This window comes from Perca fluviatilis, chromosome 3 (assembly GCF_010015445.1).
Source record: "Perca fluviatilis chromosome 3, GENO_Pfluv_1.0, whole genome shotgun sequence".
Lineage (NCBI taxonomy): Eukaryota > Metazoa > Chordata > Actinopteri > Perciformes > Percidae > Perca > Perca fluviatilis.
This window is the reverse complement of record NC_053114.1, coordinates 42,153,043-42,225,131: the sequence shown is the minus strand read 5'-3', so window position 1 is coordinate 42,225,131 and position 72,089 is coordinate 42,153,043. Positions and strand designations below refer to the sequence as shown.

General features: G+C 41.1%; 1 protein-coding gene across 4 annotated transcripts; it reads right to left on the bottom strand.

Moving 5' to 3' along the window:
* Positions 1–14,145: 14,145 nt before the first annotated feature.
* On the bottom strand, positions 14,146–65,839 carry LOC120556325 (tetraspanin-18-like). Of its 4 annotated transcripts, XM_039795844.1 has the most exons (10): positions 65,658–65,839; positions 46,849–46,937; positions 43,018–43,106; positions 26,888–26,977; positions 25,152–25,346; positions 22,233–22,307; positions 19,846–19,944; positions 19,557–19,724; positions 16,737–16,820; positions 14,146–14,822 (listed from the first exon to the last, which is right to left on the bottom strand). In XM_039795844.1, the coding sequence occupies exons 3-10, from the start codon at positions 43,018–43,020 to the stop codon at positions 14,775–14,777; spliced, it is 762 nt and encodes a 253-aa protein (XP_039651778.1). In that variant the 5' UTR covers positions 43,021–43,106; positions 46,849–46,937; positions 65,658–65,839; the 3' UTR covers positions 14,146–14,774. The 4 variants fall into 4 exon arrangements, with proteins under 4 accessions (XP_039651778.1, XP_039651777.1, XP_039651779.1 ...); XM_039795843.1 differs by lacking the exon at positions 46,849–46,937; XM_039795845.1 differs by lacking the exon at positions 46,849–46,937 and having other exon boundaries at positions 43,027–43,106; positions 65,658–65,838.
* Between the last annotated feature and the right edge of the window lie 6,250 nt (positions 65,840–72,089).

Genomic DNA, 72,089 nt, shown 5'->3' with positions numbered 1-72,089 from the left:
ATAAAGTTCTTCTAATAATTAAGTACATTTATATGGCTTTTGATGCTTAAGTACAGTAAATATCAGATACTTTAAGACTTTAACTCAAGTATTATTCTAAAAGTTGACTTTAACTTCTACCAAAGTCATTTTCTGGTAAGATACTTACTATCTTATCTTATCAATCGAGTATTTCAAGAACTTTATACAACATACGAATTACAGTGCATTACTTTTCGTAGCTATATGTATGAATGGTTCATGAGAACAGCCTGGTTTCCTACATGTGTTATGAAAATCAGAAAGCACATCTGCTCCTGATACCCAAAGCTCAGCATCCAATACCTGTACTGTAGCTTAAAATCCCTCTTTGGTGCTTGTTGATCACTGTTGTGTTGTCAACCATGGGAAAATGAAACCATTAATCTATATGTGTGACAGTGACATTGATTAAAATGGCATGGGTGTAATGTGATAAGAGGTCGCTGGCAGTGATGAAATCACAGAATTACACAACAATGTGGAAGCTGTCAGTGTGTTTTGATGTTTGCCTGCCACCTAGTGGACTAAAAACAGATTCCTGCAGCTTTAAAGGAAAAGTCTGGTGATATATTTTCTTATTGTCAACAAACCAACAGTGAAGTATAATACCAACAAGCAAGGTGTGATTTTGCCAGGGGGATCCCTTTACTTTCCTCCTTTTTGGTCTATATATCCCTGCCTCTGCTGAATTATTTTTATCCATATACTTATTTATATCAATACATATTTAAGTGTTTGGTATGGCTGGCCGAATCACACTATATCCATGGTATTGCAAGTGGGGTTTAATTATTGCATGTTTTGTTTTGTCGTGATAACATCGCCGTCAAGAAGAACATGTCAGTATTATAGCCTGTAGTGTCTTCCCTTCAAATATAGAGTTGAGTTATTTTACATAGAAAACAAAATACACAATACATGATGTCAGGTTGCCATTAAGCGAGTATATTTCAGTTTCTCTTTGGCTAAGAGTGCAACTATAACAGCATATATTAGTCATGATGTCAAACGATGAGTAAAATTGGAAAGAAAAAGTTTAACCCTATAATTTAGAAGGGGGAATTGAAAAGACATTTCAGAGGTGGCCCTTTAATTTCCCAGTGTATGAAAGACGCCACTCTTTCTTTTACATCCTCAAACCTTTTGTACAGCCGCAGAGTTTTTCTACTGAATTTTCCACAGGTTTACAAACGATGACAGGCAACCACAGGCTCTGAAATTCATCACCAAACATCATCTTACAAACCTTTTTGACCCTAACCTGAGGCCACACACGTGCTCAGTTGTCTCTGCACATCTGCAGTGTGTATCAGGCCAGAGGAAGCTCAGTTATGTAATTTAAAGCCCCCTACAGTCTTTTAAGGAATCATTCCTTCAGCTATTCCTGGAAATGTTTCTGGTGCCAGTGCAGAGAGCGCAGACAGTGTGCTGGAAAAAATAGATAGTGATAGCAAAGCATGGTCAACAAATAGACGCTGAAAAGCTTGTATTTAATGGGGAAAACATGTATTCAGTTGCAATGAATGGTTTTGAGACTGTCCTCCCCCACAATATGCTCCCATAGGTTGATTGTTCAAACAGTAACGTCTGTTTTAACCCAAACCATGATCTTTTCCTAAACTTAACTAATTAGTTTTGGTGCCTAAACCTAACCAAACTGCGAGCGTTTCATAATGTTAACGGTGTGTTTAAAGCCGCAACCGTTACATTCTCTGGTTTATATATGAGGATGGAAAACGCTCCTGTGGGTCGTATTAGAGGGTAGGAATAAACTACCTTTATTGTTGTATTGTTTGGAGGACTTGTTGATGGTTTTACATACACTGTATGAATATGTATGAAGGATGTCCTGCTCTCTTCTTTTGATTGAAAACAATAATTCATGGTTTTAATTTAGCTTCTTTTTTCTTTCTTTTGCTCTGCTTTGAAATTATTAAAAAGGTCATTGAGGCCCCACTGACCCAGTTTCAATGTCAACTTACACAACACACACACACACCCACCCGCATGCACACATGCACGCACGGATGCACCTAAACATGCTTACACGCGCACAGACTGTCAAATAAGAAGCTCTGAAATCCCATGATGTTTCCACACAGCGACACAGCAGAAACAATGATGCACGTTCACGTGTGCAGACATGCTAGAGGCTGCTTCTGTACATCGTGAGTACACACACACACACACACACACACATTCATATGCAACATAACATCCCGTACCACCACATTTATTAAGAGTTATGTAGAGAGCATGTGTAGATTCTGTGTGGATTTTACAGGTTTTCTTTTATTTCAAGCTCAGTGAAGCGTGTTTGTCTGCAGCTGCATCAACATTCATTGAATAAATATTGTATAAATATAATTTCTACTGCTCTTCTCCTACATGCAAACAAATATCAAAGTGTGGAGAAGAATGATTGTCCAAGTGGGACCTGAAAAGACAAAGGCACACATTAGTTTAGTTTGTTCACATTCTGTTTGGTTTATTTGCAAGAAAGCTTTCTTATTCTTTAATAAATTATTCAATGTTTTATACTGTAAGAGGACAAAAAGCCTGGTAACAATTGTCACTAGAGAGTGTTCTCTTAAAAAAATTGACATTATGCTATATTTTTCTTCTTGTCAATGAATCCCAATAAAAGACTAAAACCAACAGTGAATGTACGAACACATGTAGTGCTTTACCTGCCCAGGGACTACAGGTGGATAGTGATGATAGTAATGTATTAAACAAAAGTGGAATACATTAGTTTTTTCATAAAAGTCATAACATAGTATATCAAAAACGTGATAAAAAAGTCATAGTGTAGTATGTCGAAAAAAGGGATAAAAAAGTCATAGTATAATATGTTGAAAAAAGTCATCATATAGTATGTTGAAAAAAGGGATAAAAAGTCATAGTATAGTATGTTGAAAAAAGGGATAAAAAGTCATACTATAGTATGTTGAAAAAAGGCATAAAAAGTCATAGTATAGTATGTTGAAAAAAGTAATAAAAAGTCATAGTATAGTATGTTGAAAAAAGGCATAAAAAGTCATAGTATAATATGTTGAAAAAAGGCATAAAAAGTCATAGTATAATATGTTGAAAAATATCAAAATATTGTATGTCGAAAAAAACATCATGAAAAGGACTTGCCTGGAACCTTGGTCAGAGTATACAGTGATTTGTTAATGTTTCTCTGTCAGAAGAGTACTACGTAACTACTATTATTGCTGGTTGCCTGCCGGAAGCAGTCATAGTATTTCGAAAAAAGTGATGACAAAGTCATACAACAGTATGTCTAATAAAGTGATAAAAAGTCATAGCTTAGTATGTCGAAAAAAGCCATTAAAAAGTCATAGTATAGTATGTCAAAAAAAGTGATAAAAAGTCATAGTATAGTATGTTGAAAAAAAGCAAAAAAGGCATCGTATAGTATGTTGAAAAAAGGCATAAAAAGTCATAGTATATGTTGAAAAAAGGGATAAAAAGTCATAGTATAGTATGTTGAAAAAAGGCATAAAAAGTCATAGTATAGTATGTTGAAAAAAGGGATAAAAAAGTCATAGACTAGTATGTCGAAAAAAGAGACAAGAAAGTCATAGTATAGTATGTTGAAAAAAGTAATAGTATAGTATATATAAAAAAAGTGCTAAGAAAGTCATAGTATAGTATGTTGAAAAAAGTCATTAAAAAATCATAGTATAGTATGTCGAAAAGAAGTGATGAAAAAGTCATAGTATAGTATGTTGAAAAATATCAAAATATTGTATGTCGAAAAAAACATCATGAAAAGGACTTGCCTGGAACCTTGGTCAGAGTATACAGTGATTTGTTAATGTTTCTCTGTCAGAAGAGTACTATGTAACTACTATTATTGCTGGTTGCCTGCCGGAAGCAGTCATAGTATTTCGAAAAAAGTGATGACAAAGTCATAGAATAGTATGTCTAATAAAGTGATAAAAAGTCATAGTTTAGTATGTCGAAAAAAGCCATTAAAAAGTAATAGTGTAGTATGTCGATAAAAGTCATAAAAAAGTCATAGTATGGTATGTTAAAAAAAGCCATTAAAAAGTAAAAGTATTGTATGTCAACATTTCTTTTGTAAAAACCTCATGAAAAGGGCCTGCCCGGACTGTGAATCGAACCTGGGTCAGAGTCTGCAGTGACTACTTGCTGGTTGCCTGGTGGAGGAGTAATAACCACTGCGCATCTGTACCACAAAATTAATTATGTCAAAAACAGTCATAGCATAGTAGGTTGAATAAAAACATTAAAAAGTCATACTATGGTATATCGAAAAAAAGTCAACCAGTAGTGTGTCTAAAAACGTGATAAAAAGTAAAAGTATAGTGTATCGAAAAAGTAATAGAATAGGTTTTCGAAAATAGTCAGAAAAAGTGAGTCCTATTGCTTAAATGAGCCTGAAAGTAGACAAGAACATATACTTTTTGATGTATAAATGGTGTATGAGAAGTAAGAATTATGGTTGTGAGAGCAAGTTAAAGAGAAAGTTTTAGGACGCTGTTCTCTCTCCTCTGCACTGTAGCTGTGACATCATCCACACTGAGCAGCCCTTAAAAACGCAGAAAAAGCCTAAAAAGCACTAAATGTAAACAGTGATAACAATAAAACTGTAAAAGATATCATGAAGCTGAATCAGTTTGTAATAGCTGAAGGTTGGGTGAATAGTTTAAAGTTTGAATGTTGTTGGAAGGTGAAAGTATGTGGGAGGAGTAGCATTTAGAAGTGGAAGAAGCCTGAAGAGGATTTAAAAATGCTCCATTGACTTTCAGTGCAAAAAGAAAAAAGCTTAATATTTTAAAAACTATAAATCGTGGAGAAAAGTTTAATACAAGCACAAATGTCCTTAAAGAGCTGAACATTTTGATATTTGAATGCTTTTTGTAGCTGAAAGTATGGAGAAGTAGTAGGTGACCGAAAATCAGCATTCACACAATAAAGTTTTTCCAAAGCCTCTTAGATCAGCTGAAAAATGTATCGGCACAAAGCTGTTGCAACTTTTACTTAAGTAAAGGAGCTGAATACGTCTTCCACTGTTGCATTTAACTAAAAGGGCCATGGCTTACTGTGTGTTTGATGGCTGAAATGTGGTGAAATATACTTTAACAGTGAAAATTTTGCTGTGTAAGGAAAAATAAGTGTGACGTGTGCTGCATGTAAACATACCTGACTGTTTCCCTCCACTCTTTGGTGCTGAAGTGACCGACTCTAAAGAAACAAACCAAACAAACAAATAAAACATTCTGTTACCACACAGTATCCCAGCTCACATCTATGAAAGCGAGGACCCTCTGTGTGTGTGTGTGTGTGTCAGTTGTCTTTCAAATATCTCCAGAACCGATTGTTAAATATTAATAAATATGAATGAATCTAAGCGACCGAACAATAAAGGTTGAGGGATAAAAAAACAACAGTTGAATTCACTTCTTAATAAAAGCCCAGCTGAGTGGCTGGGTTGGCTCGGGTGGGTGGAGCGGGCGCACATATAATGAGAGACTTGTGCCTTGGCGCAGGGGTCTGGGGTTCGGGTCTGACCTGTGGCGATTTCCTGCATGTCTTCCCCCTCTCTCTCCGCTTTCTTGCCTGGCTGTCCTGTCAATTAAAGGCAGAAAAAGCCCCCCAAAAAAACAAATAATAATAAAAGCCCAGCTGAAATTCACTCGCTTTTTTCAGATATTCACTCACATTCAAATATAATGATTTCCAGTTGCCTTTTTGTCATTTATTAAGACATACATTTTTTGTCAGATATGGAGGTCTACTGCTATGAAATTCATTGAATGTGTCTGTTTGATTGTTTTATTGCTTTTTAATTTTAAATTTTTTCTCTCTTTTGTATAAGGGGAGGACTCTGGATAAGCCTTTTAGGCTTCTTTCCTCTCCCGCACTGAAATTGCTTCTTTCAAAAAAATCTATTGCATGTACTTTATATCTTTGTGCAACTAAACTAAACTAAACTAAACTAAACTAAACTACCGACACTAGATACCAAACACAAGCCAGACTCTGTATCGTATTAAGTTGCTTTGAGCTGTAAATTTGTATATTTTGTCTGTAAAATCTGAATCTGCAGCGTGACCAGTAACATTTCTCTTTCAGGTAAATGTAGTTGTACAAGGTTTTACTCTCGCTATGTTTTACTCTTGCCATACAGTTGAGTTGCATATTAACTGCCTTGGCGTCCTTCTGTAAGTTATTTCGGAATACATTGGTTCTGGAGAAAGCTACAAGCACACAGGCCAAACAATCGGCCGTTTCCAAACAGGCCCGTTTCAAACAGGCACTAAACTAATGCTCTTTAAAGCGCCCATATTATGCTCATTTTCAGGTTCATAACTGTATTTTAAGGTTGTACCAGAATAGGTTTACATGGTTTAATTTTCAAAAAACACCATATTTTTGTTGTACTGCACAGCTCTCTCTCACTGCTGCAGATCCTCTTTTCACCTGGTTTCTGTTTTAGCTACAGAGTGAGACCTCTTTTCTTCTTCTTCTTCTGTACTATCTTTGATTGCACTTGCACATGCGCAGTAGCTCAGATCTAGATCATGTCAGCTAGCTAGCTCTAGAGACAGTAAAAGAAAGCCTGTTTCTCCAACGTTGGTCAGTTACAAGGCAGGATTAGCTGGGAGACTTCTAAATGAGGGCGCACATGTAAGTAGTTCTTTTGTAGATTATGGTGAACTTGTGTGTGTTGTAGCAGTGCTTTGCTATTGAGAACGACGTAGCATGCTAGCGTTAGCATGCTAACGCTTACGCTACGAGCTAACGGTTGTGGTTAGCCAGCTCATTTCGGACTGTGATGTCACAGTCCGAGCCGATTTTGAACAGCTCACCAGGAGACTGAAGGCAGGACACATTCAGAAACCGTATCTCACTCAAAACAGCATGGATGGATTTTTTTCAAAGTTTGTATGTGTGTGGAAGCACCAGAGACACAAAAGAACACCCCAAATCCCAGAAAAAGTGTTTTTTTCATAATATGGGCACTTTAATGTGTACGGAAGAAGGAGTGGGAGAGGGAAAAGAAGGGGCGGCATTATTATAGCAATCAGAAAAGTTTGATAACGGGCCAGTGGTATTTGGGGAAGGAAAGAAGAGACACAGTCGGGATGACTAGGCTGAGGCTGGGGCATTGTGGGACTTGGAAAAAATAGTAAAGCATGAAGATGGGCTTTGTGAAATATGCAAAGAGGGTGAAACATCTACTAATGGAATGAGCTGGTTTTGCAGAAGAACGGGAAAGACTGCATGCGGAAGTGAAAAGCCTGGGCACAAAAACAAGAGCACTAAAGAAGCTGTTAAATCCTATGGAGAACCAACCTGGGACTATAAAAGCTGTCCTTGAATACATCAAGGCAACCGGATTATTCCTACGGAAATAGGATACTAAATGGGAACATATTTTTTCCCTGTGGGAGGCAGCAATGTGCCATAAAGGCATCCAGACTGCAAGTGCTCTGACACAAACGTCAGACTCACCTGACATCCTGGCCAGCTCCACGCTGTAGTCAGAGAACTCATGTGGTTTGCTCACAGAACAAACATGAGCCCCAAAATCCTCCATGCTGACGTTTTGGATGGTGAGTGCGATGCTGCCGGGGCGGTAGGTGATGGTGTAGCCCTCGGTGCAGTTCTGGTAAGCTTTATGTTTGATGTAGTGACACAGCAGCTCGTTGTGTGGACTCCTCCACTGCACGGACAGCTGAGAGATGTGTGTGTGGTCCTCATAGTGGTACGAACAGGAAAAAGTGACCTGCTGACCCTGCTGACAGAGCACTTTCACAACGCTGCCTGGAGACAGAGGAGCGTCAAAGAGAGATTCACTGTCACAAAACCCAGACAAAAAAAAATATCTCTAACTATGCAGCTCTACGGTGCTTTTTAGCCTCTTTTAGCTCATAGTTTCTATTTTACACAGAGGTGGTAGAAGTATTCAGATCCTTTACTTAAGTAAAAGTACTTCAAAAAAAATGATATATATAAAAATATTATACATAAAAATACTCCACTACAAGTAAGTCTTGCATGCAAAACCTAAATGAGTTAACAGCTAAATGTACTTAAAGCTAATGTACTCACTACTTTTCATGAGATTGTTTGTACAAGCAGCAATTACGACTTATATTTACATTTCTAGTGGTGGCCGCAGTAGTTATTACACAGAGGTTACGTCTGCTGTTGCCAGGGGGTACATAGAAAGATTGTGGAGAAGCTCAACTAACAACATTTTTTTTAAATTATGATTTGATTAAAAGAATATATCAACTGTAACATATTACGGAACACTACATGTTGCAGTTATCTAAAAGTTTGTGAAAACTAGTTACAGTAGCAAGTTTAAAGAGGTAGAGCTAGTTAAAAGTAATGAATAAATTGTAGAAATCAATAGCTAAAAGTACCGCCTAAACTGCCAAAGTTGTTAGTAAACTTAGAGTAATGATTAAACGGTTAAAATAGTTAGCTAAAAGTAATGATTAAACGGTTGAAATAGTTAGCTAAAAGTAATGATTAAACGGTTGAAATAGTTAGCTTAAAGTAATTATTAAACGGTTGAAATAGTTAGCTTAAAGTAATTATTAAACGGTTGAAATAGTTAGCTTAAAGTAATTATTAAACGGTTGAAATAGTTAGCTTAAAGTAATTATTAAACGGTTGAAATACTTAACCAAAAGTAATGATTAAATGGTTGAAATAGTTAGCTTAAAGTAATGATTAAACGGTAGAAATAGTTAGCTTAAAAGTAATGATTAAACGGTAGAAATAGTTAGCTTAAAAGTAATGATTAAACGGTAGAAATAGTTAGCTAAAAGTAATGATTAAACGGTAGAAATAGTTAGCTTACAGTAATGATTAAATGGTAGAAATAGCTAGAAGTAATGATTAAACACTTCAAATTATGTGCCTGGGTAGCTCAGTTGGTTGAGCGTGTGCACATATGCAGAGGCTCAGTCCTCAACGCAGTGGCCGCAAGTTTGGTTCCGACCTGTGGTCCTTTGCTGCATGTCATTCCCCCTCTCTCTCCCCTTTCATGTCTAAGCTGTCCTACCCAATAAATGCCTGAAATGGCAACAAAAAAAATACATTTCAAATTATTTGCTAAAATTAATAGATAAACGGTTGAAACTACAGTTATACAATTGCTGACCAAACTAAATATTGACAGCTCAACAATCACAAAATACATTTGGAAATTAATGATGGGTACGTGAGTTCATCTGCAAGGGCTGTGGGGGTACCTCAGACCTAAAAGTTTGGGAACCATTGCTTTAGTAATTCAGAAATGTGAATAATCTAATAAATAAAATCATCATGTGATACAGTTATCTAAACAAATAGACACTTTCAACTTGCTGAATTACATCCGATTCTTTTTGTCATAAAACGTACCTTCTCCAACCAAATGTGACAGGACCAGTCCGAGGTACAGTGCAGCCGTCCCAGTCTGTTCGAGAGGTGTTCTCCACATTTGGTGATGGATTCACTCCACACGTTCAAATACTTGAATGTGTGAATATAATTCAGGAATATCAAGGACCTGCGGCACAAAGTTCAGAAACGTTGCCTGCCTCGTATCACTTTTGTTTTCACAGTTATATCAGTTTACAAGCCGCAACATCATGGTGATGCACTGAATCTATGGTTACCAGGCACCACAAGACTCCTTGATATGTGATCCTGTGTTTTGGTTTGTTGTTTGAGGAGTCAGCAGTATTTGTGCGATGGGGGAAATCCTAACGGACGTTCCAAAAGAATATGTCCATGTTTCATCAAGTTAATCATGTGTTACGGAAGGAGTTAACAAAAACAGCCCATACTGTATAAACACCCAAAGATGGCTGAATCATTCAAAATGATAAGTTAAAATGATAAGTTAAAAATGATTAGGGTCAGAGGTGGAAAGTAACTAATTACAATTACTCAGGTTACTGTAATTGAGTAGTTTTTTTGTGAACTTTTACTTTTTAAAGTAGTTTTTAAAATGTTATTTTACTTTTACATACAGTAAGTATGTTTTGTTTAAAGTATAGTACTTTGCTACATTTTAAAGTGACTTTATGTAACTTTTTAATGTTTCTGAAGCTCTGTCATTTTTCTTACAATGATCATAAATGACCTGTAACAGCGAGACTAACAGTGAAAGAATGCCATTTTGATATAGTTTTTAGTAAGGCCTCTGCCCGGGTTTGATTTTTCCCGCCAAGTCACAGAATGATTTGCGACAGAAAGACGGTGCTACAGTCACACATTCTTAAGGGTCACAGATTTCTTGGTTACACCGAAAAAGCCTGTGTTAGCGTACCCAGCCTTTTGAGCCAGGTAAAAGGAAGCAGGAGATTTATTTATATAGGCCTAACTGTATTTTAATGTAAATTGTACAATTGTAACTGTAGTTATGGCTGATACTGGGGCAGGGCCATCACAGAAAAGAAGGAAATTAAATGAAGAACCAAAAGCTAAAAGGGAAAGTGAAAGACAACGGCGATAACGTGAGTCAACTTCGCTCGGGCTTTCAACAGATGGAGGCATTTACGGGATTGTAAATAATTAAAAAACAACCCCGAATTGGCCCTCAGGTATGCAATATGTCTATTTCATTCATAAAATAACTTTACAATGCGCAATGTGGTTGTACGTCAGTAGCCGACATATAATTGGAGCCCCCTTCCATTTAGCGTGAAGGTTTCGCCTTTACTCCGTGTTTGTGTTGGCCTACTATTTTTACAGTGGGCACTACAGCACCGTATAGAAAAGAGCTTTATGACAGGTGTGGTAAAAACACTACCGCTTTTGTCCAGAGCGGCCAATAGAATCAACACTAACTGAAAGTTACATATAACCATGTAAAAGTTCATCAAAGTAATCATACTAAGTAAAATACTTTTGTACTCTTTCCACCTCTGCTTAGGGTTAACTAAACAGGCATTATGAGGTCGGTTTGGACCCTCATGGGGCAAAAATAACATTTGTGTATGTAGGATGAATAAAATGTCACACCACTAAAATCACAGAAATTAGTTTAATATCAATCAGTGCCATTTATACAAATCAACTGAAAACACATTTAACAGTAAAATGTTAGCCAAATGTTTAGCCAAACTTCCATTTCATTTAACTACTGACAACATCAACATGATCACACTGTACACTGGCACAGCCCCACTGAGGCATATTTACATATGAACACATTCAATCTCATGTTGTGAAGTTGCATTTATTTACAGGTGCTCCACGACAAACTTAAATACGGAAAACTCCTCATAGTAATACTTTACACTGAACCCTGCATGGGTGTACAGACTATTGTAAACAAACATTTTAGTTTTTTTAAATGTGAAGAGACTCTGACGTCACGTTTAATGATTTAACTTGTGTTGTTGACAGTGAGCCTCATGCAAGAACCTTTTGTACGGAGACTGAATTTGTTGCCTTCAGAAATGTATAAATGAAATTCACGAGTCCTTTCGTACGAGCCGTGTACAGATAGTTTGCATTTCTCTACAGGGGAAAAAACATAATTGAGAATCACAATGTTTACTTAATTTATGTTTAGGTGATATTTTATTTATATTCTGTGGCATTAGTTGGTCTGGAAATGTTGTCACTCTGACTCCAGCAGCTCCTTTAGAGTCTGTACTGTATGAAGAACTCTGTTCACACCTGACACTTTAACATCATGCATACATTCTCTCATCTGCGACAGTCACGTCACCTTTACCACCTCACTTCTAACTCTTGAACCGCGGCCTTCTTTAAAACAACGCAAAGGGTCTGTACAGGACGCTTCAGGTATCAGTGAGACATGAAAGTTTGAGTAACGGATGCAGGAGACTGAAGCAGTGTTTCCTCTGTGTTGATTTTTGTAGTGGTGGCCCACCATGGCAAAATTTCTGCCGCCACGGTATCAGAAATGGGGCCGACGCACAATGCAGTCGCGGTTGCCTTTTAAATTGTCCTGCCGACATAATGCACTGGCTGCCGCTCCCATTGCAATTTAACAAGTAGAACTATTCAGAGGTTATTGGGCCCGTCCAGTTTAACTACACATACTGTTGTGTTGATGGAGTTTTTTGTCAAAACGTTGGTTGTTGTTCGGATAGACCTGCCCCCACTGCTAAAAAAAAAATCCTAAAGGAAATACTGTGAAGGCTTATCGGACTCCAAAACACAGTGCAGCGGTAAGAAACACTATGAGACAGCGGCACGGTGGCGCAGTGGTTAGCACTGCTGAGTACCGGGTCCTATCGGTCCGGGCAGGGCCTATCTGTGGGGAGTTTGCATGTTCTCTTCTCCCTTTGTGTGTTGTGTGCTTTGGTTTCCTCCCACTAAGTCTGGCTCAACGGATGTACAATGATGGGATAAAGCCTGAAGTCCCTCCCCTCTCGCTATTTCTGCTATCAGGGCTCAGCGCTGCCCAGCACGGTTGTGATTGGTTTAAAAAAAATTAATTTTTCCCCTCTCCCAGACCAAGGTGCATGGCGTCAGATTTATTTCATATCTCGCAAGCACTATAAAACATGCTCCACGAGCAAATTATATCATTTCACACGCGCAGATATCACTCTTCGCGCACCAATTCAACGATCAAGAGTGCACAGTACAGGTGGCTGCGGGCGTAAAATTAAACATAGGGAGAGGGAAAGAATGGCACCTGCGCGTATAAAACTAAGCAGCACGCGCACAGAGCAGCCAACCACGCGCCCGCCAGTGTCTGCTGTGCTCGCGGCGGTAAACTCTGCTCGCAAAGTTGATTTCTTCGCGCGCGGATGAAACTGACTTTTGACATTTTGGGGCGGAAACTGAGGGAGGTGACAAACTTTTTTAACGTTCGTTGAGACGATTGTGAGTTGAACCGCAGAAATACAGCATCCATCTTACAAAGTCATCTACCAGGAATGTGATTGGCCAGCGCTGGGCCTTTGTGGCTTTAACAAGATTTCAAGAGGTTTTGTATCCTCATGTCAAACCATCCCTCCTTTATTTGTGTCACAACACACCTCTGCTCTGGACACAATGTTTTATTTTTTATTTTTAAGGTGATTATTTTTGGGCATTTTTAGGCCTTTATTGACAGGACAGCTGAAGAAACGAAAGGGGAGATGACATGCAGCAAAGGGCCGCAGGTCGGAGTCGGACCCGGGCCCGCTGCGTCGAGGAGTAAACCTCTATATATGGGCGCCCGCTCTACCAACTGAGCAATCCGGGCGCCCGTAAGGACACAATGTTGGCAGCGGTATTAATATTTTCTACTACTGTTCTTTTTTCGTCTGCTGATTTCTGAAAGCAGAAGACTTGAAGATGCACTGTGTGAAATTCTTCGTTTTGGTCCTGTATGATATTTTCGTGAATGAACAAGCAGGCCTTTTAAAGCAAATCGGGGGCGTTGATTAGTGTACTCATGAACAGGAATCTTTCATCACGTTCAAACGAGTGATTGACAACAAATTTGTGCAGTTAAAGTGATGGTTCGGAGTAATTCACCCTAGGGTCCTTTGCACCATGACCTCGAGCCAAACACCCCCCCAGAAGCTTTTTTCACCTGGGTCTAACATTGGGAGAGTTAGCTAGAGTAGCGTTATCAGCTGAATAGCTTAGCGCAGGGGCTAACGGACCCACGTTTGTATCTTGTAAGTTACCCCACTAATAATGCCCGAAATGATACCAAACGTCTACAAGTAGTACAAATAGGTTATGCTCTCATAACAACGATGGATTGGAAAGTTTGTAAGTACACCAGAAGTTTATGAAGAAGTTTAATAAATATTTTTGTTGCATCTCTTTTCGGAGTTGTAATTTGTAGATGTCCCTAAGCACTCGTCTCACAGCAGCAACAACAACAGCAGAGAGCAGAAGCCAGCAGGCAAGTGTTATTTACATAAACTTCTGGTGTACTTACAAACATTCCAGTCCATCGTTTTATGAGAGCATAACCTATTTGTACTACTTGTAGACGTTTGGTATCATTTCGGGCATTATTAGTGGGGTCATTTACGAGATACAAACGTGGGTCCGTTAGCCCCTGCGCTAAGCTATTCAGCGGCTAACGCTACTCTAGCTAACTCTCCCAATGTTCGACCCAGGTGAAAAAAGCTTCTGGGGGGGTGTTTGGCTCGAGGTCACGGTGCAAAGGACCCTAGGGTGAATTACTCCGAACCATCACTTTAAGCAAACCTCACGGTAAAAAGAGAAGGTTTATGATGGGAGTACAAAAAATGTTCTTGCGTGAGGCCCCATTATGCATCTCATGTCCACTGCTGATTCACATTTCTGTTGTAATCCTGACAGCTTTGACTATTCTGAAGCTCACATGTGCTTGTTGTACCTGAACTGTGTTGTGCAGACCCTCCAAGATCCTGAAAAATCAATCAATCGGGCAATAGATCATGTGTGTTTCCAGCTTTGGGACCAGTTTCCAGGACACAGATTGGTCCGGGACTGAAGTGGCCATCTATAAACCAGTCTGCCCTCAGTGTTTAGCTTGAAGAACTTGACTTAGCACCAGTGTTAATCCTTTACTTTTGAGAAAAACCTCATCCTCAGGTGGTGGATTACTTCCTGTGTGACTACAGCAGTACCTCAAACGCCCCGCTGTTGCTGCTGCGAAGTACAAAATGATGTCACAAAACCAATGAGACACGTAAACTATCACTGTACAAAATACATTCCATATTTTACAGTTTTTGTTTTCCTTCTGCTTGTGCCTTTCCGACGGCTGGTGATGATGCGTGTGGACGCAGCGGTTACTGGATGCCTCTGAACAAACACATGGCAAACACCATGGCGAAGAGCTGCAGAGAGACACGGGACACACATCAGAAAGGGTTTAAAAAAAAAAAATAAATGCTGGAAAAACATCATTCCGTACAGTTATGTTTCTATAACATTCACCTGTAGGGTCTTCAACATGTCTGAATTTTACAATCTATATCTTTATAGGTTTTGTGGTTACACTTTACTTGAAGGTATCTACATAAGAGTGGCATGATACTTGGTCATGAATGGGACATAAACATTATACACAAGTCATAAACGTTTATGACATAACGCTTCTTTTAGTAAGTGTCATTCGGTTTTTGTCATGTCAGTTAGGGTTAGGGTTCATGTGTCATGACAGTGTCATGTCACTCTTATGTAGATACCTTCAAGTAAAGTGTTACCTGTTTTGTTCTCAGACTCTCCACTTCAGCAACACTAACACATCAAACTTTCCACTTTCATTCCTATCGGTATCTGTATTTTTAAATGGCTGTCGAGAGTATTTTCTGATGTATGGGGTGATAAAAAGATCCAGAATCCCCTCTTTAAAAACCTTTGACTCTAATATGTCAACACGCATTTTCAACCTGGCTTAAAACAATGTTCACATTTCTGTTGTAAGCAAATTAGGATATATTTAATATGCGATGCCTCATTTGCATATTTGAACAAAACATTTTAGAACACTTGTAATACAAAAAACTATTGTCTTAATGTCAGTAATCAAATGGGGAAAGTAACCGATAATTTAGGGCCCTACTCTTGTTTACTACAAACAAAATAAAGATTCCAGCAGTTCTGCAGAATATTAGACTCTTTAAATATTGATTTAAGATTAACTACCGTTTTTTTCCACCTGGACCCTATTCTCCTATGTGTGTCTAAGTGACTGATGAGAACAACAATCTTTGACATTGGTCCAGCATTAAGAGAGATCGCTGCAGTCGGCAGCGGAGAAACAAGCTACAATGTAAGTTAATAGGACAATTGTCCAGCTTGTATTTACCTTCACAAAAGTGCTGTTTTACCGCTGACAGGCTCAGATTATTATTCTAAGTGTCTGACAACATTATGGAAAGGATCCCTACAGAGACAGACCTTTAAAACCTCTTTGAGACCTTTCTGTTTAACCAGAAACTGCTCTGAAGTCGCTAGCTCTAAAACCACCAGACTCCATTTAAAAAAACAATACTTTTAGCGTGTTTAGAGCCGAAATATTTTCACATATAACTCGGTAAACTATGTGTTTATTTCAACCCAAACTAGAGTTGTGATGGTTGGGAAAGTAGAAAGACGACTCAAAACGGCTTTTCATAGTTTTATTTTGTGTCTGTCGACTTTAAATGAAGTGTATTTTACGATGCTAAAATGACTGTTTATTTACATGGAGTCTGGTGGGTTTAGCGAACGCAATTTTGTGGATGTTTTTATGTTTAAAAAAAGGATCTTACTCTTTAGCAGAAAGATCGACCTCCTTAGAAATCCTTTCCATAATGTTGTCAGACACTTAGAATAATAATCTGAGTCTGTCAGCGCCAGAACGAGCACTTTTGTGAAGGTAAATACAAGCTGGACAGTTTTCCTATTAACTTACATTGTAGCTTGTTTCTCTGCTGCCGACTGCAGCGATCTCTCTAATACTGGACCAATGTCAAAGATTGTTGTTCCCATCAGTCACTTAGACACAAAAACATAGGAACATAGGGTTGAAAAAAATGGTAGTTACCCTTTAAGCTCCTTCTGTCATCTTAAAAACTAACCTGCAACATTCAGTCTTCATTATTATGATGTAGAATGTGGAATGTTTCAATGTCTTGTTGCTGTTTTTAACTTGTTTTCTTGTAATTTAAAAAACCGACATCACTGTCCTGAATCCCTTACATCAAAATAAGAACAATCTTTTAAAATGATTCAGTATTTTAATATAAAGAAGGGAGAAAACCTACTTCAATTGTCAGCACCACGATGGCCAGAGCTCCTGCTGTGTAAATGTACGTCTCAAAGTAGTCCACCACCGCAGAGTAACAGCCCTGCAGGAACAAAACACACAGATATGAAGAAGGCTAACTGGTTATACAACCATATTTCATTATTCTGACACTGTGGTGTGTCCATTTTTCGGTTATAACATGTTTTAGACTATGCATTTAAATGTGCATGGCATTATAATACTCACCTGGGTGTAAATCATTTTTAACGTAACATTGAACTCCTTTTCAAGCAAGGTTTTAGTCAATTATGAAACAATATCATGTTTTAGAGATGGCAACACTGATTTACACAGTTTTTTCTTGGAATCACTGCCTTGACAGACCAGCACAGTATATAAAGTAGTTGAAGGGTAGCTTCAGTTTTTTCAACCTGGACCTATTTTCCCATATTTTTGTGTGACTGATGTTTGACATTGGCCCAGTATTAGGCAAGAATGCTGCAGTCGGCAGCGGCGAAACAAGCTACAATATAAGTTAATAGGGCAATTCTGCACCTTCAATTTACATCGTCAAATGTGCTGGGGTCTCATTTATAAACGTGGCGTACGCACAAAACAGGGCTGAAAACGTGCGTACGCCACTTCCCACGCAAAGGTTGTGATTTATAAAAAACACATAATTTGGGAGACAAAATAGGAATTGGCGACGCAGATGGTGAGGTGGTGAACTGAAGTCAGACTGCAGAAAGTACATGTGGGAATAAGGGTTAGGCTACTCTTAATATGTTTAAGTATTAAAAAATAATGCCTCACGCACATTTCTTCACACCATATGAAGATGAAATCCAGCAGTGTTATTTGCGCTTGTACTGAGTGATAATTGTTCCATAAACACCTCCAACTCAAATCTTAAATAAAAACTCATTCTTAATATTTAATCAGCGCTGTCTCGCCGTCACATTGTCTGTGGCTACGGAGCGCAGGAGTAGGAGATGGCCCGACTGTATGGAATACAGGATAGCATCAAATACCCTACCATTAGATAACTGAACAACACAGTGTAAATAACTAAATATCTGTCTTTAAAACTGTGCATATATCATCAAATGTCAAAGTCTGGAAATACAGCCGTTAATCTCTCGCGCAATCGTTACGCTCTATATGTCCTTGTTATCGTTCTAAAATTTAATACAGTTTATAACAAACCCTGCATGAAGAAAAGTGTGTTTGCCTATTACATTTCGATTTCAAATTGTATCTCAGTTGTTGCTGTGATTTTAGCAAGGTGTTAACAATCACAAATTGTTGTAGACTAAACATAAATACTGCGGTGAACCCGTGCGTAATGCTGCATGATGGCACTGCTGGCCCTGCAAGAGGACAGCAATGGAAGAATCAGGAGAAAAAGAGACTTCAGGCACCATGACGATGACTGGCTAATATGCCGATTTAAATTCCCTAATTTAGCTGTAATAGTAATATAGCTGCGCTCTTGGCTCTATGTACCGAATTGGGTCCAGTAGAGAGGGCAACGCGCCAGAACCGTGCCATCCCGGTCCATCCCGGTCCAAATACAGGTCCTCGCCACTCTGGGTGAAACCGGCTGTTTCCAGAGGGAAATGGCTGACCGCTAAGTGTTTTTTTAAATAAATATTATATATAATCTTCAACTTCATCACTAAGGCTTGTTTGGATATAATATATAGTTCTGTTAAGTCTTATTATATACGTCTGGTATATCGAAGCTGTCCCCCAGTACCGTAATGCCTGCTGATTTGGAAGATTTTACGAATAAAGGTAGTCTATAGATCCGGTTTCCATACGCTGTGCGACAACAGGCTGAAATTATAATTCAATTGGCAGCAATTCCCGAGCGCCTGAGAGGATTTTTTCTTTTTGTTTGTTTTCTCCGCCAGTCGTCATGATTCGGCATGTTTCGGTGTAACGAAGAACAACCGCCAGGGTCATTAACATACTGATCAGCATTCACGAGGTGCTTTACATCGACTATTTATGGTTAAAAATGGGCGTGTACAGGGCGGGATAAGAGGCTGATCCACGTACGCACACTTGTAGTCAATCTGTGATTTATAAAGGGAACATTGCTTACAGGTGTGCGTACGCACGGTTTTATAAATGAGACCCCTGGTTTTGCCGCTGACAGACTCAGATTATTATTCTAAGTGTCTGACAACATTATGGAAAGGAGCCCTACAGAGATACATCTATCTGTTAAAGATCAAGATTCTTTTTGTTTTACATAAAAACAGCCATAGAAATCGCTATTGCCAAACCCACCAGACTCCATTTAAATGGACATTAATTTTATCCTCGTAAAACACGCTTCATTCAAAGTCGACAGAAACAAAATAAAACTTTTAAAAGCTGTCTTTGTTCGTCTTTACACTGTTCCAACAATCACCGCTCTGGTTTTGTTGAAATAAACACACCATTTACATGTGGAAATATGCTGGCTCTATACACGCTAAAAGTATTGTTTATTTGAATGGAGTCTGGTGGGTTAGGCATAGCGACCTCTGAGCTGTTTCTGGTTAACAAAAAAATTTAATTTTTTTTTTTTGTTTTTCAGATTTTACTCTTAGAATATATAATCTGAGCCTGTTAATTGTAAAAAAAAACACTTTTATGGATGGGTGGAATATTCGTTGCTGTTTGTCCGGGTAACATGTTATTGCAGCCGGTTTTGTAGTTTATGTATTGTTCTCAAATTGCTGAACTTCTACTTCCACTTAAAGGGTCTTCCAGCGCTCTGCTTTCAGGCCTTTTTTTTTTTTAACCCTGAGGTGTGTACATTTCTCATGTTTTCTCTACTGACCTTGTTGTGTCTGAAGACCATGCTGCCGCTCACACACTGCTCCACACTGACGTCTCCGGGGTAACTGTTCCTCTGGCAACAGGCCTCGGGGACCATCTTACTGGGGCTGAGGAGCCTGAAGAGGCTCTCCTCAAAGTCCTCGGGGCCACTTACGCCACAGCAGTCGAACTGTATGGAGAGGGAACGGCACGTCGTACACACGGATGGTGTTGTTGGCACACTGGGTTGATCATATAAGGTGGGACGAAGGCAAAAGAAAGGAGTGCTAATTATGAAATGGATGCCTCACCGTGGTCATGATGGCGTTCCATGTGGATGTGAAGACGTCGGTGTTGTTGTGTCCTTGGTAGTGACGCTTCAGCTCCCGGCTGAAATACTCTCTGGTTAACTGGACACACACACAGACGCAGTTCAGTAAACAAGTAACCAGGTATCCATCCAACTCCAGCTCAAACTAGATTTTCTGTAACCATGAAGCTGCGACGGTTTTGCATGTCGTAAATTCTGTAACCTGCTCATGTTCGTGTAGGGCTGGGCAATATATCGATATTATATCGATATCGTGATATGAGACTAGATATCGTCTTAGATTTTGGATATCGTAATATCGTGATATGACATAAGTGTTGTCTTTTCCTGGTTTTACAGGCTGCATTACAGTAAAGTGATGTACTTTTCTGAACTTACCAGACTGTTCTATTATTTGCCTTTTCCCCACTTAGACATTATATCCACATTACTGATGATTCTAAGTGTAAAAATCTAAGTGTAAAATCTAAGTGTGAAGATATTTTGTTGGAGCACCAATTGTCAACCCTACAATATCGCCGCAATATCGATATCGAGGTATTTGGTCAAGAATATCGTGATATCTGATTTTCTCAATATCGCCCAGCCCTATGTTCGTGAGGGTTTGTATAGATGTCCACGTGCAGCTCAAAATGTATGACCACACATACTGAACACGTTGACTGCACCTGAGCAAACACGTCTGATGCAAACACTGATGCCAACGTACGGTAGCATAAACTGAAGTGTGTGTGTGACGGCTGTCCACATCTGTGAGTATGAGGGGGAAACATTCAGTACGTTTACATGCACACCAATATTCCACTATTATTCCGAATATGACAATATTCAGAATTTGATACATGTCATGTAAACAGCATATTCTGGTTGGATATCCCGAATAAGGCCCTTTTCTGATAAAAAGATTTTCCGATTAAGACATGTGGGATATTCTGGTATTATTCAGGTTTTAGAGGCATTGTTTGGACATGTATACAGCACATCCAGAATATGAGTCTCAATCAGGGTTTTCACCGCAGGCTTATGGTCAGCTCTGTGCGTTGCTATGATTGCTGTTAACAGGGGTGTAGCACAACATTCTGGGCCCTGTAGAAAGGCATTTCCTATGGGCCCCTCCCCGCATCCACAGCTATTCATTCTAGCATCTTTTTGGGCCCTCCTCACATGAGGGCTGTGGGTATTCAGTCCCCTTGTTCCCCCCAGTCCGACGCCCCTGGCTGTAAACAAACCAACCAGCCAACAGTTTGCAAAGCTTCAGACCCGATAAGAAGGAGAAACACAGCTATTTCTAAACATTATCAAAGACTTGGATATTAACAGGTTTTTGGATTTTCACACACATCGTTATGCCGACCTTTTCAAGAAGCTGGTTGAAGGAATGAAAGAGAGACGATGTGTTCACACGGCCCAACAAGTCTGCCGCCGCTCGTAATTTTGAAAAAATCCTGTTTTTGCACGGCTACATGTAAACGGGAATACTCACTTTCGTTAGCCATGTAAACAGCTTAGTCGCAATATCGTCTTTTTCAGAATAAGGGCAAAAAATGAAAAAATGAATATTATGTGCATGTAAACGTAGTGACTGTTTAGCGTTAAAGGAAAAACTGCACACTGCACAGAAAGGTTTGGCTGCTCCTTTGCTGCTCAACGCTTTGAAACGCTCGGGCGCGACGAGCCGGCACAGACAGTCGCTTCAGTGTCGTGTGAATGGTGTCATCACGGGAGCGCCATGCTGACGTGACGTTTGTGGTCTAGACTTTGGGTAAGATTTAGGGGGCGATCTCCAATTAAAATTTTTCTTTTGATAATATAATAATAATCCGTCTATAATGTAGGATAACTCCACAGAAAGAAACTGCATCACATCAGTTCCGGTCTCTGTCTTCTTGTTACGGCACAACTAGTCTATATATCTACAACGTTCCACTTCCAGGATCGTTCATTTTCGGCCAGATGTGCGTCCCCTTCCTCTTTCTTTGTGTTGGAGTTCTAACCTCCGGTGGATTTGTGAGGACTGGTTAACTGCTCCTCAGATCTCTGCAGGGTAAATCCAGACAGCTAGCTAGACTATCTGTCCAATCTGAGTTTTCTGTTGCACGACTAAAACAACCTTTGAATGTACACACGTTCCACCAAAACAAGTTCCTTCCAGAGGCTATTTTGCAGCGGCTCCGTGCGGAGCTTAGCACCGCCCAAGACGATTGTGATTGGTTTAAAGAAATGCCAATAAACCAGAGCATGTTTTTCTCCCATCCCAGAATGCTGTGTGGACTAGCCAGACCCTCCTCCGCAGCGCTGTGGAGAATCGTCCGTACTGATTAACTTCAAGCTCCATTTACAACAGACTGATGCAGAGACTGTACTCACATGTTCCCTGAAGAGGAACGCCAGGATGGCAGCTGCCAGCTCGGCCAGGAAGATGAAGAGGATGAGCATGAAGAACTGAAACCAGTAAAGACAAAAAGTCATAAGTGTTAAACACGGAACTAATTGAATAATACTCCAATAACAAAAATACTCTGCACAGCCTTTCTGAACAAATGCTTCATTATGACTCTAAACATATCAGTCATGATTATATTTTAATAGATTTTAGCAAAAAGATTGTCTCAGTTTGCACAACATACATAATATTGTGTAAGTTATCTATTGGTTGAAAATAAAGATTTATTAAATAAACACTGATAGTAATAATCTCATACTTGTCTTGCAGATATGCAGCATTACATTCCTCTAGATGGCGCACTTGTATTGTTTCACTCTGCTCTTACATAACTGAGAAGCAGCATTTAATGGAGGATGAAGAGTGACTCTAACTCGGTTTCCTTCTTGTTGCAGCTTCACCACTGCATCACACATACAAATAAAGTGATTATGAAATGAAATGACACACAGGGATAGCGTCTTTAACGGTATTTCACAGCGTATACTAGGCCCATTTCTACCAGATTTATTTATTTATTTAAAATATAACAACATATGATGTGTAAGTGAGGGATATTGTATTTCTGTTCAATATGGACTCTTGAGACACTGGCCTTGAGCTAAAAGAGATGAAAAATAAATACGATCTGACTGCATGTTGATTGCTTCACTTTACTTACATTGTGCTCTTACTTAGACTTCTCTTTATTGATGATTTGGGATCAATAAAGAGATCCTACTACTGTGTGTGGACTTCTCAGACCTAAAGAGTGAGTCAATACTAAATCTAAACCAAACAAATCAACTTCTTCTTTGTTCTTTAACAAGCTGATGTTTCTCTGTGAGGAGGCGTTCGTTCTGCACGTTTCAGTCATTTTATCCACAAATACAGAGTTACATGACTTCACACGGCAGTGCAGGTGAACAGCCGGAAAGCCTGATTTATGGTTTTGTGTCTACGTCGTAGGAACGTATGTAAGTACAGGTACATAGGGACCCTATGCCGTAGCCCGACGTGCACCTCTCAACAAATGGTAGACTGCAACAACTGTGATTGGTCCGCTTGGCTGTGGCTTTGTAGCACTAGAACTACAGAAGTGTCCTCAGATCGCAAAATAGCTGCAAAGCCAACATCGCTGGGAGCTGCATCTAAATCAAATCCAACTCCTCCCATATAATCCACTCCTATAATCGATTCAGCTGATTTAATTCAAATCAATTAGTTTACATCTGGTTTCACTTGTTATTTAGATGCTACAGATACATGCTACATAAAGCTGCTTAGTGTCTCTACGTGATCGGCATGCGTGAAAACTCCCGAGTGAAGTTTCCTGTTTGTCCCTTTCTGCAGACAATGGGCTAGATTTATCAAGCCGTTTGCGCCTGTTTCCAGGCGCTAATTGGTCGCAAAGACGGACGTAACCGATGCGGCATATTTACAAACAGGGCGCACTTGGGTAGAATCGCAGATTGTCTGCCACATGAGCAAGAAGAGACAGATGCGTTCGTGGGAGGGTCGTGGGGAAAGTGGGAGTTCCACCCAAAAAGGTGGGAGGATAAGCGCAAAGTGCACCTAATTATATATTCCGTGGTATTTACAAAGACTGTCAGTAAGAGCGCGCCTCTATTCTGCGGGGGAAATTCTCCGCCTCTTTAAAGCAGGTCTAAACCAGCCGCAATCGAGTTTCCTCGTAGACCTTTATGCCGCTGGTGAAATGGCAACAGTAATTTGAGCAAGACGAAGACATAGGCGAGGCTGAAAATATTTTTAAACACAAGAATCACACTTTGTCAGTGAATACAACATCATTTAGCGTTACAGATCAAGCAGCCGTGCAATATTAGAGTTACTGGAAGAAATCAAAGATGAAATTGAATCTCCCACTCAGCGTTCACATCCCACTCCAGCAGTTGTTAAACTCCTCGCTACATTACAAATATTGGCATCAGGATCGTTTCAAACAGTCATAGCATCAGCAGTGGGAATATCGCAGTCTGCACTCAGCCATATCATAGCACCAGTACCGCTTTGCTACAGCGCAATTTACGGTATAGTGGGCGGAGAAAGACGCTGATTGGCTGATGGGTGTCAGGGTTGATAAATACTACGCAACATGTGGAAGCATAGCGTGCGCTATTACCGAACTCGCATAAACAGACGCAGCGCAAACTGCGCTAGTGTTAGTAAATCAGGCCCAATGTGTCTGTTGTGGAAGAAATACTTAGAAATTTAACTTCAAGTAGTAATACTACAGTACAGTCCTTAAAAGGTCCAATGTGTGGGAATATATATATATCGCAATCAACTCTCTCGCGCCACACAGTTCAAAGTACTTATTACAGCTACGGTAGCATTCAAGCTTCAAAAAGCCGGTCTCTTGCTCTTTTCAATCTCCTTTTTCTTTTTCTGGGTGGAGAAGAAGAAGAAGACTCATGTTCCTGAAATTTGGATTTTGAATACGTGTGGTCCTCCATGTTTCCTTCTTCAAACTTGCCGGGGCCGGGAAGCTACGATACCCATTAGCAGCATTAGCAGCACCTGTGAGTTTATCATGTGACAGCAGTATGTCCTTTATGTCCCTTACCGGCTAACGTATTTCAAGATGGCGCATGAATATGGAGCGTCTACCCCAGTTCATGCAAATGTAACATTTCAAGCCAATAGGAATACTTGGAATTGATGGTGGTGGTAAATATTCATGAAAAAGGACAAGTTTGTGAACGGGCAATACATATTTTGATAATGAACAACTAAAAACGTTACACACTGGGACTTTAAGTACATTACTTAGACTTCATATTTAGTTACTTTCCACCCCCGTAAGGTGTGAATGCAGGTACGAAAGGCAGATGAAGACTCACAAAGAGCAGGAGACACTTGTTCTCCCGGATGGCTCCGCAGCAGCCCAGGAAGCCCAGCAGGAACAGCATGCTGCCCATGGCCAGGATGACGTAGACGCCGGTGAACAGGAGCGGGTTGGCCGCCACGATGTCCCTGAAGCCCATCGGGTCCACCAGCACCCAAACGCCGACACCCAGCAGGAAGGAGCCACCCAGCTGGGAGAGGAAGGGTTCATTATTCAGGCAGAGAGGGTATCTACTTCAGATGTTAACTGGACCGAGGGTTCAGATTCTCCACCCACTGCTGGGCAAGAGGAGTCTCCCTTCCTGTCTGACCCTTTTTAGCTTTTTAGCTTCTGTTTTGCTGCTTTATGTTGACCTGATTATTTCCACTGTTCTGATTTTAATGATTGTTTTATTGTTGTATCTAACTTTTTCTTTAGTTTTCTTTAAATGTAAACTCCAAAGCTCAATCAAATGTAAATAATCAAAGTTATGCAACCTTGACATCTTGTCAGAAAACTGTTAAAAGACCATGAACGTGTCCCTGAAGTGAGGAGTTCAAATCTGGAGTGATTTCCAAATCTGGAGTGATTGAGTCCAAACGGATCCATTTGTAAATGACTCAACATGCCACTTCATATTCCACGCCTATAGGTGGCGCTGTTTCTGCTACAGAAATTCACCAAAAAACAGAGAAGAAGATTTATATAGGCCTTAGTGGTCCCCTAATACTGTATCTGAAGTCTCTTTTATATAGACCTTAGTGGTCCCCTAATACTGTATCTGAAGTCTCTTTTATATAGGCCTTAGTGGTCCCCTAATACTGTATCTGAAGTCTCTTTTATATAGACCTTAGTGGTCCCCTAATACTGTATCTGAAGTCTCTTTTATATAGACCTTAGTGGTCCCCTAATACTGTATCTGAAGTCTCTTTTATATAGACCTTAGTGGTCCCCTAATACTGTATCTGAAGTCTCTTTTATATAGGCCGTAGTGGTCCCCTAATACTGTATCTGAAGTCTCTTTTATATAGACCTTAGTGGTCCCCTAATACTGTATCTGAAGTCTCTTTTATATAGACCTTAGTGGTCCCCTAATACTGTATCTGAAGTCTCTTTTATATAGACCTTAGTGGTCCCCTAATACTGTATCTGAAGTCTCTTTTATATAGACCTTAGTGGTCCCCTAATACTGTATCTGAAGTCTCTTTTATATAGACCTTAGTGGTCCCCTAATACTGTATCCGAAGTCTCTTTTATATAGACCTTAGTGGTCCCCTAATACTGTATCTGAAGTCTCTTTCCCGAAATTCAGCCTTGGTGCAGAATTACAGCCACTAGAGCCAGTCCCACAATGAGCTTTCCTTAGGATGTGCCATTTCTGTGTCTGTAGCTATTGAGGAGGAGAGGGGGGCAAGGTGGAGGGTGGGGGTGTGGCCTTGACCAACTGCCACTTTGCTCGTTTGAAAGCCATGATGTCTCTCTCTCTCATGGGTGGGCCAAATTCTCTGGGTGGGCAAAGCAGAGAAAGGGGAGGTAACCTTGCTCCTTATGACCTCATAAGGAGAAGATTCCAGATCGGCCCATCTGAGCTTTCATTTTCTCAAAGGCAGAGCAGGATACCCAGGGCTCGGTTTACACCTATCACCATTTCTAGCCACTGGGGGACCATAGGCAGGCTGGTGGAACCTCATTGTGAAATTTTCATGCCATGGGACCTTTAAACCACAGGGAAAAAAAGAGCAGAGAACTCACAAAGATGAAGAAGTTGAAGATGAACATGAGGTACTTCATACAGCTGAGGCAGTCCCCCTCCATGGCTGAGCCTCGAGCTGAAACCTCCCCCTGCAAAGACACACACACACACACACACACACACACACACACACACACACACACACACACACACACACACACACACACACACACACACACACACACACACACACACACACACACACACACACACACACACACACACACGTAAAAAATATATAAATTAGATTACAATCGATGAATAAACTGCAAGATGCATGAATGTTACTTTATCACTGTTGTTGTGAAAAAGAAAGTGTACAGGAAGCTGCACCAGTTGCACTTTGTTGCAAATGAAAAGCATATAAGCAGCGAGTATTCAGCGGTGGATTGATTTTGACGTATATGATTGTAATCCTCGCCAGGGTCATATTTAAAAAGGGGCTTAACTGTGGTATTTTAATAACAATAAAAAAAAAAAGAAAAGATTAAAGCTGCTACAATCAATACTGAGTTGATGGTTTTGGTTTTGCCGCCCACAGCTTTACTGTTTTGGCTCCCTCTCATCAGCTTTGTTCCAGACACAGTTGGAGAGTAGAGACTATCTGGTGAACATAGTGGAGCATTTAGCAGCCAAAGAGACAGAGGTTTCCCTCAGGAGTTGGTAGAGACCAAAAACCGAGCTAAAAGAGAGAGAATATTGTACTTAGATTCGTCAGGTGGACACAAACACAAAGGGCCCTATTTTAACGATCTAAGCGCACTGCGTGAGGCGCCTGGTGCAGGTGTGTTTAGGGCGTGTCCAAATCCACTTTTGCTAGTTCGACGGTGGAAAAAAGGGTCTGTATCCCGGGCGCATGGTTCAAAAGAGTTGTACTTAGTGTCTTAACTAATCATAGGTGTGTTTTGGGCGTAACATGCAATTAACCAATCAGAGATCATCTCCCATTCCCTTTAAAAACCAGGCACGTTTGGACCTCGGCGCATTGCTGTTATGATGGAGGATTTACTGAGCAGGAAGGAGAGATTTTCAGGAGAAGAAACCGATCTGCTCGTACGTGAAGTGAAAGTGTGCGAGCAGATCATATATGGCACGAGCACTATGCCACCAAAACTACACGAGGTGAAGCAGGCATTAAAATAACAATGAAATGCTGCGTTATTGACTTTATTATAATTATTTTTAGTATTTCCATCAAGAAGCAATACATACAGTACAGGCCAAGAGTTTGGACACACCTTCTCCTTCAATTTGTTTCGTTATTTTCATGACTATTTACATTGTAGATTCTCACTGAAAGCATCAAAACTATGAATGAACACATATGGAATTATGTACTTAACAATAAAGTGTGAAATAACTGAAAACATGTCTTATATTTTAGATTCTTCAAAGTAGCCACCCTTTGCTTTTTTGATAACTCTGCAAACCCTTGGTGTTCTCTCAATGAGCTTCATGAGGTAGTCACCTGAAATGGTTTTACCTTCACAGGTGTGCTTTGTCAGGGTTAATTAGTGGAAGTTTTTCCCTTATTAATAAAAAAAAGCAAAGGGTGGCTACTTTGAAGAATCTAAAATATAAGACATGTTTTCAGTTATTTCACACTTTTTTCTTAAGTACATAATTCCATATGTGTTCATTCATAGTTTTGATGCCTTCAGTGAGAATCTACAATGTAAATAGTCATGAAAATAAAAAAGAAACGCATTGAATGACAAGGTGTGTCCAAACTTTTGGCCTGTACTGTATATCAGCATACTGTGTAATTTCACACTCCAGACAGGATACATGTCCTACCAGTATCAGCATTCTTCTACTCCACATATTTGACACACAAACCCAAACACACACATTTTGACACAAATCCACCCACATCCACCCCCCCACACACACACACACACACACACACACACACACACACACACACACACACACACACACACACACACACACACACACACACACACACACACACACACACACACACACACACACACACACACACACACACACACACACACGATTTCCAGCTCTCAGTCACCATACCTAGTTCTTATTTCTTAGCCATTAAATTTACAACGCTTCATATATGTCCTGCCACACCTTGTCGAATTGTTGCCTTTTGTTCCGGTCTTCAAACATAGATTTTTCTATACTTAAATAGTATTTCATTCATTCATCGTGTTGGTTATATTTAGGCAATCTTTCCAGATTATATCAGAGTTCTTTATTTGAAGTTCTTTGTTCCAACCCTCATATATTTTTTGGAGAGAATAATTATCTGCCTGTGCTTCTATAAGGTGTTTGTACACTTTCCCTATTCATTTATTGTTTTCTCCTGAGTTTAGAAATAGCCTGCGAGTAGCTGAGGGTTCTGTAGTCCTATTATAGTTTAGATTAGATTAGACAAAGTTATCTGTGATCCAGCTCTTTAACTGAAGATGAAAAACTAATCTGCTCGTGTGTGAAGTGAAAGCGCCAGTAACCCTAATAAAGTGTGATATAAAATATATAGATATACACAATAATACTATTTCACATTGTAATATTTTTATTTTTAATCTTTTGCATGTTTGTGTGCTGCTGTGTGTCCCTGTGCTGTGCATAAGCCTAGGCGCATTTTACAAATTTGCTGTTAAAATAACAATGAAATGCTGCGTTATTGACTTTAGACCAGGTTTTTGTTGGTCAATGGCACGATCACTTCCCACTGCCTCAAGATAGCAATACTCCAAGAATGCACCTGAACACACCTCCCTGTTTAAATTACATGAATTGATTTATAAAATAATAAAAGAAATTAGAGCAACATCAGTGTACTGTACTGTACACTTCAGAACATTCCTTAAAACCAGAGGATTCATTTCAGAATATTTTTATATATTGATTAATTGTTTGAGTCACCTTTTAAGCAAAGATTTGTTGGTACCGGCTTCTTAGATTTGAGTATTTTCTGCTTTTTATCTGTTTCATATCTTTGTAAATTTAATATCTTTGGGTTTTGGACTGTTGGTGACACAAAATGAGCAATCTGAATAGGTTACTTTTTTTTTTTTTTTCTTACAATTTTCTGACAATTTAAAGAAAAAATGAATCCAGAAAATAGTCCGCAGAATAACAGAAAATGAAAATAATTAGTTAGCTGCAGCTCTACCAATACCTAAATCCAAAATGTTGATGCTTTTTGAGTTAATTGTGCAGGATTCAATAATATATTACTTATAACTTTAACAAAATTGTCTTGCAGCATAAATAAATGTAAAAATCAAATAGTGTAACTTTATGCAGCATGTTGCATAAAGCTGCTGAAGACATATCAATGCAATCTGCAGTCAATATGAGCAAACACAAGAAGCAGGACAGAGAAAAGCACGGTGACACATCGTCAGTCACAGTTTTTGTCAGTTCTGGGGACGTGACACTGACAGCCTGTCCCTGTGGGATCGTTTGACACATGGAGGGACACTGGCTGTTGCCGAGGAGGACATGTTGGTGTAAGTGGGGCCTTCACTGGGGGTGTGAAGAGGACCAACTGTGCACTTATGGTCCCTGATGGTGTTTACCAGTTAAAACTAACACTCCGCCAGCTGTCACATCTGAGGGGATGGCGAGCAGTTTAGTTTAATAACAGCAAATAATTAAAATCAAGAGCACGACTACCGTGAGACATCTAACTTATTTTGTCCAATTTAGGCTTTTTAATAAGATCATGTTAAAACATAAAAAAAATACTGTTTTTAGTCGAAGGAGTCTGGTGGCTTTGAAGAGAGCAGAGATAACGGCTTCAGTTCCCCGTCGTAAAGGGCTGTCTGACAGCAAGGTGAAGCGCTGAAAATATTCTAAATACAGCGTGCACTCAAAGCCGTCCAAAGCGGTCGGGGCGCTGCGGACGGCGAGCACGGTCCCCGCGAACCGTTTGGTCTTTCATGCTGAGGTGTGTCAGAGCGGCTCAAAGAGCAGACTTCTTCTCTCCTTTCTGTAATCCTGCTGACAGACAGACTAACAAACCCAACTAAACTCCTTGGTGTCAATAATATAAACATAGCCTAAAATAAACTGCAGGAAAAGAGGTGTAACATTCAGTTTGGACGGTGAGACTTGTAAGATAGATGGAGCCATTTCTTGAAGGTTTTCAGGTCTCTCAGATTAAAACTAAACAGCTGTGTTCTGGTGCTCCCTTTTAACAGCGTTGACACAACGGTTAACACCAGTTATTCCTGCTTATTTCCCGTCTCGCTCTTTGTCTCCCTGTGGCGAGGTCTCAGCTGCGTAAATGTGTATATACTGCTAATTTGACGGCTCTGCGTGGAGCTTTTACTTTAATGCAGTAAAATGCCGGGTGCTCTGCTCTCACTGCAATTAAACACAGGTTTTGTGACTGCCAGTGCACTCTGGGTAATTGCTGCCTCTTTGGGTGAGGTCAGGGTTAATAAAATTAGGGCATGTGTGGTGTGTTGGGAATTTGTCTGCACACGCACTCAGCATTATTAGCACATCTTTACAAATCACTCATGTCAGCACAATTACACATATAGATCTGTGATAATGAAATGAACAAAGAAAGACAGCGTTGCAGGGAAAAATAACAAGAATACATGAAGAGCTGTCACCCAAAAAACAACAACAAGCATTGTAGCGAAGTCAGAGAGAAAACATGATTACAGTCCCATTTACTGCAATCACAAAACATGATCACAAAGACGTAGGCTGAAACAGACGTCCTGGTTAAACCAACAGGAGTCATCGATGCAAAAACAAACAAAAAACCCCCCCAAAAAAACAGCTGCCACAATTACCAGTAATCATGATTTAATCCTTAATAATTCAATTACTACAATTAGAATTACATGATTACATTTGAAACAGCTGTTACAGAAGGAAAAACTGTTCAAATTTCACACCAGCTGCAGTCTGAATCACAAAAACGTTTTTTTTTTGCACTTCAAAACGGTAACCTTTTCCAAGACTGAAAACACATACGAAGTGTGAAGAAGGGTGTAATTATCTTCTCAGCTCAGCGGGATCATCATCATTTCCTGGCAATTACTTAAGCCACTTAAATTTTATTTATTTTATTTCATTTAAAGTAGTCACCCATGAGAGCGACGTGTTCTTAAAAAGGGTTGAAGGAAGGAAAGAAGTGTCCATTAAGCCACTGTTGACTGACTGACTCGTGTAACCTGTGTCTTCTATTTCTCTTTATTAAATGAAATGCAACGCTCATATTGAAATTACGATATTGTGGATTCAAACTGACTACATTTTTGTAAATTTTAAATGATGACATTTTGGGAACAAACAGCCCTAGACTTTTTGGGGACTGTAACTGTACGTACACACACCGCCGCCGCCTTGAGCTGCAAAGAAGCTCTGGCCGCCCTGTCAAGGACGCTTGTCAAAAAGTACGGGGAAGCTTTTTTGACGCTTTGGCCGCTCTGACGCGGCAGCGTTCTTCGATCGTGTTCAACACACGACGGGTTACATCAATATACGGCTTTCATGTTTTTTTTTTTTTTTCTTTTTTTTTTTTTGGCGAAGTAACTTTTGCTTCGATATAATTAATTTTCTAGCTTAGGGCTGCTTTCTGTTACAGACTCTTTCTCTACCTTGAACACAAAGACACTCACACATACGCAGCGACACAGCGTAGTGCTCAGGTTCCTTTTAGCAGCTGTGGCTCCTTTCAAAAATAGGTCTGGGGGGCAGCTGGGTAATTTCACACAGCCAGACAGAGAATGGCCGCAAATAATTCCCTCTCCCTCTGTGCGGTCATGGAGAATCGCTCCGGTTGGATTCAATAATCCTGCAGCAGCTTCCTGTGGGCCAACACCGGAGATCATTCAGGTGTTGAGTTTGATCAGCTCACACTGGGACGGCCTCAGCATGCAGCAGATGTGTATGTATTAGCATCTCATGTGCGTCCGTGTGGGTTTGCCTGCCTGATTCAGATTCACTTTATTAGCCATTTGCAGTGTGCACCCGTGTGATGTTGTGTGTCCTGTCATCAAACTAGGGCTGGGTGATATGAGAAAAAAAAATATATAAATAAATCATATCTCTGTAGTTTTACATATACATGGTACGATTGTGGTGGAATTTCCAGAAACATTATGTTGTGGTAAGATGAGACAAGGGGCCTGAGACACTTTAGATTACATCCCAGAGAGAAATCGACTTAAAGCAACACTAGAGAACTTTTCCCGCTTCAGTCCCCCTACAGGTTGGAAGCGAATTGTCCATTACATTACACTGTCCAGTTCATTCGAACTACAGATCCGCTACCCGATCTGGCAAACTTGCATAATGTAATGTAATGGACAATTCTGCTTCCAACCTGTAGGGGGACCGAAGCGGGAAAAGTTCTCTAGTGTTGCATTAACTAGGTTTTAGGTGAGCATCTTTTGTTTTGGTGCCATCAATATCTTGGCATAACAAAACTTGACAGCTTGAGCGAGAGATATATGCATCTGGGGAAAGACACAGAAACCTCAGAGTTGGGGACGATAACACATCATGGTTAAACTGTACCGTCTGCCTAAATCTCTTCTCCTATCCCAGAATGTATCTGTGGTGTAGCCAGACCTTACTCCACAGCGCTGTGGAGATGCGAGACTAGCCGGAGAGCAACTACTAAAGTTGCAACACTTTGTACTGCACAAATATAAAATATCTATAAATCATTAAAGGCTATTTTCTCCCAATGGTCTGCTCCCACCAAAGTAATGCTAACAAGTTACAAATTGGTGGCCTAGACGTTAAAGAAGTGAGCTTGTGACCGGGAGGGCATCGGTTCAATCCTTGCAGGTTCAGTCCCCAGTACGACAGGATAAAATCTGGGTGGGGAAAGTGAAAGAGCAGAACTTGTCCCTCCCTCATTACCACCACTTAGGTGCCCTTGAGCAAGGCCCTTAACCCCAACCGCTCCAGTGGAGCTGCTTAGTGGCCAGCAGATCAGACTGTGATTGTACTGGGCAGCTTCCAGGTATGAAAGTGTAACTGTGTGAATGTGACAGGTTGTCGGTGCAAATGAGAATTTGTTCTCAAATTTTTTACCTGGTTAAATAAAGGTTAAATAATAAAAATAAACAAATGATTCAGTGAAATATTTCCTTTAACTTTCCATTTAAAGATATTAATTTTGCTGATGTGAAATATTTCACTTCAGTTTTACTTCCACAGTGACACTAATAGCCTGCGACACCTTTATTATGATTTATAATACAACCACTAGCCCACAGTGTTGAGGACCGCCCAGTCAGCATATTGCAGCAGTGAAACTGGATCCCAGTGTGAATCCCCCGGCTTCCCACAGCCAGACTATGTAACTGTTTCTGCAGAGATTACCCACCAGCGACAGGACGCTCCAGTCCAATAAATCAACAGGGTGAGCGGCTGAAAGGAAGTGCAGCGTCTACAGAAGTGTGTTTCCTCAGCAGACCTGACTGCCTTCATCCGTCAGAGCTGAGCAGCAGTGAACGAGGACAGAAGGATAAACCCAGCGGATTGAATCTTTCTGCATCCTTACATCAGTAATGAGAGTGGAGGAAGACTCGTATTGATGATGTTGGTAGAGCTCAGGTAAATTGGTGTGGCTGCTGCTTTTCTGTAAGGGTCCTGATATTCTGAAGATATCCGAGTTTCATCCATTTGTTCAAATATTTTGCCACCACGGACTGTGAAGAAGTATCAATATCCATCCGATATTCCTTTTATATTATTCATACGTTTGTTTTTTATACATGATATAAGTCTTTTAAACTATATGTAATGAGCTTTAATTTGTTGTACATAAGACAAGAATGTAATGTAGGCCTAATATTATCTGATGTACATGCATTTGTATTTTTTGTATTTGTATTGTTTTCACCTTAGGATAATTATTAACAACAGGTGAAGGGACTGCCTATGAAAACTAGATTTTAAAGCTACAGTGCGTAGTTTCTGTCACCCCCATGAGGAATTCTACAGTCCCTCCAGAAAAACGCAATTATGCGATCGCATTCAAAGTCTGCATATTTATGCGGGGGCCGAATTTTTTCAAATATGCCCCACTTTTGCCACATAAATTGCCGATTTCCGCGCAAAATATGCGGGGCTTGATTGATTTCATAATCCCCGCATTTTCGTAGCAAAAAACTCACATATATCTTAACAGAAAGTTGAAAAATGTTGCTTTTACTTCACACAACAGCAGCCATTTTCCCTGTTGCCATGGGAACGTTACTTACGAAGTGACGTTACGAAGTGACGTTACGAAGTGACGTTACGAAGTGACGTTACGAAGTGACGTTACGAAGTGACGTTACAGGGTGTTGTATTCCATCGCATTTTTTAAGAAAACGTGCCGCATAATCAAGGATTTTTGCCCGCAACAATCACAAAAAAACTCTGCATTTTTCTGGAAGGACTGATTCTAAATAATGACAGCTAAACTGTCAGCACGTCCATGTGATACAAGCCTTCCGTGATGTACTTATAAGTCTGTATTCTGATCTTGTGTCTCCATTTTAAGTCATGTTTGTTTTATGTCTGAAACCATGTTCATTCATTCATTCATTCAACCTTTATTTATCCTTGAGAGATCATCGAGGGCCAACGCTCAATTTCAATGTCATCGAGTCAGATTAGAAAGACAAAAACAGAACAACGCAGAAAGTACAATCAAAAGAAATATAGAAAAATTATTTAACAAAGTTAGGATAATAAGGATGCAAAAGAAAATACAAGTATGTAAAGAAGTTACAAGTAGAAGTTTGCAGGTTTAGAACCAGATTTCTAAATTGTCCGAGAGGCCCAATTGAGTTGATTTTAAGAAAGTGCTGTAATTTGTTCCAGGACTCGGGTGCACTAAAACTAAAAGCCCTTTTTCCAAGTTCAGACCGAGCTCATGGAACATGAAGTAAAAGCCCAACCGCAGAGCGAGTCTGATAATGTCCCTCTGAGTAACAGAGAAGTTCTGTAAGGGAAGATGGCAGTTTTCCAATAAGAGCCTTATAGATAAAGAGATACCAGTGAGTATGAAGAGAGAGAAGACCACCCAACACTTTCATATTAAATACAATTGTGTACAAAATTATCAATGTCTTGGCGAGAAAACTCTTTAAAAAGATAGTTTTAATCTCAAAGAGTCTTATTCCTGGTTAAAAAAAGGTTAAATTAAAAAAAGTAACTGCATGAAGGTGGATGAGTAATACTGGAAAAGAGCATTTGGACAAAGCGAGCGTCAAGATAGGGTTTTCAAAAGTTAATTATTACCACTCCCCACTCTCTCTGTCCTTGCTGAAAGCGAGCCGGTATGAAAACCAGTCACGTTGACAGCTTTCTCCCTCTAAGGGACCGCCACCGTGCCTCATAACCATAAATATAGTCGGGCAGGGGAGACATCAAATTATCTTCCTTCACACACTTTGATTTTGTAAAGGCTCGGAGATGCATACCAAATAAAAGCAGGTGGATGAAGAATGCATAAAAGGTTGGAGGTGGTGTAAGCCTCTTTCGGAGGGTCCGTGCGGACTGAAGTTCCTGCTCTGAATGCTAAACAGATGTGGAAGCACAGAAGTGGAGAAGGAAGGAGAAATGAAGCTCTCCAGGGGTCACCAGCAATTCCAGGAAATTAGTCAAATCATCAACTACTTTAACAAGGCTCTCCACTTTGGGTCAATAAAGTCTCACTTCTTTCCTCGTTAAGCGCAGCGTAGAAGATACTGCCATGGAAGCAATTTTAAACACTCCGCATTAAACACCTGACGAGAACCAAGGGCTCTCATACTGCTGCTTTAAGTAATAGTATCATCATGAAAAATGTGGAAAATGACAAAAATGTATTATCCTTTCTGCATTTCTCTGCAGGAAATAAACTGACTCTAAACTATAGTGAGCTTTTGTGATTCTTCTGGATTCTGGATTTTAGCCTTTGCTGAACGATATAGTTACATAAAAAGATTTAGTCTAAGGGCAGTGCTGTTAAATCCTTTATGTAGCGCACGCAGAAGAAAACCCGGAAGTTCCTGTTATTTCAATATGACATCATGGCTTTGCGTAAACATACATGTCACTTTCCTAAAGCCAAGTGGCATGTTATCGGTACGCATTTTGAGCTATCCGCGTGTATGTCCACGCTGTAGACAGCAGATGTAAACATACACACCACGTGGCGTCGCCATGTGCCGTGCTATTGCGAGAAAAACATCACACGCGTCTAAAAAATAAAAGGTCGGGTTTAGGAAAAGATTGGGAAAGGCTTTAGTAACACACAAAAACGACCAACGTCACACGCTGAGGAAAACAATAAACGGTTGGGTTTAGGAAAAGAACATGGGGAAGGCTTTATTAAAGCGCCCATATTCTGCTCATTTTCAGGTTCATAACTGTATTTTAAGGTTGTACCAGAATAGGTTTACATGGTTTAATTTTCAAAAAATACCATATTTTAGTTGTACTGCACAGCTCTCTCTCACTGCTGCAGATCCTCTTTTCACCTGGTCTCTGTTTTAGCTACAGAGTGAGACCTCTTTTCTTCTTCTTCTTCTGTACTATCTTTGATTGCACTCGCACATGCTCAGTAGCTCAGATGTAGATCATGTCAGCTAGCTAACTCTAGAGACAGTAAAAGAAAGGCTGTTTCTCCAACTTTGGTCAGTTACAAGGCAGGATTAGCTGGGAGACTTCTAAATGAGGGCGCACATGTAAGTAGTTCTTTTGTAGATTATGGTGAACTTGTGTGTTGTAGCAGTGCTTTGCTATTGAGAACGACGTAGCATGCTAACGTTAGCATGCTAACGCTAACGCTACGAGCTAACGGTTGTGGTTAGCCAGCTCATTTCGGACTGTGACGATCCCGGCTCTTCTGGGTGATAGTCCTGCGTTGTACCCATCCGCGGACTTCCCTCCTTTCATACTACTCGCTACGGCGATAATTCACACATAATGCACGCCAATGGAGGCCAAACGGCATCTTGATAACACACCAAAATGGAATACGAATTGGCGTGTCATACATACGCCACTTTATGAGATCAGTCTGGTTATTTAACAAACAGAGGTAATTCCATCCGGACACAAAGGGGCGGACCAACAGACCGACATTGAGCCGCGTAAAAATAATAATAATAATAATAATAAGGACTACTTCCTCCTGGGACTAACAGTATCTCATGGAGTACTTTGTATCTTCAAAAAGTCTCAAAAACAGGTGTTGGAAAAGGAGGTCTTCTTACAATCTGTCTCATTTTATATTTAAACCAATATGACATTCACTTGGTTAAGGTTTTGACCTCTTTCAGCACCAGGAGCCGTCCACTGTCTGGTCTGTATTAACAGTTGAGGCCCTGTATCTGTCTGTAGCCAAGTTATTAATGATTTCGAAATTCCACCGGATGTCCCTCTTTTCGGCCGGATGTCCCTCACCTTCCTCTTTCTTTGTGTTGGCGTTCTAACCTCCGGTGGATTTGTGAGGACTATGGTTAACTGCTCCTCAGATCTCTAAAACTACTTTTGAACGTACACACGTTCCTTCCAGAGGCTATTTTGCAGCAGCACCGTGGCTCCGTCCAGCAAAACACCGCCCAAAACGATTGTGATTGATTTAAAGAAATGTCAAATAAACCAGAGCACGTTTTTCTCCCATCCCAGAATGCTGTGTGGACTAGCCAGACCTTCCTCCGCAGCGCTGTGGAGGAAGGTCTGGCATTGCGAGACTATTGATTATTAGATTAGGGAATTGCATGAGCCTCATACTTCTTTTGTCACATCTGCAGCAGAGTTTTGTGAAATACCACAAAGGCTGTGACGAGGTGAAGATCCACATTTTATTTAGTAATATAGTAGGTTTTGTATGAATCAAACGTAATTTGATCACAAATTCTTGGTAGTTTGTGTAAAAAAAACACATCTGTTGGCTCATTTGTTATAAAATGCCTGAAGTTGAGTCACGCAAATGTTCTTTGACAAAGTGAACAAGACGTACTGCTCCAAGGTGAATTGAGGAGAAAGTGATGTAATGGTGTGTGCTGACTGTGCAGATGCGGACAAGTTGTGTCTTAAAATTCCTTTAATTATTCAATGCATACCAAAAATACAACTTGACTCACTATTGAAAACATGTCATGTTTCAGTGAGCGCTGCGGGTTCTGCTGTTCCAGCCTGTCAGTTCAGAGCTCTTAGTGATGTGGACCTAAGGAAGACGTCATCCTCTCCTCTCTGATGGCTGCTTCAAAGTCATAATAACAACTTTCATTTATTTTCTTCTATCTTCTTCTTCTTTAATAACGAGAAGTCTCAATGGGCACAGTCAGAAGCTTCAGCAGCAGTGGGGGAAAGTATATTTAATATTATACATATTTTATTTTGTTATATATGTATGCAGGTTGTACATTTTAATCAACACTTGTATATACTTGTACATTATTTCATTCCTCTAACTATATATATATATATATATATATATATATATATATAGAACAGCTGACTCCCTCGATCTCTTTTCATTTCTCTCTTTCTTCGTGAAATGAAGCTGCCTTCAAGTGCGGTCGGAAATGTTGAGATCTTACAAAATAATAATAATCGTGAAACAGTCTACTTCGTTCTACATTGGAGGGTTATAAAAGAACCAAGAGGACATCACACAAATGGGCCATTTAAGGGACACTCAATGACACTGGATCGCTTTTTGTGGTGTGAACGTGCCCTGACGCTTGTGTGCGCGCATAACTGTGTGGGCATGACCACATGCTGCACGTGTCACCAGCTGGTTTAGTCCATGCAGTAGTACACACAGTGAGAAGATGATACTTTGATGATACTTTCCATACTGCAACAGTCAATCATACTGCTCTTTTAGTAAAACTGCATAAATAAACTCTAACGTGCTTCTATTGAAGTGGATGGAGCTGAACATCAAAAGACATCTAACAGCGTAAATAAGTTAGTTTTAATTGGACTAAATTTGATCAGTCTGGCCTCTGTGGGGGTTTACATTCATTACTCTGTCTGCAGCGAGCGGTTTGAGTTTGAAGTAAACCAGAACAAAGTTATGTTTGTACAGTGTACCGCAATAGACAAAAAGAAGCACTGTGGCATGTGAAGTCTAACACTAATGTCCTGCAAACTGGGTGTCTGGCATGACATTTCCCAGACATTTTCTTAATTGTGCACACACAAAATGGAACTATGTACACAGTTCTTAAAGAGCTCATATTATGCTCGGTTTCAGGTTCATAATTGTATTTATAGGTTATATCAGAATAGGTTCATGTGGTTTAATTTTCAAAAAAACACTAGGCGCGCATTATAACGTGTGTTACAAAGTGACCACGTTTGTCTCTGAAGTAAAGGCTGGACTACAATAGAGCTGTTTGGAGCAGTTGGTGAACAGAGTTTTCTGTTGGAGGTGGTAAGTCCAAATCACAATATGGACTAGTACATTAGTGCAGGGGTCTTCAACATATTTTAGGCCAGGGACCCCTAAGCTGAAAGAGAGACAGAGTAGGGACCCCCTACCGCATATATTGTATACAATTGAGTTGCATATTAAACAGTCCATCCAGAAAAAACGCGATTATGCGATTGCATAATTCAATGCATAATCAGCCAAAGTCCACATATTTATGCAGGGGCTGCATTTTTTCAAATATGCCACACTTTTGCCGCATAAATTGCCGATTTCCGCGCAAAATATGCACGGTTTGCATGATTTCATAATCCCTGCATTTTCGTTACAAAAAAGTCATATATATATCTTAGCAGAAAGTTGAAAAATGTTGCGTTTACTTCACACAAAAGCAGCCATTTTCCACTGTTGCCATGGGAAGTTATGAAGTGATGTAATTACACGATGTGAACATCATCATCAAGGATGAAAAGAAATGGATATTATTTATGCATCGTGTTAAAGGTTAAACAAACATCTGGAAGGCACAGTGAGTCCTTAAGTTTAACTGTATGGCTACCATAGCAACCTATAGTAAGCTTATCTTCAATGTGTAGCCTAAATAAATAAAAGATTTCACAAATAGGACAATTTATCTTTGATGTTAAAATTTTGCATTCATATTGATGTACATTTTTAGACTTATTTAATTTTTTGAAATAAGAAACTTTCTCTGGACTAGTGCAATATCAAAATTGCAGGGGGTGCGCAATATTTGTTAGAGGTTAAATATGTGTCAAACCATTTTAAATGAAGTACCATGGGGCTGCAGAGACGTCCCGGCCTACACATCGTATCCTACAAACTAAAGAAAAAATCTTTGCTTGATACAGATCCTCGCAAAAATCACACTATAATAATTGTATCGATGTAATCGACGTCAGTGGGAGGATACTTCAATGGCTACTGATCGATTAGTGAAAAACAGACCAAGACTTTCACCAAGACATCAGCTGATATGAAACTAAATGATAAGTCAGTCCGATAAGGAATTCAAGAAATCAATAATTTTGCCTCCACGCCCCAGGGTTCAGGAGTTATTGGCGAAAACAGATAAAGAAATGTCTACAACGGTCTACCAAAGTTCACTGAAATCCCAAAGTTCTTCCCTTTAACTAACAACAGAGGGACGAAAGCACGAGCTCCTAAGCCGCCTACACATGATCAGGTTACTTATTGGTACCCATAGGCAAACTAGGTTTTCTGTCTAAGAGGCAGGACATCCTTAAAAAAAAATGACCACATTGACTTGTGCAGTTATATCGGCGGTAAAACGACAAAGTAGGGCGCAGAGCATAGACACTTTAGGCTGCTTTCACACCTACCTTGCTTGGTACGTTTAAAAGGCACCCTTGGTCTTGGTCTGCTTCCAAGTGAACTAGAGTTTGCGATCCAATCCAAATACAGGAAGTGAACCAAAAACAGAGCAGTTACTAGCCTGCAATTTCAACCTAGTACACAATTTACGGACTTATAATATATGTGTCAAGGTTCGAAGGTGGCACCTTCTCCGAGTTGTCTTCATAAGAAAACAATGGCACAGCCAGCGCAGAGCGGTTTCACCGCGGGTCATGTGTACGCAGCTTTAGCTAATAGGGGTGGTACGGTTCATAAAAAAACACCCGAACCGCTCGGTTCGCTAGTCTCGGTTCGGAGCGTGTGTGTACCGCACGGTTCGTCAGTACACTGTTAAGCTGCACTAACCTCTTACTGCCGTAGTGCCCACTTTATACACCTATGTTAAAACACTTACTGGAAATGACGAGCGGGATGGGCGTGACAAACGCAACCCATGGCAACTGATTGGATGATCGCGTCACATGGGACTGTCATGGCGGCTCGTTCAGAATACGATCTCATATTGTACTAAAATAGTTCACCGAAACGTGTTTCTGAAAACATTTTAAGCGAGAAATAGGCCGTGCAGCTGCTGAATCGGTCTTCATTTCAGCTCAGCAAAGGTCAGTTTAAAAGATTTTCCTCAGATTTTGAGAGACACCGAGCCGACCGCTCCTCAAGTGGAGTGGGGCGCCGCTGCAGGTCACGTCACGTCACCTGCAGAAATGTCCAGTGGGAGAGAGGCTGCCCAGAGCTGGAGGATGCGCCAGCGTCGTTTATAGTCTGGTGTGTGGGAACATTTTGGATTTCATGGTACCTATGATGAAATAAAACAATAGATAGAACTGCCACTGTGTGCATGTTTTGTGCAACATGCATTCAATATGCTAATTTTAGCTATATATCATATGCTGAAGTATATTCTGGAGTGTTAAAGATTAAAAGAAAAAATAACAAGAACCGTACAGAACCGAAAACCGTGACCCTAAAACCGTGATACGAACCGAACCGTGGGATTTGTGAACCGTACCACCCCTATTAGGTAAAGGTAAAAAAAACTCAAAAACAAAGCTGAACCACAATGAAATGAAGAGTGAAAGGGAGACTGTCCTCCCCCGAAAAAGCCTACATAAGTCATTCGTTCAAGCAGCAGTTGTGAAGAAGATCTACGTTAATGTTGGCGGCGCCCTCTAGTGGCCACCTCTAGGGTGCGCCAACTTGACCCTTGTGTTAGTCAGCACAAGGGTTAAACGCACCCGTTGGTCGTATTAGAGGGGAGGAATAAACGACCTGTATCGTCGTATGGTTTGGAGGACTTGTTGGCGAAAGGACAATGTGACGGAATAGCAAGAGAAAGCCTCGTACCATATGTACCTGTTTAATGGCTCTTGGGTTCAAATGTAGCTGGGAGAACGGGGGTCTTTGACCTTTGACCTGGGACTGCTTTACATCAGCTGCAGAGAAGAGAAAACAGAGAGGAGTTAGGCTGGTTGGGCTGTACAGAGGTAACACGCTCATAAAGAAATCAAAAGGTAGAAACATCACATTAAGGCTACATTTATATTGCTACGTTTTGGTTTGAAAACTAATATCTTTCGCTACGTTTCCCCCTCTCATTCCCCCTGCTCTGGTGTTTCCCCCTCTCATTCCCCCTGCTCTGGCGTTTCCCCTCTCATTCCCCCTGCTCTGGCCCCTTCATTCCCCTGCTCTGGCGTTTCCTCTCTTATTTCCTCCTGCTCGGCGTTTCCCCTCTCATTCCCCCTGCTCTGGCGCCCTTTCATTCCCCTGCTCTGGCGTTCCCTTCTCATTCCCCCGGCTCTGGCGTTTCCCCTTCATTCCCCCGCTCTGGCTCTCTCATTCCTCCTGCTCTAGCGTTTCCCCTCTTATTACCCCTGCTCTGGCTTCCCCCTCATTCCCCCTGCTTTACGTTTCCCCTCTCATTCCCCTGCTCTGGTGTTTCCCCCTCTCATTCCCCCTGCTCTGGTGTTTCCCCTATAATTCCCCCTGCTCTGTTTTTCCCCTCTCATTTTCCCCTGCTCTGGTGTTTCCCCTATAATTCCCCTGCTCTGGTGTTTCCCCTCTCATTCCCCTGCTCTGGTGTTTTCCCCTCTCATTCCTCCTGCTCTGGTGTTTCCCCCTCATTCCCTGCCTGTGTGTTTCCCCTCTCATTCCCCCTGCTCTGGTGTTTCCCCTATAATTCCCCCTGCTTTGGCGTTCCCCTCTCATTCCCCTGCTCTGGTGTTTTCCCCTCTCATTCCTCCTGCTCTGGTGTTTCCCCTCTCATTTCTCCTGCTCTGGTGTTTCCCCTCTCATTCCCCCTGCTCTGGTGTTTCCCCTCTCATTCCCCTGCTCTGGTGTTTCCCCCTCTCATTCCCCCTGCTCTGGTGTTTCCGAGCCCCTAAACCGGAGACATTTGGAAACACCTCTGATCCCGGTTTGGTTTGGATTCTGCCGGGTTGTCTCAACGTCGGCAAACCGAGACAACACCGACACTGACGCCAACGTTTCGCCTCCTGATTGGTGCATGTTATTATTGTCATTGTGAGCATTTTAGCATGCTGACCCAGCTAAAATATAATTTTGACAATGTTATTACAGCACTCCTCTAGCCATTTAAATGAAAAACAAACTATTTTTTAAATAAAAAGAATAAATAAAAAAGTGGGAATTTCAAAATAAAGGCGCATCTTAAAGATGATAGTAACCGCAGCCCCCTTCCCTGTCTATCTGCAACACAAAAAATATATATATATTGTTACTTTGCATCGAGGATGATTGAATCGAGATATATATATATATATGTACACCCCTGGCTAAGATGTGACACTACAGCTGCAAACATGAATCGATTAGTTGTCAACTTTTAAATGAAAGGTGCTCTAAGCGATGTTGGGTGACGTTACTTCTTGTTGACATTCAAAGTCTTGTCAAACTAAACGCAGGCTAGCTCGCCCCTCCCTCCTCCTCATCCTGGCCCCTCCTCCTCCCTTCCGTGCTTCCTGAAACAGTCGTGAACGCGCATTGTGGAAGTAGCCTACATGCTACATGCTGCTGGCTCAACCAAATCCTTCTTGTCGGTTATTGGCTGGAACGCTGTTTGTTATGTTTGGTGGTGCAGGTTGGCTACAGAGACCGCGTTTTTTTACAGTGTGTTCAGGGGACAGGCAGCTAGCGGATAGTGAGGAGATGTTTGTAGCCTAAAAAACGCGTGAAATCGCTTAGAGCACCTTTAAATCACCAACTATTTTGATTAGCGATTATTCGTTCATTTTTCATGGAGAAAAAACAGTAAATTTTCTCTGATGTCAGCTTCTTAATTAATTGTGTACCGTTTCATACCATCTTTAGTATAGAGGATCTTTGTCTAGAGCTGCAAAGATTATTCGCTCAATGGATTAGTTGTCAACTATTAAATTAATCAACTTTTTTTGAGTCCATTTTTTTATGAAAAGAGTAACTACATTCTCTGATGTCAGCTTGTTAAATGTGAATATTGTTCTAGTTTCTTCTCTCCTCTGGGACGGTAAACTGAATATCTTTGAGTTGTGGACAGAACAAGACATTTGAGGACGTCATCTTGGGCTTTTTGGAAAACACTGATCCACATTTTTCACCATTTTCTGACATTTTAGAGAACCGACAAGTAATCCATTAATCGAGAAAAGAATCGACAGATTGCATCCCTGCGTGACACAGTCGAGGAGATGCAGTGTGTGGCCCGCGCCTCGTTTATCACACAAGTCTGACATGTATTAACACATTGTATAAGCCATGATTCATAAGTTTTCAAAGCTCTGCCTCTAGACAAAAGCACCGATGAGTTCACACTGACCCTTGTACTCTACCTAATGTGTAGCTGTTTCTATAGCAACCACCACATGCGGGCAGGAGTGAAATGATGGATGCTGCTGCTGCGTTGGTACTGTACGCTACCTACAGTCCATCAGGCTGCGGGAAACGCTGAAGAAAAGGAAAAATCACTTCAGTAATGAGAGTGATTCATCATGTGTGTTTGTGCTGCATGATTCATGTTTTTTTGTTGTTGTGTTTTTAAGACAATGTGGGACTCAAAACTGCCGGACTATGTGTCACATGAATGTGTCGTGAAGCTGTAAAGTTAACCATTATTCAGCTCGCATTCATAAACACAATAGTGCAGCCAAATTAAAAGTGCACGGACTAATCCTTCAGTACTTCAGCAGCTCTTTTGTTAGGATCTCACCGCTGACAAAAGCTTTTGTTACACATTGGACATGACAAGCGTTTCCCCTGAGGGTCACCATGTATTGATCTGTGGGCCAGCTGATTGTTTCCAGCTCATTCTGGATCAAACAAACAAAAACAGCTTCATGATGCAGAGATTGTCTCTGAGTTTGACTTTGCGTTAATGAATCTGTATTCAGGGTATTTCCCCCCGCCATTTGAAGGTTTAGATGCAGTACACGAGCCGTTTTGTGCACCACCTTAAGCCAAATTAATGTGACTAAAAGGATTTTCTGAGATCTAGTGACTGTAGTTGGATTTACTCTGGCAAGTTTTGTCTTTAAGCTTTTAGAGTGCTCTAGCTTTGCCAACATTTTAGACACAGATATGGTTATAACAACGGTCCAAAATTATGTGAAAAAGATATGCAAAAGTACCACAAAAGGGACACAGACTACAAAGAGACGCCAAATGACCACAGAGACCCAAAGCAAAAAATAAAAAGACAACACGACTACAAAGAGACACAAAGAGAATCAGCCATACATGTTTGAGCCTCACGCCAGGTTCATTAATTGGCAACTATTTTGAAAGTCAATTGATTGGTTTGAGTCCTCTTTTTTTTTATCCAACAAAAAAAAGGTAAACAAATCCAGCTTGTTAAATGTGAATATGTTGTAGTTTATTCTCTCCTCTGTGACAATAAACTGAATATCTTTGAGTTGTGGGCAAAACAAGACATTTGAGGACGTCATTTTGGGCTTTGGGATCCACATTTATCACAATTTTCTGACATTTTAGAGACCAAACAACTAATCCATTCATCCAGAAAATAATTGTTAGTTGCAGCCCTGGAGGAGTATAATTGTGGTTAAATATTTTAATATTTCCGGAGGAAGACATTGTCTTGTAATCCTGCGTATACAGCTGCAGGTTTCTGCTGGCAGCTGTGCAGATGATGCAGGCGTTTCAAACACAAGGCTCGTGACTCACGGATGTGGAGGACCGTCCAAATCTGTTGACGGCAGCCGCTGCCCACACAGCACGAAGCCCTTCTCCCTGCTTCTTACTTGCTCCGTTTCCTCAGTGTGTGGAAAAAAAAAGTAAATCAAATTCATGTGCAGATAAGGTGGAATGGTGACTAATGCTGCATCGGCTGAACATTTCTTTTGGGGAGACCTGAATAACAGTTTTCCATCTCTGAAGTGCTTAATGATGAGTTTGAAATGCAGATTCAAGCTGCATCAAACGCACCTGAAAGCAAGTTCAAAGCCGAGGCCTGCTCCTGCCTTTTTAATGTGTGCATCAAATGATTCACAGATGACAAAATGACTGCTCCGGTGAACCTTTCAGTAAGAGAAAGAGTGAAAGTTTGTAGAAGGAGACTGACTCCCAAACAATATATAAAACGATCTGCTATTAAAACTCCATCAAAGCTGTGTTTTATTTATTTATTTTTTTTTTTTTACTTTATTTATCCAGGTAAACTCAATTGAGAACAACTTCATATTTGCAACGACGACCTGTCACATTCACACAGTTACACATTCACACCTGGAAGCTGCCCGGTACAACCCCAGTCTGATCTGCTGGCCACTGAGCAGCTCCACTGGAGCCGTTGGGGTTAAAGGCCTTGCTCAAGGGCACCTCAGTGGTGGTAATGAGGGAGGGACAAGTTCCACTTTTCCCCACCCAGATTTTATCCTGCTGGTCTGGGTACTGAACCAGCGACCTCCCAGTCCCAAGCTCGCTTCCTTAAACAGTCCTTCCAGAAAAATGTGATGTTTTTTGTGATTGTTGCGGGCAAAAATCCTTGCAAAAATTGCGGTTTGATGAAAAAGAGAAAATAAAAGTGATTCCCCCTCCCCCCCAACACGCTGCTTTTCGATGATGTTCACATCGTGTAATTACGTCACTTCATAACGTTCCCATGGCAACAGTGGAAAATGGCTGCTCTTGTGTGTAGTAAACGCAACATTTTTCAACTTTCTGCTAAGATATATTATGTGACTTTTTTGCAACGAAAATCCGGGGATTATGAAATCATGCAAGCCCCGCATATTTTGCGCGAAAATCTGCAATTTATGTGGCGAAAGTGCGATGTATTTGAAAAAAATGCGGCCCCCGCATAAATATGCGGACTTTGGCTGATTATGCATTGAATTATGCGATCGCATAATCGCGTTTTTCTGGAGGGACTGCTTAACCGCTAGACAACCACTGCCCCCCCATCTGCAGGAGTATCAAAAACTGACAACCACCTGCATGAACGTTAAGAGCTGGTTTCAAACTAAAAGTTGTTATCCATTTGCTTTAAAAGCTAGAAAAGAATAGCTAAAAGAATAGCTTGACCCCTGATGGAAGATGTGGTGAAAAGAGAATTACTCCCAATTTTCTGCCGACGCTTCAGCACCTCGGTGCCATTTCAGAGTGCCGAGCTGTCAGCCGGTTCGAGGACAAACCAAACCTTAAAAAGATGAAAGTAAAAATGTGGAGCGCACTGAGGTAGACACGTAATCCTCCAGGGACCCAATTACACTCAAAACCCCGAGAGGTGCCTGCAGAGGCGGAGAAGGGAGGCGTCCCCTCTCCTCAGACAGCTGAGCGCCCTGCACACTATTAACTCCTGTTTATTAAGTGAAATCAATCCCCCATGTAGGGCTGCAACCAGAAAAAATGTCGATCAGTGTTTCCCAAAGCCTAGTCTATATCGACTACGTTTCGTTTCCGGGATTGTTTAGGTGTTGCTAGAAATTCCGCCGGATGCCCCTCATTTTCGGCCGGATGTCCCGTCCCCTTCCTCTGTCTCTGTGTTGGCGTTCTAACCTCCGGTGGGTTTCTGAGGACTATGGTTAACTGCTCCTCAGATCTCTGCAGGGTAAATCCAGACAGCTAGCTAGACTATCTGTCCAATCTGAGTTTTCTGTCGCACGACTAAAACTACTTTTGAACGTACACGTTCCACCAAAACAAGCTCCTTCCCGAGGCTATTTTGCAGCGGCACCGTGGCTCTGTCTGGCGCTTAGCGTCACCCAAAACGATTGTGATTGGTTTAAAGAAATGCCAATAAACCAGAGCAGGTTTTTCTCCCATCTAGGAAGGCTGTGTGGACTAGCCAGACCCTCCTCCGCAGCACTGTGAAGGAAGGTCTGGCAATGGCGAGACTACCCAAAAGTCCAAGGTGACATCCTCAAATGTCTTGTTTTGTCCACAACTCAAAGACATTCAGTTTACTGTCACAGAGGAGAGCAGAAACAGAGTGAGACATCTCAACTTCTGGAACATCTTTGTTGTCAGTCGCACATGCTCAGTAGCTAGGTAAGGACTACATGAGCTAGCTAGCTGTTTCTGCAACTTCGGCCTGTACAAGGCAGGATTAGCCGGGAGGGCGCACTTCCAACTTTGTGTGGAATACCTGCAGAACAGGGACATGGAAGTAGTTCTATACAATTTATTTTGTAGATTAGGGTGAATTTGTGGGTGTTGTAGCAGGGTTTTGCCATTGAGAACGAGCTAGCGCTAGCATGCTAATGGTTAGCCATTTCGGCTAGTGACGTAGAAAGCCGTGCAGCTTTTGAACAGCTCACCCGGAGACTGAAGGCAGGACACATTCAGAAACCGTATCTCACTCAAAACAGCATGGGTGGTTTGTTTTTTTCAAAGTGTGTATGTGTGTGGTAGCACCAGAGAGACAAAATAATACCCAGAAAAAGTGATTTTTTCATAACATGGGCACTTTAAGGCTACATCTACACTACTACGCTTTCATTTTTAAGCAGTGTTTTGAGACAAAAACTAACCTACGTCCACACAAGAGTTTTAGCTCCACTAGAAGAATTAATCATTGCTGACAACACGTTTCACATGACCATTCACACACACCGGGCAGGTGCGCATCGGTGTAATCAGGGAGCAGATTGTTTAACGTTATTCTGCGGTTGAAAATCACGGATGTATACGTTTAAAAAAAACACAGATAATACTTTGGAGAAAGAACAACAACGGTGAAAAGTAAGAGCAGGGATTTATTAGCTTGGAGCGATGACGCGGGGGAACTGTAACTGAAAGGTCTGTAAGCTACCGAACCGATAAGACTGATGGATGTGCGTTTCTAAAGGTCTCCGTTTGTGTCCGTCTAGACTAAAATGCAACCATGGAGTTTTCAAACCAAAACGGGGGCAGCAGTAGCCTGGCTGACACCAGACCCTTCTCAGTTGTAAAAAATGCCTCTGGGCGCATTGGATAGTCCTTCAACCAATCAGACCCACGATCCGGGTGACGCTTTTCCCATCTAATATCCCCCCAAAAAAAATTTGATTTTGGTTTTTGCCGTCGTCCCTCCACGCCCTACTTTTTCCTTGCAGGTGTTACATATTGCAAACTTGTTATCTTCTGCACACACGCTGAAGAATTCCCAAACAGCTGACATGTTGCAGGTTAACTCACGAGGTTCCCTACATGTGGGAGAACAGCGCCGACACACGCTTCACACTGCGAGCGGTTACGCGCCACACACGGCGGAAAAGTTGAGAGAAAGGAAAAAGAGACCGCGCTGTGGCGTCCGTGTGTGCGTGCGTCCTTATGTTGTCAGTTAATTGTAGCGTTGACCTCCATGAAATCGCCATATGTCAGACTGACCTGCCGGTGGCCGGTCATGGCCGAGCATGAGAAGCACGGCTTCGGTAGCGGTCATGTTGAATGGAAACAAAAAGCTGCTCGCCGCCGCTGCGCTATCGTCTTCGCGTAAAGCCCGCCTCAACGCAAATCTACAAATTTGCCGGAAGTTCGTCAGGGTTTACCCAGGCTAGGGCAGCTGTGTTTCCAGATGTTAAAGTTTTAGGGGCTCGGAAACGCTGCAGTAGTGCAGGCACGAGGCGTGAACGTAGCAAAAGATATTCTTTTCTTTTTTAACCAAAACGTAGTTGTGATGTAGCCCGACGGGCCGGCTACACTGCGGAGCGGATGTTCCAAACTACGCTTCCACTTTTATCAATTCAACTGGCTACACCGGACACAAGAGCACCGTGTTAGTGGTGCGTCTGCTCCGCAGAGATCCGCTCTACCAAGTGTAAAAATAGGACAGTCTCTTGTCTTTATATTATTTACGCGGCCCCTATATTATATGTGTGCGGCCCTTTTACACAGAAATGGATCATAAAGTGTCTGTTTAAATTAAACAACAGTTATATAGAAGAGTTTCTGTTTTTATTTCTCATTTCCCTCACCTGCGTCCTCTGAAGAAATACTAACAATCCCAGAAGGAAAGCTCACTGCGTCACACAATCCTAAGCAGGTGCAGGTGTAGACAGTTAAAAGATGCACGCGCTCCGCGAACCGTCCGCATACGTTACGCGTTCAATGTAGCCGAAACGTAAGTGAACTCAATGCACCGGCTGTGACTATATGCTGCCTTCCATGCAGATGATCCAACACTCAGACTGGTCACAAAGTGAACCTCGAGTCTGAGCAGGACCACACACGCAGCAGGCCCCTCTCGCTGTAATTGCCTCGCAGGGTAAAAAAACCCCAACTTTACCTTCATTACAGCCGAGGACATCTGGTTCACGTTTGGGAGAATAAACTGAGAAATACTGTCTGCCGGTTTCTCTCAGACTCTGCTCTGAATTATTGGCCTTCACGTGTTAAAGAGTGTGTACGAGTGGCTCTGTGCCAAATGCTCTGGTGATTTAGCCACTGTGTTACAGCTGCACCGCTTCTTTTTTTATTTAATAAACCGCAGTGACTGAACCACCGAAGCATTCGGTCGTGGCAGAGTGCACTAAAAGCTACCGCGCTGCGTGCAAAGTTTGATGTTCTGTTGGATATTGTGGTTACATTGCAAATTCTTTGATTTAACTAGCCCAAACTAGGCCTTTTAAACCCAGGAGTGACTTCTGATTCACAGCTGAACAGCAGGAAACACGTGTGATATTTCCAAATCGCAAAATATTCCACCAGCTACAACAACTTTTCTTTTTCGTTTCCTCACTTCTTGATTTTTATAATGCGCTGTGTGAACTTAGGTCAAGACGCGGCTGGATCACTATTAAGTCCAAAGTTCTCCTGCAGGATTCCCAACTAACTCTACATGTAGACGACTGAAATGCATCACACAACAAGTCAAACCATCAACTAGGCCTGTAACAATTCAACATTTTGCTGGACAATAGAGCTTTTTATTGTCATTGCGACTTAATAAACACATTGCGAAAGTCTGCGACAAACACTGAAAGAGCTTTTGTGTTAGTTGAAAGAAAATATCAGCAGAAAACTGCACTTCATAACGTAGCCTAACGCTTTGGCTACATTGAACGCTTAACGTCTGCGGACCGTTAGCGGAGCGTATGTGCCGCAGAATGTATCTTTTAACTGGCTACACCAGCTGCGCACGCACGTCGTAGGATTGTGCGAGTCATCGGCGAGAAGGAGTGCTTTTGCTTTGGGATAGTTGGTATGTCTTCAGTTTTTGGCGCCGGCACAGCGCGGTGATCTACTGTCAGCTGTTCACGCAGGTTCAATTCAATTTTATTTATAGTATCAAATCATAATGTAAGATGAGATTTGTTTTGTGACGATTTAGTTAACAAATAACATTTTTAGGCTTACTGAAATAAGTCACATATTTTCATTAATTGTAGCTTCATAATGTGTTCTGTTGAGTTAACAAGGGAACTATCTAACCTGCTATACCTTGCCTGTAATTCAGTAACAGTTATGTTGGCGGAGGGATATGATGTTGAGATGATGAAGCATGTTTTGTGATTAGTTTTGAGTTGTCCTACACTTGAGGAGTGTCATTAAAGTGAACCAAGTTTTACAGTCGAAGCTGTCTCCGTGCGCTTTCTCTACCCACGGCCCGAAAATATATATATTTAATAATGACGAGTAAATAGTTAACGCTAACAAGAACTAGCGTTACAATAACAAGAGTTATCTCGAGACACTTTACAGATAGAGTAGGTCTAGACCACACTCTATAATTAACAAAGCCCCAACAATTCCAGTAATTCCCCCAAGAGCAAGCATTTAGTGAGACGGTGGCGAGGAGAAACTCCCTTTTAGGGAGAAACCTGGGACAGACCCAGGCTCTTGGTAAGGGGTGTCTGACGGGGCCGGTTGGGGGGGGGGTGTGATGAACAAGTGAGGGAAACAAGAAATAAAAACAGAATTCTACAAAAGTGCCAATACGCTCACTGACAGTCATTAAGTTGTTTGCTGTATACCTGTAGTTTAATTTAAAAGAAATATTTATATACACTTTATGATCCATTTCTGTGTGAAAGGGCCGCACACACCTCGCGTGCAGACGCACCAATAATGCGCTGCTCTCGTGTCCGGTGGCGCCGGTTTAATTGATTATAGTGGAAGCGTAATTTTTGAAATTTTCCGCTCGGCATACTTTACGCGTGCAATGTAGCCGGGCCGTAAATGTCATTCTGTTTGTAGTGGTTCCTTTTATATTCAATTCAATGTTTACTTTGTTCAATAAAAGAATGTTAGACATGATTTCCTTTCATTTGTTTTAAATTGAATTAGTTTTTTTAGCAGAATACTGAAAGCAGAAAGCAGAACTGAGAACACTTTAATATCTGTTTATTTATCGCAAGTAATGTCGTTATCGCGATATTCAACAACATTATGGCATATTTCCCTCGTATCGTGCAGCCCCTTATGTTCCATTTTATAATTCATTGTGAAGCTCTTTGTAACACGGACACAGAAACTGAAACTGGGGTTTTAAAAGACCACCGACAGAAAAGAAAAGCTGGTAAAGCCCCCCCCAGCGCTGAGGCAGAGCAGAGTTCAGGCTCGGGGGTCGCTGTGCGGACAGCCGACCATCTGCTTTTTAATTCACTTTGCTCAACTTAATCTCATTAAAACTAGAAACCGTTGAAAGAGCATTGTGTGTCGCCAGTGTTTGAGGAGAATAGGTCGTGTTAAAGGCTCCTAATTTAATCAACGAATCAGGGAAACGACCCTCTTCCTTCTTTCTTTCTTACCAGATTGAGCCGGCTGAAATCCGATGGGTCACCGCATGATTATAGAAGGAAATCTATTACACAGAATTATTAATTTTTGTCTTACTTTTTTCTAGTGGTTTGTCTTGTGAAATACTGGAAATGTTCACCTCTTCTGGCCTCTACAAAATCCTCCAAACAACACAAATCCAAGAAGTAAAAATCACACTTTGGTTGATCTCATGTCCAAATACTTTTTGGAATAATTTTAAATGATCACAAGCAAAAAAATTTAGAAATAAATAAAAAACGGTTTAGACAATCAACTAACTGAAATCCAGGTTTGTTTCATGGCTTCTTCTGGACAAAACCAACAGGTCTGAAACAGTTTCTTTAAATCAGTTGATTTCTAATTGACTGATTGTTTCAATCTAAATGTTCAATTACATTTATAAAAGATATAACCCAAGGTCAAATTTATTGACGCTGCTTAGCATAGTTTCAGGAGCAGGGCCACACCTCAAACACACCTCTTCCGTCATTCCTATAAATACCCACCATAGCGTGATTTATACGTCTGCGTAAAATCTACGCCGTGGCTATGTACGTAGTTACGTGGAGACACGGACCTACGCCGGACACCAAGCAAAGAGCTTCCATTACTTCTAATTTGAAGAAACTTTGTTTAAAAAGGATAAACTAACAACAACAGCCTGATAATTATTTTTAGTATTTAGTTTCAGGTCACAGGGTTTAACATTAAGGTTGACTTGCCCGACGGCAGTTTTTATAGGCCTCTATACTAATTTATTTTTATAGAAACCATTTTTTTTGGGGGATGTAGAATTTTTTTTTTTTTAAAGTCAAAAATGCCGGATTTTTTATTTATTTTTTTTAAACACCAAAAACATAAATAAATAAAAAAGTTAAACTTCGGAAAAATACGTCAACAATTTTGCAAAAAAAAAATGTCGAAAAAAAGTCGAAAAAACCAACTCAATTCTTCATTGGCCAACGGCACTTTCAAATCAAATCATTCAACAAGCAATCTCCGACGGGGGCCGTCATTTATGACACCATGATGCCCGAACGGGTAAGTGGGTTGTCATAGTTACTTGTCCTATAGCTCTACCTCGGGCCAACCAGCAGCTCCGTTTACCCTAAAGACGCTCTGCAGGCAGAATGGGAGGTAAAGTAACAGCCAGTCCTGGAGGACCGCTCCCCCTGAGCCTCGCCAGTCCTTTTGTCAGGCCGCAGCGGCCACGCTGTGATCCACAAATAGACCGAGTGCCTCGGTGCTGCACATGGAGGGAAGGGACAGATGGACCTGTGGTTCCCCGTCGACATCCTCCAGAGACACGACCTGAACTCTCAGGATGTGGAGGTGGCGAGACCACCTTGTCCTGTGGCTGAACTGTATTTGAGAGGGCTTTATCCCCACATGGCTGCTTTCTTAACGATTATTTTAAGGGCTTGACAGCCAGTAGATTGAGACAGAAACACGGGCAGACAGAGAGAGACACGACATGCAACAAAAAGTCTAATGTCCGGAAATCGAACCGTGGATCAGGGCTGCACGATATGAGGAAAATGTCTAGTTGCGATTATTTTTGACTGATATTGCGATTGCGATATGATTCACGATGTTGGAGGGAATTACCGTTTTTTCATCATTATTCTCAGATGCATTGAAAAATATTAAAACTGAAAACATTGTAATGATTATAGTATGATTAATATGAGGATCTAACCCTAACCCCCCTGCGATTTGGATATTGCGATTTGGATAAAAATGCGATTAATTGTGCAGCCCTACCGTGGATGTTGCGGTTACATGGCCTGTGCCCTAGTCTGGATCAACGGAAGTACATTTCCAGGATAAGGCCGCATTCAGACTGCCTGCGTCTGCCATCCGGCTGCAGCAGGGGTTGCTGCAAGGGGGACCCTCAACAATCAAAACACAGCGAGCCTGTCGCCAAAAGTCGAGACTGACTCAACTTTTGAAGAAACGCAACCCCACGTCACGCTGCGTAAGCGGCGATCAGAATTGTCGGTGTGATTTGAGCTATGGTTTGAGGGGGTGTGAGAGTCCCGTACAGTAAACAGGAAACATCACTTCCTCTATCTCTGCCACAAGAAAGGTTTAAAGTGCCCATATTATGAAAAAAAAAAATCACTTTTTCTGGGATTTGGGGTGTTATTTTGTGTCTCTGGTGCTTCCACACGCATACAAACTTTGAAAAAAAAAAAAACATCCATGGTGTTCTGAGTGAGATACGGTTTCTGAATGTGTCCTGGGACAAATGGCACATTTTGAAGAAAATTTAGATCGTGCAACAAGGCAGATAGAGCTGGGCAATATATCATATATATTATATCATTATATTGATATCGCGATATGAGACTAGATATCGTCTTAAATTTCGTAATATCGTAATATGGTAAGTGTTGTCTTTTCCTGGTTTTACAGGCTGCATTACAGTAGAGTGATGTAATTTTCTGAACTTACCAGACTGTTCTAGCTGCTATATTATTTACCTTTACCCACTAAGTCATTAAATCATTTCTGGAGATTATTTATCAAAAATCTCATTGTGTAAATAACATTTTGTTAAAGCACCAATAGTCAACCATAACATATCGTCAATAGGGTTGGGTACCGTTTGGATTTTTACGATTCCGATGCCGAACTGGTACTTTTAAAACGATTCAGATTCCTAACCGATTCCTAAATCGATTCTTGAAAAACTAAAAATGACATCAAAGAAAGGCTCTTTTATGGATTTTTTTAAAATTGAAAATTATTGAAAAATTTAACAATATATTAACGTTTTAAAGTACTTACATATATAATAAGTAAACCTAAGTCACCTAACACACAACTACAATAATGTAACAACAAATAACAGTTACACTATTAACAAGTAACAATAAATGTTGTTGAGTACGCCAACCGGCTTCAAACTTTAGCAGTTCTTTTGCAGAAAAATTACCATATTTGCCTTCTCTGGCAAGATAGGACACCCTTAAAAAAGGAAGATGTGTTCAGAGTTTTGCCGACCGGATACGGCAAAAGTTTAATCTATCAACTAGCGTTGCTCTGGTTGGCTACGAGTGCAGAGGGAATTTGAAAGACAACCGTTTATCACGCCCCCTCGGATTAAGCCCTGCCAATGGGGAGTTCCCAGACCCAACATCTGGATGTGGGTCTCAGTACCCGATCCATTCCACCTACCCGATCTGTTCCACGCTAGCCTCCACCGGGAAGCTAATGTTAGTTTAGCAAATAGCTAATTCGGCTAACCGCTAGCTGATTGTACCGGTCTGCCGTTAGCCTCCACAGGCAAGCTAATGTTAGTTTAGACACTAAAAAAAAAAAAAAACTAGTGTGAGGCTGAATTGAGTTAAGTGACATCTGTTAATTGCAGGCAAGTAATCAGGTAAGTAATCACAACAAACAACATCATCCAAAAGCGACAGCAGGCGGCAGGAAACAGGGAGCCGGCAGCTGCCTCCACTCTCCTACCCATCGGCTCTATAGCCTAGTTTCTATTACATTAATATAGCGTTTAAAAAAAAAAAAAAGATACATCTGTACATGTAGTAAGCATTTAGCTTCACGCTAAATTATTAATTTTTTTTTTTTTTTTTTTTTTTTTTTTTTTTTTTTTTTTTTTTTTTTTTTTTTTTTTTTTTTTTTTTTTTTTTTAAAGACTAGACCAACGGGCTAAACCAACGCTAGCCCTATGGCTGCCTCTACACTTGGCGAGTCACCACTCCCACACAAAATTTCCTCATTTTTAAAGAACGCAAATAAAGAAATTGCTGACCTCAAGGAAGATGTTCGCCGACTCTCCAAGGACTTAAAGACCAAAGATCCTTTGTTAACCGCCTGCTTGGATGTGACTCATAACCAGTCGCTCCGGATCTCATCGCTCACGGCGGCCTTTCAGGATACAGCGCTATGGGACCCAACCGGCCAGCCAACACCTGTCTTCTTGCTCGACACCGGTCATCGAGTCATCCTGGACTGAGGTGGTTCGCGGCCAAAAGAGAGCCCCGAGTAGGGCTCCATCGCCTCCTGCCCTTAGCCTCTCCAACCGTTTCATCGCCCTGTCTGAATCGGACCTAGTAGCGGCCGATGTGGTTCGCCGGGCTGGCCCCGCTTCAAAGCCGACTGACCAGACGCCATCACAGAAGAGGACCGCTACCCCGCAGCTACAGCTTCTGAGGGAAGCGGTAGCCAGACGATCCAGTGGCGTACACTGCCTGGACCGGCCACACGACAACGTTCCTCAAAAACAATCTCCCGAACCGAACGGTAAGCAGTCGTCCTCTTCTTTTCCTTGTCCATCTGTACCCGACACTGACTGTTTCGCTCCCGTCAGCGGCCATCCACACCCCCTCACTCCTCGTCCGCTCTTCCCTCCAACCACAGTAATTATCGGTGACTCCATCACCAGAGATTTAACGTTTCATAATGCTGTCACACACTGCTTTCCTGGAGCCAAAGTTGCAGACATCCTGGCTAAAGTTGTGGATCTGACACCCTCATTCCCGACCTCTATTAAACGCATCGTGGCCCACTCCCATCTCTAGGTCGCGGATCGCGCCTCTTTAGCCGGCTACTTTCCCTTAACACCTGGCTCCAGCTTACATGCAGCATTCACAAGCTAGGTTTTATTGACAATTTTAATCTGTTTTGGTAACGTGGCTCCCTGTACAGCAGGGATGGGACCCATCCCAATACATGCGGAAACCAGGTGCTCCGTGAGAATTTGCACCACGCCTTGCACACTCAGAACTATGATTGACTGTGCTCCTCTGTGCTTGCTCCTTTGGAACAACCACCCGTTCATAATCCCATAACCACGGGGTCTGTTCCCCGACTGAGATCGATTAACATAAACAAAAGAGGTGCTATACTCAACAACCTAATTGGAATTAAAACAACCACTGCACTGACAGAACAGAATAGGAAAATCAAATGTGGACTATTAAACATTAGATCTCTGTCTTCTAAAGCAATATTGGTAAACGAATTGATATCAGATAACCAAATTGATTTATTTTTTCTCACCGAAACATGGCTGAGCCACGATGAATACGTTAGTCTAAATGAAGCCACTCCTCCCAGTCATAATAATACTCAAATTCCACGAGGCTCAGGCCGAGGAGGCGGAGTTGCAGCCATATTCGACTCAAGCCTGTTAATTAATCCTAAACCTAAATTATAACTCGTTTGAAAGCCTTGTTCTTAATCTTCAACACCCAACGTGGAAAAAGGTACAGCCAATTATATTTGTTGTTGTTTACCACCCACCAGGTCCGTATTCTGAATTTTTATCTGAATTCTCTGAGCTCTTATCAAGCATAGTCCTTCAATCAGACAAAGTACTTATTGTAGGTGATTTTAATATCCATGTGGACGATGACAGCAATAGCCTTAGTACTGCTTTCAATTCACTACTAGATTCAATTGGTTTCAGTCAGAATGTGCATGCACCGTTTTAACCACACCTTCGACCTTGTGCTAGAATATGGAATCAAAATTGAAGATTTAATAGTATTTCCGCAGAATCCTCTATTATCAGATCATTTTTTAATGACTTTCGAATTCCTATTACCAGACCATAAGAAATTAAATAAAAGTTTCTACACTAGATGCCTATCTGACAGTGCTACAACTAAATTTAAGGAAGATATTCCAACAGCACTTAATTCAATGTCGTGCCTTAATATAACAGAGGACCTTTATGTTAACTTTAGTCCCTCCCAAATTGATAACTTCGTAGACGCTGCTACGGCCTGCCTACGGACAACTTTAGACTTGGTTGCTCCTCTCAAAAAGAAGACGATGAAGCAAAGGAAATTAGCACCTTGGTATAACTCCCAAACTCGCAAATTAAAACAAATCTCACGAAAACTTGAAAGTAAATGGCGTTCCACTAAACTGGAAGAATCTCGTGTGGATTGGCAACATAGTTTGAAAACCTATAGGAAGGCCCTCAGAATTGCCAGATCAGACTATTACTCAACACTAATAGAAGAAAATAAGAACAACCCAAGGTTTCTTTTCAGCACTATAGCCAGGCTGACAGATAGCCACAGCTCTACTGAACCATCTATTCCTGTAGCTCTGAGTAGTGATGACTTAATGACCTTCTTTAATGATAAAATTATAACAATTAGAGTTAAAATTCATCACCTTTCGCCCTCAACTTCGAACAGCTCACCACTGGGCGCAGGAGGACTGGAGAGAACGATAAGACCCGATACATACTTAAGCTGCTTTTATCCTATGGACCTTCAACAATTAATGTTAAAGGTCTCTTCAGCCAAGCCAACTACCTGTCTCTTTGACCCTATTCCAACGAGGCTACTTAAAGAAGCACTACCTGTGGTCAACACCACAATATTAAATACAATCAATTTGTCTTTATTAACAGGTCATGTACCGCAGTCATTTAAAATAGCTGTGATAAAACCTATTCTGAAAAAACCTACCCTCGATCCTGAAGTCTTAGCCAACTATAGACCTATATCTAACCTTCCCTTTCTCTCCAAAATCCTTGAGAAGGTAGTCGCTAACCAACTATGTGACTTTCTACATAGGAACAATCTATTTGAAGACTTTCAGTCAGGATTTAGAATGCATCATAGCACAGAGACGGCACTGGTGAAAATTACTAACGACCTTCTAACTGCTGCTGACAAAGGACTTGTCTCCATACTTGTTTTATTAGATCTTAGTGCTGCTTTCGACAATATTGACCATACCATCCTGTTACAGAGACTGGAACACTTAGTTGGCATTAAAGGAATCGCACTAAGCTGGTTTAAGTCCTATTTCTCTGAGCGATCCCAATTTGTTAACATTAACGATAAATCCTCCAAGTACGCTAAAGTTAGCCATGGCGTTCCTCAAGGCTCAGTGCTTGGACCAATTCTATTTTCCTTATATATGCTTCCTCTAGGTAATATTATTAGGAAACACTCAATTAACTTTCACTGTTATGCAGACAACACCCAATTATATCTGTCAATTAAGGCAGACGAAAGTGGACAGTTAGCTAAACTTCAAGCGTGTATTAAAGATATAAAATCCTGGATGACCCACAAGTTATTGGGATGGGACCAAAGCACCTCCGAACTTCATTATCTAAAGATATAGCTACTCTGGATGGTATTGCCCTGGCCTCCAGCACTACTGTCAGAAATTTAGGAGTTATTTTTTATCAGGATATATCCCTCAATGTCCACTTAAAACAAACCTCAAGAACAGCCTTTTTCCATCTTTGTAACATTGCCAAAATTAGGAATATCCTGTCTCAAAATGATGCTGAAAAACTAGTCCATGCATTCATTACTTCTAGACTAGACTACTGCAATTCCTTACTATCAGGTTGCTCAAATAAGTCCCTTAAGACTCTCCAGCTGATCCAGAATGCTGCAGCGCATGTTCTGACGAGAACTAAGAGAAGAGATCATATTTCTCCTGCATTAGCTTCTCTGCACTGGCTTTTTTTTTTATTTTTAAATTTAAAATCCTCCTCCTGACCTACAAAGCTCTAAATGGTCAAGCACCATCATACCTAGAAGAGCTCTTAGTACCTTATTTTCCTAGTAGAGTACTACGCTCCCAGAATGCAGAGCTACTTGTGGTTCCTAGAGTCTCTAAAAGTAGACTGGGGGCCAGAGCCTTCAACTATCAGGCTCCGCTCCTGTGGAACCAGCTCCCAATTTGGGTTCAAGGGGCAAACACCGTCACCACATTTAAGAGTAAACTGAAAACCCTCCTCTTTGATAAAGCTTATAGTTAAGGAGTGAGGAGTTGCAGTATCCGCCTAACCGGCCCATCTGCTCCTCTTCGTTGTCATCGGTTTTATTTATCATATAATCAATAATATAGTGAGAGTAGAGGGAGGCAGGCCAGTACAGCCCGATCCGGTTGGGGAGAGTTCTAGCCCGACCAGGCACTTCTCTTTAACCTGCCTCTCTTAGCTATGCTATTATAATTCTAGACTGCCGGGGAAGTTCCTTCCTTCCTATGACACACTGAGCTGTGCTCTCATCTCTGTTTTCACTTGTTTCCTTTTGTATGCATCCTGTCCCAGAAATGCTTGTTACTAACCTATCTCTGGGGAGTTTACTCCCCGGAGTCCTTATGTTTCTTCTCTGCAAATTCCCGGCCGCATCCTGCTGTGTCCTGCTGCGTCCGCTGCATCCACCCATGCTCTGCAGCGCCACGTTACATCCCGCAACGCCCTGCTGTGATGTTCATACGCACAGAGTAGTCAGGATCCGGTATAGGAGACTGCACTACTCAGTATGACACGATGTGCCCTGCTATGACATGAACTTCCACGATGACCTTCGAAGTCACTGTTCCATTATCTTTAATGTGATTATTACTGCCACTGTTCATCACACCCCCAACCGGCCCCACCAGACACCGCCTACCAAGAGTCTGGGTCTGCCGAGGTTTCTTCCTAAAAGGGAGTTTTTCCTTCCCACTGTCGCAATAGCCACTGCTAATGCTTGCTCTTGATGGAATTACTGTAATTGTTGGGGCTTTGGAAATTATAGAGTGTGGTCTAGACCTACTCTATCTGTAAAGTGTTTCGAGATAACTCTTGTTATGATTTGATACTATAAATAAAATTGAATTGAATTTAGCTAACAGCTAATTCGGCTAACCGCTAGCTGAGACAGCATGTAGACTTTAAAAGACCCTCAAAATAAAACTTCAAAATAAACTTTAACATATATAACAACAATTACGTCAGTTCTACTTTACTTGTGCTCATTTAAAATACAATCACTCAATACTTGCCTTTATTGTTATTACTGTAAAGTCTTAATTTAGCTGTAGCCTGCTTTTCCCATTAAGTTTGACTTAACATTATTTTAATTTTAGACTGAATCTAGCTGTCCATTCTGCCTGCACGATCTGTTCTGTGCATGCGTCATTTTAGACTGAATCTAGCTGTCGGCTAGCGGTTAGCCGAATTAGCTGTTAGCTAAACTAACGTTAGCTTCCCAGTGGAGGCTAGCGTGGAACAGATCGGGCAGGTCGTAAAACAGTATTATCATCTGCGCATGCGTGAACATCTTGCGCATGCGTAGAACGGATCGTGCAGGTGGAACGGATCGGGTACTGACAGTGGGTCTGGCTTGTCAGGCTACTGATAAACATGATCCTCTTCTGAACACAAGGGCTATATTTCATGCAGATGAGGCGCTAGGGTTGGGTGGTACCCAAATTTTGATACCGTCAAACCTCCTTCCTATTTTACCGCGGTATACGGTATTACCGTGACTAATTAAAAATTATGACGTAAAGCTCAGACGGCGTCACCAAACTGTTGGCTTGTGCACCGTTCCGAAACTGAATATCAAACACTAATACTGAAACAATAATAACATAACTTACAAAAAAAACTACTTTCTCCTCCACACTGTCACGTGATGACAACCACACATAATTACATAAATTATATTTAATATTTAATCCTTGTCTCCTATATAAGTGCATTGCATTTTTTTAATGACGGTATTGAAACTGATACCATTGTTATTTTTAAGACCCCGCGGTATACTGTATTACCGCCCAACCCTATGAGGCGCATTAATGTGCCAAACTCATTTAAATACAAAACCTCACACAGAAAAAAAAGAGACTCTCGATAAGAAAAACTATATCACTGAAAGGGCCAGTGTTTAGTAGATTTTGAATTATGACCTTCAATTTCTTGTCACTAATTGGCTGACATGTACCTCGGCTGTATGTATTTTTATCACAAGCTTTGTCAGCCAATTAGGGCTGGCTATTGCCACAAGGTCCCGATTCGATTCCTGATTCAATGTCTTATTTGGGATATTAAAGTTGCAAAACCAATTTAGCTTAGATATGAAAGAGATTCTACAATTGTACAAGGTTTCCTCTAACCTGGTGTATTATATTGATAGTGTATCAATGTTTACATTAAGCAGTGATCCCAAAGCTGTGACATTAATGCGCTTTTATTGCACATGAACACAGCAGTCAACAAAATAAAGTGAAGCTCTACAGACTCTACAGTCGGTGAGTATTGAGTGACATTTCATTCAGATATCTGGAGGTGAAAGTGTAAAAGGGACCCAGAGGCAATTCTAGGATCAGACCTTTAGGGGGGCTCAGCCCCTAATGAGAATGTGACACGTATACAGTGCCTAATTTTGGCCAGTTTTCCCCTGGCCAAAATTAGTTTGGAGCAGTTATTTTAACCCCCTTCCAGACAAGTTAGCATAACATAATTGGTACCAATGGATTCCAGGGGGTCTTGTAGTTTCATATGATATGGACAGAGATTGATTCTGGATTTCATGAATCGATACTGGATCACTCAAATGAAAAAAATCGATTTGACTCTGCAAATCGATTTTTAAAACCCTCAATAATATCAGTCGGGCTCTAGCAATGATTCCTAAAGTTTTTTTGCCATAAAGGACCCCTAAACTGACAAAAATTAGACCATTGACCTAGCCTGGATGCCAGCCGAACTTAGCCCCGCCCACAACATTTGAGGTCGGGAAGTTCGGTCTGGACTTGATCCGTTATAGAGCAACTATGCTCCAACCAGAGCTGTTTGGGCCAATCAAATGGTCAGGGCGGGCTTCATACGATGATGGACAGATGATCAACAGTAACGTCACCAAAGAGCACTTGTGTTGAATTTGTTTACACAAAGATGGCTGCCGCTGGAGAACTGAGATGTGTAGATTCCTCCATCACGTCTGTTACAGAAGATATCGACAGCGCGTTCATTTTTAAAGAGGAACAGAGAACTGCGATCGAGGCATTTGTCTATCGGAAAGATGTTTCTACTGTCCTTCCTACGGGATTCGGCAAAAGTTTAATTTATCAGCTGCCCCCCCCCCCCGCTAAGAAGATACGTCACATACTCCGATTGGTTGTAGGTCTATCCGCTGCTCTGATTGGTTGTACGTCTATCCAATTGAGTGCAGAGGCATTTTCTTTCCTTGTTCGGTTGAAACACGGCCCATAATCACAACCCAATGGAGCGGTATCAGACTCATATTCTGACTAGAATCGGAGTATGACGACGTCAGGCTACAATTGACCCCCATTTGATAACATTTGTGCCTTTAGATATTTTATTACAGAAAGTGTATGAAACCCATGCCCAAAATAGTCAATCATTCATTCTGTCATTGTGTTACTTCTAGAGGGAATTAGAGTGAAAATGTTAGTGAAAGAATTCCACTTTTTGCTGGGGACCCCTTGGAAACCCCTTAAGGACCTGTGGGGGTCCCCGGACCCCGTTTCGGGAACTAATGGTTTATAGGACTACATATATAATTTGATTAATAAACATAAAACTAAAACATGGATAGATTAAAAGGTTAGTTTTGTTTCTGCTCATACACATTTAAACAGTTAAATTCAATATAGTCTCGATGCTAAAATGGACACAAAACTGTGGCTCTAGTGTGATTTTATATATATTTTTTTTATTTAGCCTACGTTACATAGTTACTATGTAACGTTAGCTAAATATTTTTTTTTATCATAGTAGTTAAACTTAGTCTTTCACAGACTCACATTTAATGTTTAAAAAAAAGTTGTATTGGAGTGTTTCCTACCACTGTGTTAAAGCAAGTCGGTGAATATAAGTAACATTTGGCTATATGCATTAATTAGACGTCGTTTTCCAGGAGTACTTAATTAAGATAGCAGTTAAATAACAAACCGACTGCATAACGTTACTTTAACGTGGAGGTTGCGAACATGATGCATCATTCCTGTAACGTTAGTCAGTATAAACCACTGTAACTTACCGCTGAAAGATGAGCTTCTTTCTCTTCTACCGGTTGTGGAAGTGAAGTCACTTTCTTCCTGACAAACTAATAAATCCAACAAACTCTACAATCAACACTGACGGGTGCAGCAGTGGAAGGAGAGCCGGCAGCACACTTGTGTTCATTCCTCGATGTGAGCTGCTTCACGTTTACGTTCCCATTTAAACCGCCGTCAAGCTCCACACAGTCAACTACACTACAGCTTCCGGGACAGATTTTCAGATTAAAACTAGCCTACTTCCGGAAAAGGTGTCGCACCGAAATTTGTTTCGTGTCAGTGTTGGAAGAAGAAGGCAAGGCAAGGCAAGGCAAAGCAGCTTTATTTGTATAGCACATTTCAGCAACAGGGCAAGCTTTACATAAAACATTAAAGAGCAGTTAAAAACGATAAAAAAAAAAAAACTGGCAGGACAAGTAACAATACGGTACCACTGTAAAAATACTCTGTTACAAGCAAAAGTCCCACATAAAATATTTTGTTTAAGTTAAAGGTGCTGTAGGTAGGATTGGGAAGATCCAGGACTTAGCCAAAAAAATTTAACATGGACAACTTCTCAGTCTCTCCCCCCTTTCTGCTAAAGCCCAAAACTGTCTCCTAAGCCCCTCCCCCCACAAGGGAGAATGAATGCGTGTGCATGAGCAGTGTGATATATATGATTAGTGATCAACACGCAGTTAGACCCCCCCCCTGGCCCTGATTGGTGCATCTGAACAGGGAGCGGTGGATTTTTGCCAAATCCCACTACAGGCTGTAGGTGGATTTTTTGAATGACCTGCTTCATGACCTGCTTCACCTGCTTCTACTGGAACATAGGGTCAGTTTCAGCAAATATGACAGAACGTTAGTTTTATAAGTCTTACCTACTGCACATTTAAAATAGCAAAACTGTATGTAAATGTATAATGACTACGTTTACCTTTGGTACGTACTACGTGCTAACTACTGTATATTTTGATGCAAAAACCTTTGTACTTATACTCAAATAAAAGCCCATGGCATGGAAAGTGGTTACCCCGCAACCACAAGGTTGGCAGATCAATCCCAGACTTGTCCGGCCACATGTCAAAGTGTCCCTGAGCAAGATGCTGAATCCCAAGTTTCTCCCCAGACGCTGTATGTATATGTCCGCTGCTCCTAATACTTAGGATGGTTTAAATGCTGTAGTAGAATTTCACTACTGTGTGTATGTGACGATTAAGGAATAAAGTTTGTAAGATTTTCAATGCAGGACTTTAACTTGAAACAGAGTATGTCTTCACTGTAGTTTTACTTTTACTCTTTTGAAGTAAAAAGTAGGCTACAATATTTGCATCTGAGATGTGGTGGAGTATATAAGTAAAGTACAAGGCAGCATGAAATGAAAACAGTCAAGTAAAGTACAAGTAACGTGAATTTGTACTTAAGTGCGGTATTACGTAATACTTAACACCTGTGTGGGTCTGTGGTGCCTTTAAATAATCTGTTTTTGATGTGAAAGTCACTCCGCATTTTCACTTTTCTTTTGCCATCGCAATTCTTAAACCAATCCCTGTGATAGTATTACATCAGAAACATTCAAACTACAAAGTAAGCTCTGAAGGATTCACGTGCAGTTTGCCCTTCTCATCTCCTGATCCTGACTTTGCTCTCCACTCACAGAGGTATGCTAATCTGCAGCAGCGAAAATGTGGGAAGCCATCACTCACACGCTGCATGAAAACAACTAAAGAATACAAAATGAGGGCAGAGATAAAAGGGATGACACATTGAGTCTCTCCACTCGTGCGAGCTCATCTTTCCACCGACGCTGTTCGCTCTAATTGACTGCTGCAGACGTGGTTGATGGGGCCAGTCAGTGCAGCCGTGATGCCTTTGGGCAAGGTGACCTACTCGGGTTTGGTGCTTTCATGAAGCCGCTGCACACAGTTTAGTTCATTTCGATCTTTTTTGCAGTTTAATCCAAAATCATTTCATGAGACAAGCACATCTATTAACAAAACTCACTGTAGGAGTGTGTGTGTGTGTGTGTGTATGTGTGTTCTCGTTAAACTACATTCGTGGGGTCCAAAAACCGGGAATACAGTATACTTGTGGGGTCCCGACAGCTTTGTGGGGCCAAAATGCTGGACCCTACAAGGGCTGTTTGAGGGTTAAGACTTGGTTTTAGGATTAGGGATAGAATTAGGTTATGGTTAAGGTGAGGGTAAGGGTTAAGGTTAGGCATTCAGTTGTGATGGTTAAGGTTAGGGTAAGGGTTAAGGTTAGGCATTTAGTTGTGATGGTTAAGGTTAGGGTAAGGGTTAAGGTTAGGCATTTAGTTGTGATGGTTAAGGTTAGGGTAAGGGGCTAGGGAATGCATTATGTCAATGGCGGGTCCCCACAAAGATAGTGAGACGCACTATGTGTGTGTGTGATTGAATGAGGGCTGGTTCTTTCTGAAAAATCTTTTTTTCAACCACCCAGCTAGGTGATTTTTAAGATGCGTCCCACACAGCAGAGGGTAGGTGCAGAGAAGCGTTGACGCATTGTGAACACAACTGTTCCCCGCGCTGACAGAAGAATATGTGCCGGACACCAGGGAGCTCGAGTCTGTCCAGGCACAGCGATGAAGACGAGGGAGACCTTGCTAACTTCTCCATGTGTGGTCCAACTGACTGGCCCCTTCTCTCCTCGGCTACAAACCCAGATTGAACAATTTTGTTTTCTGCTCGACCTCCAGAGGAGTGACCTGGGAGGGTGATTTTTTAAATAATGCAGCAGATTTCCTGCTCTCACAGTGGGTGAGAAAGCCAGTCACAGCGGGGAAACCATAACACATTTCGAGGATTTCTCTTCAGCTTATAACAATTGTGCTTTCCCTGGAAGTACAAAGGCTATTTCATTTACTTATTTATTAGGTGCCAGTGTAGGTAGCAAGCAACAAAACACAGCCAAGCAACACTGATTGTAGCCATTTTCTTGATGAATGCTTTCTTGTTGTTTGCAAAAGTAAACTCTCCCAGGATAAACATATTTGAATATTAGTTAAATAAGTTTCGACCCTGACTCTAAAATAAGATGCAAACGCGATGATGAAAATGCTGTCTGTTTCCCAAAGCAGATTTAGTTTCCATGATTACATTTGGTTCAGCCAAAAGGTCGTAAAAAAAGCAATAAAGCTCAGAAACAACTGCAAGTTAAAGCCGTGATACTCAAGACAGGGGTATGTGTACCGTATTGTGGAGTAGTTGAACTAAATTGAAAAAAATTTAACTTGTGATTTGATTTAAAAAAATATGTCTACATATTTTTGTTTAGGGGCGTAAAAGAAACGCACAACTCAGATGTTTTTATCAGTTTGGTGGATGGCTACTCATGTAGGTCCTCTCTTAATCCCGCGCATCGCTTTGTTACATTTTTACCCCCATCTATTCGACCCACTGGAGCGTTCCCCCATCTCATAACCATAACGCAATGATCGGTTGTAACCAGTTTAAACGCGTAGTTAACGCTTGTGAAACGGTCGCAGTTTGGTTATATTTAGGCACCAAAACTATTTAGTTAACCCTCATGTTGGCCTCTGGTCAAATTTGACCCGTTTAAAAACTTCCTATATCAGAACTATGACTAAAGAACGTTGAAAAAAGTGACAAATGTTGGAAAAAGCTACAAAAACGCAGGAAATAAATCGACAAAAGCATTTTTTTTTTATGCTGAAAAAAGTGACCAAAAAAAACATCAAAAAAGTGACAGAAATTCATTGGAAAAAGCGACAAAAAACTTTGACAAAAACCAAAATGGACAAAAACATAATTAAAAAAACGCCCAAAAGGTGACAAAAAAATTTGAAAGAATGTGACAAAAAACATTGAATAAAATCGACAAAAACTTTGAGAGAAGTGTAGAAAAAGAACAAAAAAATTTTGAAATTTCAACCCAGAAAAAGTTGCATGGTCGACGGGAAGACAACAGGGTTAAGCTTAGAAAAAGACTGTGGTTTGGGTTCAAATCAGACATTACTTCACGTCCGGTTACACACGCGATGCTGAATGTGACGTAGCTCTGTTGGTTTCGTAGAGTTAAAAAAACTCACCGTTTACTTTTACAACATGAACCGGTCTCCTGTTTATTTGGTGCTGTTATACTTCTACTACTTCACCTTACTTCCTGCTTTGCTCCCATCATAACTACTAGTGCCGCCACTATAAACGTAAATATGAGTTGTAATTAGTGCTCGAACAAACGTTTTTTGGGGAGGACTCGGTTAAACTCTGTTTTTACATTTCGGTGGAGTGGGCGGATTCCAAGGTCCCAGGCCAGACAAGTACAGGAGAGCAACGTTGGAACAATTGTTTTGGTAGCTTTCAACAAGTGCAATTAAAACATCAGAGCTCTGAATGTTGAGAGTGTACCAGTGGCAAAGACTTATGGGAGCTGTTTTGTCAGCTTGTCAATCACTGGTTTGAGCTAGCTTGTTTCAAGCTAGAGACACATTAGATTAGCATGAAAACAGATCCCAGAGAACGGTCGACTCAGAACACACATGTTATTAACCCCTAGGTTCATTTTGCGCCGGAATTGTCCTTTAAGGTGTATACATGGAGGAATAACCCAGTTACTGAAGGAGTTCTCTACCTCTGCTAACCGGGTTATGAGAACTCTGATGTTAAAGTGATGGTTCAGAGTACTTTGCACTAATGGATCCACGTTTGTATCTCGTAAATTACCCCACTAATAATGCCCGGAATGATACCAAACGTCTACAGTAGTACAAATAGTTTCTGTACTTTAGTTTGTACTACTGTAGACGTTTGGTATCATTCAGGGCATTATTAGTGGGGTACTTTTTCGAGATACAAATGTGGATCCATTAGCGCCTGCACTAAGCTAACCAGCTGATAACGCTAACTCGACCAACGTTATAACAAGGGAAAAAAGCTTATGGGGGGTGTTTGGCTCGAGGTCAAGGTGCTCAGCAGCCTAGGGTGAAATTACTCCGAACCATCACTTGCGGGGTAAGGTGTAAACATGGTGTTTGAGAAATCGGGGTGTGTTGCCTTAACCCAAATATAATCATTTTTTTTAAACTGCATGTAAACGCACTGCATGTCAAGGTTATAAAAACCTTCTGGTTAATACACAGAGACATACGGTGCAGACAAATAAAATACAGTAGCAGTTTTTGTTAAGAGGACAGAAATGTCAGACCACACAGATGAGTTAAAACATTTCAGCCTTTCCTCAGAAGTCAAACATAAAAAGTCTTAGCATACAAATGACTCTCCCTCCACCCAAAACATCACCTGCCATCCACCATGGCAGCTTGTCTGTCTCAAATCAGCCCACTTTCCTCCACCAGTGAAATTGAGATTCTGGCTGTGTCTTGTCCTCTGAAGAAAGAGTCTGCTTGTTTGGAGGAGCCGCGGAGCAGTTGCGAGTCGAGTCGTGCTCTGTCGCTGTCCATTACCTCAGCCGGTTCCCCTGTCATCACGTGTGATGGCGCAGCGATCCTCGCCACGGGCATCTGATGTATGAACCCTGACAGGCCTCCGGAGGACTTTGGGAAGAGAAAAGGCCGCCCGCTGAGGCACAAGCAGGGGGTAGATTTGTGATTGAAAGAGTGCTGAAACATTCAGTTTGATTTTGTGGAAGAAATATTTCAGGGAATTCAAACGCTTAAGGGGAAACACTACAGGTAGTCCAGCATTGCCAGACGTCCCTCCACTGTGCTCTGGTTTATTGGCATTTCTTTAAACCAATCACAATTGTCTTGGGCGGCGCTATGCACCGGATGGAGCAACGGTGCCTCTGCAAAATAGTCAGAGGAAGTCAGGAAGGAACTTGTTTTGGTGGAATGGGTAAGTTTAAAGGTTGTTTTAGTCGTGCAACAGGAAACTCAGATTGGACAGATAGTCTAGCTAGCTGTCTGGATTTACCCTGCAGAGATCTGAGGAGCAGTTAACCATAGTCCTCACAACTCCACCGGAGGTTAGAACGCCAACACAAAGAAAGCTGAAAGTGAGGGACATCCGGCCGAAAAGAGTGAAATCCGGCGGAGCAATCCCAGATGTGGAACGTCAAGGATATAGACATTTTTACATTAAAGCTTTAGTGCGTAACGTTTTGATATTAAATGGTGGTGGTGATGGCGCAGTGGATATGACTCATACCTTTGGTGTGGGAGATCTGGGTTCAATTCCCTCTGTGATACATCAACCAACATGTGCCTGAGCAAGGCACTTAACCCCTAGTTGCCCCAGAGGCGTGTGACTGCTGACATATATAGCAATTGTAAGTCGCTTTGGATAAAAGCGTCAGCTAAATGACATGTAAAGTAAAGTAACGAACGTCCGTTACATTCAAGCCATTGCCAAATGAGTTGCTACAAAGCTAACTACAACTTCAAGCAGTTATGACGGGGTCCAAGCCTCCCGGCGCCAGTCGCCCCTGAT

What these genes read in the sequence shown, in the direction of transcription:
- LOC120556325 (XM_039795844.1), bottom strand. An exon ending in TCTTCAACTTCTTCATCTTT is followed by an intron (nt 25,347 to 26,887) that starts GTGAGTTCTCTG and finishes TTCCTCTCCCAG; the next exon opens with CTGGGTGGCTCCTTCCTGCT. An exon ending in GGAACGCCATCATGACCACG is followed by an intron (nt 19,725 to 19,845) that starts GTGAGGCATCCA and finishes CTCTCCATACAG; the next exon opens with TTCGACTGCTGTGGCGTAAG.